The sequence below is a fragment of the Lissotriton helveticus genome, chromosome 10 (assembly GCF_964261635.1).
Source record: "Lissotriton helveticus chromosome 10, aLisHel1.1, whole genome shotgun sequence".
In the NCBI taxonomy this organism is placed as follows: Eukaryota; Metazoa; Chordata; class Amphibia; order Caudata; family Salamandridae; genus Lissotriton; species Lissotriton helveticus.
The window spans coordinates 993,710,700-993,782,788 of NC_136071.1; positions in this window are offsets into that span (position 1 = coordinate 993,710,700).

Here is a 72,089-nt window from a genome sequence, read left to right on the forward strand (position 1 = left end):
ACAACAGTTTCCTCCCACTTTCATGCCTTGTATATGCAAATGGTGTTTCATAAAAGGGCACGCCCCTTGAATGTGGACCACACCCATTAAATATGGACCACGTCTCATGAATTTAGCCCACTTTTTTTGTCACTACCCGGGAAGATATGAAATCCCAATCCGACCCTACGTAAAGCCATGAAAACAACAACACTTACATTCACATTTTGCAATGTTATCTTTATATGTCAATTATATCAAATTTCACAGACAAACAAAGCAAATCCCAATATAGTTATTATCTATAATTAATTGTCATTAACTGGTGTTAGCATCAGCTACATACTACTGAGACAATTTTATTTGCACTATCTTGCCTTTTAAAATTAAAAATGCAGAATAAAACTCCCTTGATAATTTCCTGAAAATTTCTGTAATACATTACATTTACCAGCAATTTTTTTACACATCAACATTAGTAAACTGAGTGACTGAAATGTTGCTCATTTCTTACAGTAATTTGTTTAGACACTCCTTGTAACTGTGCAGCTGATCCTCCATGGAAATGCTTACATAAAACACAACACTAGTATGACCAGGATACTCAAAGAAATAACACAGGGTTTAGAAATAATTTTTATTATTTATACTTACCTAAGAAATAGTAATAAATGAAATTTTTTAAATATTTGAAAAACATGGTATCTGTGAAAGAAAAGTAAAAATATGGTTATAGTGTTATTTCATTAAACAAAGCTAAGTAGAATTGATTTAACCAAAAAGTGAAAAAACAAAAAACAGAAGGACAGAAAGAGACCGAGACAGAATATTTTGAAAGAAATAAAAGCACTCAAAGAATCACAGTCTGAAGCAAAGTAAACTGATAGCCAAAATGAGAGTATGATTAGTGATAATACACAAACCAAACAATCTCTGAAATAAACAGAGTAAGAGTACCTAAATATCTTAAAGAGAAAGATAAAATAAAGAATCAACACTAAGAGAAAAAGAGTCAAAAGGTAGAGTAACAGAAGATGAATAAAATACAAACAAACATGTAGTATAACAGAGACATATAAACAAAAATAAAGTAGGGTGAGAAAACTAAACTATAGATTTTAGATTGGAAATTATTCATAAATAAAGATAGCAGAGTAAGGGAAAAAATTGTAAGATATAGTAAGAGAAAGAAATTAAGATTCAGGAAAGAAAGCCAATAAAAGATCAATGAAGGTGACTCTCTGTAAAGCAACGTAAGTTAGAAACTGAAGACATAGAAAGACTGAATAACCTGATAATTGTGCACTGTGGTGGGAATGATCTAGGCACATTAACAGGTGTAGGTCTAGAAATGCTTCTAAAAGACACCTTTCTTCAATTGATGTCACTTTTTCCTCGAACTGTCTTGGTGTATTCAAATATATGCCAAAGACAAAAATGGAATTGGTCCAATGAACGTTGTCCACAGATTGAGAAAGCAAGGAAACATGTAAATAAATCTGTTTCTGCTTTCCTCAGAGAATATAACATGGGTTCTATGTACAACAACACCCTACATTTCAACATGGAAGACATCTATCGGAGAGATGGTGTTCATTTCACGGATGAGGGAAATAGAATTTTCCTCTGTAACATGAGACTCTGCATCGGAACTTACTTATAAGTTCTACAAAAACTCAATTAACACAAGGGCTCTTTTAAGAGCCACCTTACATCTAAACACTCAAACTTGTAATTTATCTCCATCTTTCTTTATGTTTTTTCATCGCCGTGCGCGACCGAGTGCGCGCACCTCGTAACTTATTTACGATAAAAAGCTACTTTTAGACTTTCCTCATCCTTAATAAACCCCTCAAGAAACCTACCAAATCAAACACTCTCCACCCTGCTCCCTTTCCATTCTCACCACTATAGTTTTTCACAGTCTTGTAAATAGGGGTGCGCGACCGAATGCATGCACCCCGCAAATGTTTTCTCCCAAAAAAAATGGTCTTTTTGCGTTTAGGGTCCATACTGCACCCCCTTAGAAAACCTACCCGGCGAGACAATCTCTACCTTCTCCCCTTTCCATGTACTAACCCTTTGTTCTGTATTATATGTTCACTCGCGCTAACAAAATGGAGGACAACACTTCCTGATTTCCTCCGAATCGAATGTTGACAGACGTTAAACAGCAAATCAGAATGCCGCTCGCGCACACCTGCATAAGTGCGCGCACCCATGCGCGCTTACAGATATATAACTGATTTCAACTTTAATTTCCTCAGCAACTACTGAACGGATTTACACCATTTAAACAAAAGCGTGATCTGCGACCCACACTCTACCTTTCTACCAAATTTCTTATAAATCCATTCAGCCGTTCGAGCTGTAGCCGTGTCTAAACGTCCTATGGAAAATAACATGGGAAAAACACGTTTTGGGACCCCCCTTTTATCTCAGCCCCCACTTCACCAATCCCCCCAAAACTTTCACAGAATGAGCGGAGCGGACCGAGCCATCTTCTTTGAGAAATTCGCAAACATTCATCCACCAGGTACAAAGTTATTCCCAATAGAATGTTGCGGATTTCCTATGGAAACTAGGTCCTAACTATAACTACCTACTGGCGACCGCCAGTAGGTAATATATATATATATATATATATAAAAATATATAGGCTTAATAACGATTACATTCCAGTGTACATATAAGTTTTGCTTGCTTGATTAGGGAGTGGTTGAAACATATATATATTTTTTGTAATTAATTTTGTTTTCTGGCAGTGTTTCCTCGTCTTCCAGTGTTTGTCGTTTTTGAAGTAGCTAGTTGTTTAAATTAATGTCTTTTAAAATGTTGATTTAATTTTTTGTTTTATTTATTTTATTCATTCCATCCTTCTATGGTAAACACTTTTTCTGGTAATATTTTTGTTTCATTATATATAGTTTGCTACTTTTAAATATCAGTTAATATATATATTTAGTAATATTTAGGTAGTCTTTAAATGTTTCTAGGTTATGCTTATAATTATTTGTGGGTATATTGTTATAATTTTTTTAAATATATTTTTCTGGAGTGAAAAGAAAATGTAACATATTTTTGTTTAAATTATGTATGTGTACAAAACATATTTCTTTTACTTCAAGTAACTGTTCTGTGTAAAGAGAGTTTTTTTACATATTTCTTAGGTATCATTTAGTTATTTTGTGATATTATTGTCATTGATATTGTGTGTTGCGGTGTTTTTGATATATTATATTTTTATTTAAAGGTAACAACATTTATGTATCTGACATTTTTTTATATAGTATAAAATATGTATGTTTTTAACAAAAACATTTTTTTCTCAAAATTGGTGCTTTTACTAGTCAAGCATAGGTAGATGATATTTATGTTATAAATATTTAATTTTCAATATTTTGTTGTTTCAAAATTGTATGCACCAAAATTATGCTGGTCCAAAGAAAAGTGAAAAAGCAAACATCCAAAGAGTTTGAGTCTGATTTACAAAAGGCGTTATGAGTGCGGAGGCTCTGCACTTGTGGCGGAATATCTGCACTTAGGGTGAAATCTCCATGCTGAGCACTGTGGTTTGGAGATTATACCCCCAGAGTGGAGATTCTAACACAAGTAAAGAGATTCTGTTACGATTGAAGAGAATCCTTACTGGTGACTTTATGAGTCATAAGTTCCTTTGCGAATCGCGCAATAAGTGTACATTTAAGATAGTCCACATATGGAGAATGGAATGCGTAAACAAGAAAAAATAGTTACCTGACAAACATAATTGGTGGGTAGAAAGCCAGAAGGGGCAAGAATGCTTTTCTGTTTAGATTAGGATTGCACTGTCAATCAATCAGGACTTGTATAGTGTGGCTAATCATCCGCGAGGGTATCCAGATGCTGAGAGTGCTGCTGCGGGGGGGCTTAGTTGAACCGTCAGGTCTTGAGTTCTTCTCTGAATTCCAGCAGAGAGGATGAAGTCTGGAGCAGAAGTGGAAGGACGTTCCAGGACTTTGCAGTGAGATAGGAGAAGGAACATCCTCCACTTTGGCTGCAGCAGTTGCAGGGGTGTGGGCAAAGCAGAGTGAGGCAGAGCACAGGTGTCAGGAAGGAATGCGGAAGTTTAGTCGGTGGCTGATGTAATCTGGTCCCTTGTTGTGAAGGGCTTTGAAGATGTGGATTAAAATATTGAAGTGACATATCTTCTGAATTGGGAGTCAGTGGACTTCTCAAGGTGGGGTGTGGTGATGTGGGTTTGTTTAGGGAGGTCAAGGATGAGTCTGGCTGCTATGTTCTGTATTGATTATTGTCTCTTGAGAAGGTCTGATGGGATTTCTATGTAGAGTTTGTTTTCATAGTACAGTCAGCTAGTATCAAGGGCTTGTGTGACAGTCCGTCTGGTATTGATGAGGAGCCACTTGAAGATTCTGTGGAGCATGCAAAGGGTGAGGAAGCGGGTGGATGACACTGCATTGATCTGTCTTGTGCCTCTCATCCAGTCAGTGATGCTAATCATGCACCTCCTGAAGTTGGTCATCATGGTGGAGGGGTCTTCTAATAGTGAGAGGATGATCTGGGTATTGTCGGCGTATGATATGATGTTGAATCTATGCGATCTCACAACATTGGCAAAGGGGGTCATGTAGGTGTTGAACATGGTGGGGTGAGGGATGAACCTTGAGGGTTGCCACAGATGGTGTTCTTGAGATCCGATCACTGTACCACTGTGAATGTTCTTTTTTGATTTTAAATGTCATTGAATTTGCAACACACAAATACAACCATGCATGTTTAGCTATCCAACCACTGTTACTGTAGAACATGCGACTTAACCGGGCATTGCAAGAGCGTATGCATAACGAATCTATGCGATCTCACAACGTTGGCCAAGGGGGTCATGTAGATGTTGAACATGGAAGGGTGAGGGATGAACCTTGAGGGATGCCACAGATGGTGTTCTTGAGATCCGATCACTGTAGCACTGTGAATGTTCTTTTTTTAGTTTTAAATTCCTTTATTGAATTTGCAACACACAAATATGACCATGCATGTTTAGCTATCCAACCACTGTTACTGTACCGGTCATTGCAAGAGCGTATGCATAATAGTGAGCGTGTATCAGACTGAAACCCCATACATAAAAATAAACATTTAATAAAGGGAAAGGGACCTTGGGAACCCCCACCCCATCCATCCATCCCTCCCTCCCTGTGTTCCATGTCCACTACCTGAGCTATGTAGACCCCTAGATAGCCTCTTTTCTTAAGCCACCTGCTGTGTATCCGCAAAGCGCAGTCAACAAAGGTATCAGGGACAGATGACCTCTCGAAATTCGGAGGCTAAGAGTGACAAAAAGGGTTGCCACAGGTCAACATATTTGGATCCCTCCCCTGCCATTGTGAGTGTCAGTTTCTCCATTCCAAGAACATGCCATAGGCGGTATAGCCAGCCTGTGAAGGATGGTATAGTGGCGGTACACCTGTGCGCAAGCACATTTTGTATCAATGACCCCAACGCTATTGCCATCTGTCGGCCTCTACGGGATCTCAATGGGTAAGTCAGGGGGTTGGGAAGACCCAGCAGGATATACGTTGGAAAGCGTGGATTTTCTGTGTCGAAATGTTTATCCACTTCATCAATCACCTGAGTCCAGTATGGATGGACGTGTTCGCACTCCCACAATAGGTGTACCAATGTGCCCACCTGGTCGCAGCCCCGCCAACATGTCCCCTCCCGGGTGCGGTCCATTGTGTGAAGACGCTCCGGGGAATAGTACCAGTCTGTTGCTACCTTTGTAAGAGTTTCAGTGAGCCCCATGTGGTATGCTGAATGTCGGGCCCTATAAAATATCCCCTCCCATTCTTTGTGACTGAGTGTCCTGCCCAGTTCCTTCTCCCATCGCGCTTTGCCAGGATTGTATGTGTGGGTGTGTCTGGCCTGTAGCATCTTGTATAAATGAGAGAAAAGCTTTTTATCTGACATGCGCGTAATAAGCCACTGCTCATAGGGGGAGACTTACCTATCTGCCTTGGAGCGGACCGGAACCTGGAGGGCCCAGTGTCTTGCTTGTAAATACCGAAGTCTCTCTGTTTCAGGGAGCCCATATTCCTGCCTAAATTGGTAGAACGGGATGACTCGTTCGGCATCATACATATGATACCGGAATCTGCATCCTGTGGGCCTCCAACCTGCAAAGGGTACTGTGTCTGTACCTGGGGTGAAGTCGGGGTTGTCCATCAGTGGCGTGAGCGGACGAGGAAGGTGGTGAGTTCGTGTTTAATATTAGTAGCATCCCACACTTTGAGGGGGACTCGCGTGATATACGAGGCGTATAGGTTGGGCGGTCTATGGTGCTTGCGCAAAAAGGGAACTTCCTGCAAGGGTCTTGCCGCAACTGCCTGGTCTTGAAACAACCAGGTTTCTCCAATTCCCTTCGGCTCCACTCAACCAGGTGCCGCAGCTGTACTGATTGGAAGTAGAGCTGGAGGTCAGGAATCCCTAGACCACCCCTCTCGGGAGAGAGCGTCGCCATGGTCCACCTCAGTCGTGGCCTTCGGACGCTCCAGATGAACGGAGCCAAATCTGATTGTGTCTGTTTTATCCAGCCTGCAGGCGGTTGGAGAGGAATAGTGCGAAAGAGATAGAGGATCTGGGATAGAATGGTCATTTTGACCGCTGCAATTTTGCCTAGCCACGAAAGAGGGTAATGTTTCCACTGACCAAGTTCCCGCCGGATCTTCTGTCTCAGGTGGGCATAGTTGGTGGTGACTACCGTTGGGAGAGAGGAAGCCAGCTGGATCCCCAAATACGGGATCGTGTCTGCCGCCTATTGAATGGGAAGCACACTTTGCAGATATTCTCGAGTGGGTCGTGACAGAGAGAGATCTAGAGCTACCGATTTATCTGCATTCACCTTAAACCCGGCTGCTTGTGCGAAGATGTCTAAGTCTGCAAGGCATGCCGGCAATGCGCTCCGCAGGTTAGAAAGTGATATTAAAACATCATCAGCATCGAGGCTGATCGTATGTACATAGCTGCCAAATTTAATCCTGGTAACCGCTGGGTTCTGCCGCATCCTCTGAGCCAGAGGTTCCATATAGACGGCAAAAAGAAGGGCGAACAGAGGGCACCCCTGCCTCGTGCTTCTTTCAATGGGGAACCAGGAGGATGTGTATGCGTTCACCCAGACCGTAGCTGTTGGGAACTTTTAGCAGTTCAGGATGTATGTGAGAAAGTTTCCTCCTATCCCCATGCATTCCAAGACATGCTCTAAGTAAGGCCAGTGGACTTGATCGAAGGCCTTTTCGTCATCAATCGTGAGCATCATATATTCTCCCAGCACACGTGTGGCTTTCTCAATTAAATGCAGGGCACGTTTTGTGTTGTCCGAGGTTTGGCGTTCAGGAATAAAGCCGGCTTGGTCCGGGTCAATAAGACCGGGCATAAGAGGTGCAAGGCGGGTGGGCAGAATCCCTGTATGCAGTTTAAGATCTATATTAAGGAAAGAGATATGGCGGTATGCCCCACACTTGGTTGTATCCTTCCTGGGATTAGGAATTGCTGCTATGGAGGCCTCTAGGAGGTCTCTGGGAATTGCCCCAGGTTCGGCAAAAGAGTTAAAAAGCTGAGTAAGAAGAGGGGCTATTAGGGCATAAAACCTCATATAAAAAATAGCAGAAAAGCCATCCGGACTGGGGGCTTTCGCCAGCTTGAGACAAGATATGGCAGTAATGACTTCTTCTGTTTGAATGTTCCTGTCGAGATGGTCGGCCTGGACTTTAGTCAGAGCTGGCAGGGTGACAGAGTCAAGGAAAGAAGCTCCGTCAGAACTCTAACGGAGTGCTAGTGTAAAGGGTAGCATAAAAGTCACGAAACGCCTCAGCAATGTCTCCATCATCCGAGACACGTTTTCCATCCCCTTGGCTTTCTCCCGGGCCCCCTGCTTCTGTCGGGCCTCACGCAGATTGTGGGCGAGGAGGCGCCTGCATCTGTCACCCCCATTTAGTAGGCATGTCTCAATCGCACCGTCGCAAATTCCGCCCTATCCTGGTCAAGCGCTGCAAGTTGGTGGCGCACAGCCTTAAGCTGTCACCACACTTGAGGGGCCCCCGTCCTCTGGTGCAAATGCTCCAATTCCCTGGTTTGTTGCATGAGTTCTTCCGTTTATACGTTATCTTCGGCTGAGATGGCTATGAACTCTCGTCTAACGACTGCCTTCAGTGCTGCCCACTGTGTCGCAAGTGTGGTGTCAGTGTTGGCATTATGTGAGAGGTAGTCCGTGATAGAGCGTTGTATCCACTTAACTACTTCCTCATGGTGCAGAACAGCGTCTCTGAGTCGCCATACCCTGGAGGGCTTTGCTGTGGGCGGGAGAGCGAGCGTGGCAAGTACTGGTGCGTGATCTGAGAGGGAGACAACTCCTATTTCAACCCCTATCGTGAGCGTGTGTAAGGGGGCGGATACTAAAAAATGGTCTAGCCTTACATAAATCTTGTGTGCATTGGAATTTTCCCGATCATGTGGGTGGAAGCTTCGCCACAGGTCACAGAACCCCAAGTCATGTAGCCGGGCCTGCGTCCGTTTGATCAGTGCTCTGACTAGATCTATCCTTATTGTTGACAAAAACTAGGTTCAGGTCTCCCCCCAGGATAATATTGTGGTCTGTTGTGGCTGTGGCTTCCGTGAGGGCAGAATGTAGGAACGGTTCCTGGCCATCGTTCGGGGCATAAATGGAGCCAATAGTGAATGTCAAGCTGCCCAGGGCGAATCTATAGGTCAAGAGCCTCCCCTTAATCTCGGCCTCTTTATGTAGGACCACCCCCTTAAACTGCTGAGACACTAAAATCGCCACCCTCGCTGCTTTAGTAGGACCAGAGGAAAAACCTTGAGTGGAAAATTTCCGGGACCAAAGGCGGTGGCAATCCCTAGCTAAGAGGTGAGTTTCCTGTAGTAGGCAGAGATCCGCTTGGGAGATTTCCAAGCAAGACAGAACTGCTCTGCACTTCACTGGGTCGTTGAGACCCTGCACATTTAATGCTAATATCTTAAGTGTGGTGGACGTCATGTATGGTATCTAAGAGGACCAAAAGCATAGGTAGAGTGTAGTATCCGGTGCCACCGGAGAGCGGAGGAAACAGCTGACAGTGTGCCCCTTGAGTATGTGGAGCTAACTTATCTCTGAGAAGAAAGTGGACATGGAAAATTGGATCCCCCCGAAAAGTCCCCGGAAAAAGGCAAAACCTTTCCTAAAACAACCCTCCCCTCCCCCCCACAAAGGACTAAGAATTGTGAAAAAAGAGAACAGCAACATATTGTCCATCATCCGTAGGTGATTGGAGGTGTGTCGAGTCGGGGTAGACAACCAGAATTCGAAAAGCCTCCCTCCCACCAACGTCCCAGGTAAAGAACAAACAGTCAGTTGGCCATTTGATATCATAGGGTTCAGCCAGGTTGAGATGTAGCCAGCTCCGTCAATGCAGTTTCTATCGTGGCTTGCTGGCCCTTTGCGATTTCTGTAGCAGGGGGTTTTTTAGGCCGACGTCTTAGGCCCTGTTGGCGCCACCGGGACTTGGAGTCATCCGTTTCCAGCCTGAGGCCCTCTGTGTCATTCTCCTCCGTAGGGGGATCTACCCCCAGTAAGCGGCAGGCCTCCGTCAGGGATCGGAGTTGGTATAGCTTATTGTCCATGCAGAAAACTAGGCGGAACGGGTGTCCCCAGCCATAAGAAATATTATGCTGTTGTAGATGAGCAGTAATGGATCTAAAGGGTATACGTTTTTGCAGGGTAAGTGCTGACAAGTCCTGGTATAGAACCTGTGTTTGACTGTGGAAAGTCAGAGGGTGTAACTGGCGAGCTTTTTGGAGGATGTCTTCCTTGGTGAGATAATCTTGCACGCAGACCAGGATGTCTGGAGGAGGAGCCGATGGGGTTCGCGGGGGACCCACCCTGTGTGCTCTGTCTAGCCGAAAGTTCTGCTTCTAGAACCTCCCTAGGATGTGATTGAAGAGGTCCCTCGTATTTCTAAAGAGGTCCTTCGTGTCGTCTGCTAGTTTCACTCCTCAAATCCTGATGTTATGACGCCCGGAGCGGTGTTCCAGGTCTTCAAGGTGGGTTTGAAGGTCAATTTGCTAGTCATGAATCCGAAGAACTTCCTTCTGTAGTGCTGCTAGTTTCGTGTCCCTTCCGTCGCTTTTGTCCTCTAATTCGGTGACTCGTTCTCCAATACCGTCAACATCCCTGCGTACCTCCTTTATTTCCTCTGTGAATTCTCTCTTGAGGTTTTGGATGTCTTCCCTTAGTGTGACAAAGATGGATTCTAAGAAGGCTTTGGTAATCGGTTCCGGCCCGTCCCCTCTCTCAGGGCCAGGCTGGGTAGTGCCTGATGCCATGGTTGTGGAGTGTTGCCCTGCTTGAGCTTTTGCGAACAAGTCCTTCAGTGTCTTATCTTTGCGTCCCCGGGATGAGCACATATCGCACACAATTGAGTGTCAGGGGAGCTCCCTCAGTATGGCCACTCTAGTAGGCTCGACCTCTCGCCCCCATGATGTCTTGCTTCCACTACCACCAATAGCTCTCAATTCTCAGCGGCGGTCCCCTTCACTGCTCTCACTTGCCCCAACATCGCGTCTGTAGAGCGACTCTTGCCTGGAGACGTCCGCAGTCTTTGCCAAACCGTGTGAGGTTCCTTACGTCCGGGTCTTCTGCTACCAATTACTCACAGTCATATGACCCTGTGTGAGGGGTCCTCCCAGGGCCCTCCACCAGTCCGGGCATCTTCTCTTAGGCCAGCAGCCCGATGACTGAATAGTGGCGCTCTCCACGTGACCCAGGCCAGGCCCCTGACTCCCACCTTCGTGCGGCAGATATCCAACCAGCAAGGTTGCTTAACACTGAACTTGAGGTCGCTGTGTCAGCTCACCCCGGGCCAGCACTCCGGGTGCCCGGCGCAAATCGTTGCTTCTCCTCTCTCTCTCCCAAGTGGCGGTTGCGATGGCAATAAGAATCCGCCTCTACACCTTCCGGTAGAGCAGAGAGCCGTCCAGGTGTAGACGCTTTTCTCCGCTTCCCCCCCACCATGTTGAGGAGCTCGAGAAAAGGAAAAAAAAGGGGGGTCACTGGCCTGAGTTGGTCCATCGTCTCTGTGGCCTTGCCGGGCAGATCCTCTGTCACCTTGGGCCCATTCCAATGCAAAGGTATTCTGGTGGGCCCCAGAGCCCGCAGTCAGCGCCCGTTAAGTCAGCGTCCTCTGGTTGTGGCTTTCTATGGGCTGCAAACAGTTCTATCCTCTGCGCGCCTGTAGGACTCTGAGGTCGGGCCTTGTGATGAATCTCGCCGGGTAGGCCGTTCTCTCTTCCCGTCCTGTGGAGCTCCTGGCAGTGTGTGCCGGGCCAGGCCGCAGCCGTCCCAGCCAGTCGCAGCTCGTTACCCCCGCTCACCAAAGGGCGGTCTAGCTCCTGCTCGCTGTAATGGCGGCCAGGTTCCACTGTCTCTGCTTCACTCAGGCGCGACCTCCGGTGGGCAGCGCTCCTCTCTTCAGGCCCGGGTAGCGAGCCCACCCCGTCGCACTGCCGTCCCCGCACTTCAGTAGTCAGCGTCCGCCTGGTCCTGTCTCACCGTGTCTCCGTTGGGTCCCGGGCGGCACCCGTGGCCAGCTTCTCCTTAATGCCGCAACAGAGGGACTTAGTGCTGTTGCCCGGCCCTCGAGCATTGCGGCGCTCGGCGGGGTTCTGCGAAATTACTCTCTCAAGATGGCGGACTGGGTACTCGCCCCTGCTTAACTGCTCGAACGAGCCGCCGTTCGGCTCCCCCCGGGCTCCGCTGCCCCTGTCTGCATTTCGGGTGGATCGGGACCCCAGCTCAGGGCACTATCTCATGTGGGCTGCACCGGTCTGCCTCCTTGTCACCTGGGCTTCCCTCTGCCCCGACAGCAGTCTCCGTTCCTCTCCTCGTGTTGGTGCGGGCGAATAAAGTTCTCGGCCACGCTCCATACGCCAATAGTGATGTGCCCTCCCGGAATTCTCGACCACTTTGGGCAGGTACCTCACCGATATCTCTTCAGCACTGGCCTCAGTGCTTGGGCCGACTGTAGCTGAAGCAACCCGAAAGCCGGTGCTAAAGCAGGCCGTCGGCTGGAGCTCCGGAGCAGTACGTCTGCTCACGCTGCCATATTGGCCGTGCCCCCCTGTGAATGTTCTTTTCAGGTGAATGTGCAATGTGTCCCTAGAATTACAATTTGACATTGTTATCACCTTCTGAAGATACTTCTGAAGATAAATATATATTAAAAAAGTTGGAAGGACACCAGCTAATGCTCTGCAAAGTGAATTTTTTAGGGGTAATGAAAGTAATGGGAGACAAGGGAACCATTGTCATTACTTCTTTCTCTTTTGGTTCTTACCACACCAAAATCTGTATTCTCAAGTAAATACAGGACATTTTAACTGCTATTATCATTGGCAGGTTTGACTTGCCAATATTTATCACGAAACCCGTAATTAACATATGTGTGGTGACAGGTGTTACTGCACATATTGCAGTTAACCAGACCCCTGGTAATGAAGGATTTCTCACTGTGTGAACTATAACCATATAGTATTTTCTCGAGAGAAAATACATCAACGATGGTTAAAAGGACTTCAGATTAATAAATAAACAGAAGAATATATAATTTGTGATCCAGTACTGATTGTTTTGCCTGGCCACAGAATTTCCATGGTATGTTGTACATTCCAAGGTAGATTGCAATGTGAAGTGATATATTTATTTTCCAGTTTGGCACCTTAATCCATTATTATAGCAGTTCAACAATTACATGTCAATAATGGACCTCTAAGGGTCTGCCAGTTTGTTCCTTGGAGCTTCTGTATGAGATTTTACACAGTAAATCCTTACTTGATCTCAAAAATATACTGGAAGAATAAGGAAGCAAGTACAGGGTGTTAGCCTAATTGAATCTGTATGTAATTAGATCCTGTAAGACTGATTTACATGCCAGAAACAGAAGAATGTAGAAAAACCATCTTTTGTGTCAACGGGATTATTCTATGTATAACATATGTATCAATGAGATATCTATTCAACTGAATATTTTTATTGTCTTTTAAATCAATTATTATGTCAATGAACTGTTTCATGACACTATTTTATCAAATCTATTAAAATGTACTCTCTATATTGTTGTCAGTGCTTTCTCATTATTAATTAGTATAGCTTTACTTTCTAATTTTGCCAGTCCTTGTGTGTTGCCTGGGTGTTATATTTTCATAAATTGTTTGCCCTGACCCAGGAATTGTATCCTTATCAGGGGGTCCCTGTTTTTCCACAGAAAGAAGTTTCTATAGCATTCAGAACTGAGAAGCACAAGCCGGTAAATGCCAGCACTCTAGGTCATTGTAAAGCCTTGCGTCACATTTTACCTGTGTCAGGTATAATGTATGCAGGGTGAGCATTCCCACATAGGAGAGCCTTGTAAAAGTGATGCAGTGATATCTGCAAGATTTCACTGCACCTCTTCTAGGATGTCACTGTTTCAAAACCTTACGTCTGCTTGAAGCAGGTGTAAGGAGTGATGGAGTACAGTAGGTACAGGCCATAACATGCATTGCTGAAGTTGTGTCGTGCTTGCAACACGACTTCAGCCATGCGTGACTTTTGGGCCAACAGACGCATCTGTCAATCCTTGTGCCATGGTGCGCTGGATCATAAATAGGGCTCATCCATGGTGGCGCAAGGGTATCACAGGCTGGCGCAGGGAAACTGACACATCTGTAAAGATGCATCAGTTTCTTTAAAATCTGCCCCATGCTGCGTATGAATTTTCAGAAAGGAAATTTTTTTTTGTTCATCTGTTCAATTTTGCTCTAACGATTCATCTTGAAAATGTATCAAAGGAATGAAGTTCATTTTCTTTAGTTTTTTCGGACCATAACACAACAGCTCCTTTTTCTCAGTGAAACATACTTCAGAACAATTATACAAGTTGTGGTCCTTGTTTACCTTTATAGAGGAAGTATGGCCAGGTTATGCAAATAAAGGCTGCACTGAGGTTGATTAATTGAAAGTTTTTGCCTAGTGCAGGCACGTCAATAACCCATTGTAGGCTTCACCCCCCCTGAAATATTTAATATATTATTTAATACATTGTTTTGATGTATTTTTATAATTCCTATTTGTAATAATGCATTTTTCGTTTCTTCTTAAAAATCTTTTATAATAGAGATTTTGAATATGGGGAAAAGGAAAGTGAATATCATCTCTACCCAGAAAGGGAAGCTCAAAGAACATTACACTCTACAGAAGCTACATCTCTAATCAAAATATCATCTGACTTCAGGAGATTGAGCAGTTTTTGGGCGATCCTGGCCCTGATTCTTCTCGCGAAATGTGATATGTGTGCTAGTATTGAGTAAATATTTTTTAGAAATACTAAAGTGTTGGAGTGTGGTTCCTATATTCCCAATAGGCTCTGCACATTGGAGTAGTGTATCCTGTAGTTTAGACGTAGGACTGAAGTCAATTAGGTCTCTACCGAATATACTAAACTTAATTGTGTGTATGCCAGCTAGCTCAGAGGTCACTAGAAACTTTATTGAATAAACAAGAAGGGATTAGTTTCTGACAACCGCTTAAAACATGGCAACTTTGTTCCCCAAGAATAAGAAATATATCTCTAGAGTCGCGGAAACAATAGATAGTTATTTCACTCAGTCAATCGTGCATGCTTCGTTTCACCAGAGGTGCAGCGAAAAAGGGAGACAGGTGTTTTCAATAAAAGGTATTCATTGAACAGTCTTCTTTCTCAAGCATAAGAAATGAACTGCTGCAATCGTAATACTTGCTGTAAAGTACAGAGCATATAATGAATGCCTGCATACGAAGAGTATTATAAAATAGTACTGTAAAAGCATGATATGGTTTCTAAGCCATAAGATACCTAAAATGCATAAAATACATAAAGTGATAAATAATTACTAAAAGTACTCAACTGGTGCTTCTAAAATACGCCTACCCCGGTGTACCAAACCGTCTAGTACAAGGGAAGAAGTAAGTGAGGTGTAGCCTAGTTTTAGTATTAGTTGCCAAGAATCTATTCCAATAATTCTCTTCGGGTCTAATCAGCTCTGTACCTTGGTTTAGAATGTACGAGGTCTTGTATCTCTCTCTCAGGACTCGATTTCCCAGCAACCCTCAAGGGTAGCCTGGAAACACTGGAGCTGGATTTCTCGACAAGAGAAAAGACAGCGTCTCTCTCAGTGCGTCAGCTGGAGGGTCGGCTTCCTTCGGCACTTGCTGCAGCAGGGCGTTGGGCGAGTAGATAGTCGAACTGCTCCAAACCACTGTGTGTTTGTTTGGACAAGTGTGGGCATATTTATACCTTGAAGGTGCCGAGTTTGACGTAAGATTGGACCTAAGAACGTCATCAGAGACTTAATTCTCTGAAAACTCCATGATTTCTTGGATAACTTAATATTCATGCAGGGGGAAGTCCCTGTCTGCTGAAGGCGGGTTTTTCCAAGAAATCGTTGTAGATTTTCGGAACTAGTGGAAGTAGCGAAGCCGTATCAGGACTGCGTGAGCTAAGTCTAAATATGATTATGATTTCTATGCCTATATAAGGATACGGTATTTTATACCTATATATGGGGCATGAATCGGGAACATTTACACTAGGGTCCTAAAACGCTATACAACAGTGTGAGAAATTTAAGAGAACTACTTAGACTCATTGAAATCTGATATATATACACCATTTATTAAGCCTCAATCTAAAACTGATTGTAACAAGCGTCTGCCATGAAATGTGGTAAATAAAGTAGATGAGGTCAAATAATACCCATCGTCAATGAAGACACAGAGGTGAAAAGTGAGAACCCCTTTTCTCTGGTCCTACTAGAAGTACGCACCTGCAGTTCAGTGGATAGCAACTCTTCAGAGTAAGCAAGTTCTGCACAGCTGTGAGCTATGCCGGCTGGTAATACCATTGCCTAATCCAGCACAATTTGTAGCTTCAACAAGTTTTTGAACAGCTGACTTGGTGTGTACTTTACAAGCTGGAGTTTCGCAATTGGCTCTACATAGTGATAAGGAGAGTTAATCCACTATGAGGGGAAAACATGTACTCCTAGAATGAATTTAACCGAAATGTTCCCCATTTCTCCATGAATAAGCTGGATGGGCACAATCTCAAAGTTTATAAGAAATCCAACATATTACAAATGCATTTGTTCCTCAGAAAACTAGGTACTAGGGGGTAGATTGGTTGATGTTTCTACCAAAGTGATAGCAGATGATAAAAGAGATCCCCTGCAGAGTCAATTGCTGTCAGACAGGCTTAACAGTAAAGTCTATTGTGTATATTTGTTAGGTGTACCAAAGTGGTCTCACATTTAATAAGAGAATAAAGACCCACTGATTAAAAAAGGATTTCATAGCATTAGAATTCTGAAAAACTGTTATTCTCTTATTAGAACTGATATCAATCATGCAAATGGGAACTCTCCTGAAAAGGTTAGCACATCTTGTTCTATTTAGTCTATCTAAGCACCCTTAGTAGACTATAAAAGCTATCCACTTGCATACACCAAAATGTAAATAATTCACCTTTCTTTTGCACTACAATGACAGCTACTAATAAACTTTCAACAAGGAATCTAAACAGAGAATGGGCCTCAACACTTCTGGGGATGGGAAAGTATTTACATCTCACCACGTTTAACATACACCAACCGACACTTTTTAAAATCGCACTGCCACTGCTGTACCATTGAATTCTGATGACAAAAACAGTTATCCTTTGGCCACTGAGATTCACCTCCCACTTAATAGTATTTACATAGCTGTCAAGGTTTCAGATTGCCATGTGTGACATTTTAAAAATTTGAGTGAAATTATGAGTGACATTACAACGACTATCAGTGACAGTTTCTCGCGAGCAAAAATCATGCAATGAAGACGAGGGAAACGTCTAAATGCCAGAAATTACAGCCATTTGAGCAACAAGAAACTCCAAGAACTCCTTGAAACTGCTACAGAGCACCCCTGTTAACGGTCACACACTGACCCTGAAGATAATACCCAACTACAGTGGTCTGGTGCTCTAGATGAGACTCACAGAGCTGAGCAGCTGCCTGGCTGCGCCCCACGCCTGCTACTGATAAAATCACGTGAGACTGCAGAGATAAAACTAAACCAGGACTCAGGCTCACTGATTTTGGAAGGATGATCAGACAGAGTAGCCCTGCAGATCGATGCTGTTTGAGTGAAATTATTTTTTTCAGATGAGTTCATGACTCATGTAGTTAGTAATAGGTGCTACGGGCAAGTAGATGTGAATACCTGATGCAGTGCTTCGTAGGACTAAGGGGAAGGGTGGGCTGTAATAATGCAAAGGGTTCCTCAGTGCTTACCTCTCTGCGTAGGTGCTGTCTCATCTTCTGGCTGGCCTACCCTTATTATTTCTTTTTTTGAGAACTACTTGTTCCTAAATTCACAGACTTTCTGCCTCGTGTGACCTCCTATCCCTAAGTTGTCCCCCAGTTGTCTATTGTGCCATCTCCTGCTTTGTGTTTGTTCCCTTTACACCGTGGTTCCCAGTCCCACCTGATTATGCAGGGTCCCGCTGAAGTCGCAAGTGACCCCTGGACTATATGGTCCCTCAGGTTAAAATACTTGAGTTGCGTGACTTTTATCTTGCTACCATTTTGCATGCTATGCACGTCCTAACCTGTATAGTGTCACTGACTAAAACAATACTTACTTGTAGAGTTGACTAATGCGGTCCGTGTCAGACTGCACTGCTGTTGCATTGATGCACTGACTCTGCAGCCTGGTCTTCTTCATCCAGGGCAGCAGAGCTGCTGACCACTGACTCACTCATCCCGCAGTAGTGTCAAGTGTTTGCACCCGCCGGCCACCCACCGTGATCGCTGTGATCGATCTGCATGCTCTTGCGCGGCGGGCGGCCATTGAGAGAGCAGCAGAGTCTCGTCGACTTGAGTCCCCCCGCTTCTGCCTACTTCCTCTTTCTTTTCCTCCAGACGTGACGGGACTCTACCGGCACATCCGGATATTAATACTGGCCCCCCATGGTGTGCCGCAGTGTGACTGACAGCAGTAGCATCGACTGCTGCCCCCCCTAACTGGCAGCAGGGAGTCAGTTTACTGTGTTAAAGCTGTGCCGTGCCGGTGCCACAGCCAGAATATTGCTGCATTGTTGCCAGGCAACACAGGCAAGGCAGAGATATGATACATTGTAGCGCTCTCAGCCACTCCAGAGCTGAGAGCAGATTGATTTAACTATTTAAGAACTCAGCCCAGCAACGCAGCACGTCTCTTGGGAGAAGCAGATCCGGTGCACAAGGGCCACTGGTGGCACACGCTGGCAGGTGGCAAAATGATGGCGGAACACCGCGCTGAAATGCTTGAGCGTCACACCTGATGCGTGATACTTGGCAGGACTGAATTAATATATATTTAATCTTTACCAAACAGGTGCAGGTAACGGCTATTGGCCCAAACTGGGGAGATATTTAAAGGCCTCTCTACACCAGAGGAAGACCTTTATTGTATGTTTAGCTCAGACTGCTTGGGGAGACTCTTTTTTTTCTGTAATGACGATCAGCGTGCAGGGCGCACTGACATCATTACAATAAAAGTTCAAATTGAGACCGGAAAAGGTTCTGAAAATATGGAGGAATTGTAGGGCACAGGACCCATCATCTTGTGATTGTACAGAAATTATAAAACGTCATCCGCATAGAGGGATATTCTATTGCTGACTGTTGGGGGCCACTAGTAGCCATGAAACAAAGTGTCCACCCTCTAGAGGCACAATTGCCATGATAAAAAGTAGTGGGGAGTGGGGACAAACCTGGCAAGTGCCCCTGCTGACTTGCACCCTCACTAGGAGGCCAGTATATAGCAGTCACATGTAGCTAATATATTTTTGCCCAAAGCCTAAGATGGGTCAACAAGGCAAACATATAATCCCAGACCACTGAGTTGAAGGCCTTCTCAAAATGTATCAGCATCAGAGCTTGGAGACCGGGCATCTGAATTGTGCTGTAGACCCTCTGTATATTTTGTCTGATGGCCCAGTAGGGCATAACCTCAAATTGATCTAGGTGGACAAGGCGGCTGATCATGCTCAATAGCCAATTAGCTAACAACTTGGCCCACATTTTGACCTAATTGTCCTGCAAAGATATGGCTTGAAGCATCTCGCAATGGGTACCATGAAGGCCCTCCTTCAGGATCAGTACTATATCCATTGCACTGAAGTCCCTGGGCAACTCACCTCTTGGCAAGGCTTCACTAAATGTCTGCAACAGCAGCTCACCTGCCTGGGACTATGTAAGTCGCAAGATTTCCACCAGGAAACCGGTAGGCCCCAATGCCTTACTCGTCTGAAGCTGTGCAAAGGCTGTCCTCAACTCCTCGCAGGTGACCTCTGTGTCCAAGGAATCGCAGTCCACATAGGAAAAGCACTTCACTGGCAGGTCTGCAACAAACTGGTGTAGATCGGCTCGGGCATGCAATATCGGGACCATAGAGCCTCCAGTAGTATGACGCAAAGGCCTCTGCTATAGCCTCGCAGCCAGTTTTGCATGAGCCCCCGTCTGACTCGATATAAGCAATTGGAGCAGCAGAGATACAGGGAGTGCACAACCAAAGCAGCGTTTTGCATGCTTTGTCTTCCCAAGTGTAGCAATGAATGAGTATATAGCAAGTCGAGCAGGATCAAGTCCTCTGCTGCAGCTATGTAGCGCTATTCAAGCTTGCACAGATTCCAGGTCCGACACCTTCTATTGGGCCTTACTCCACTGTCTCATACTGTAGCTAACAATTTTGCCACACAGTGTGACCTTCAGGGCCTTCCAAAAAACCCCCAGGGATTCTACTGACCCCCAGTTTTCTTTCAGGTATGCTGACTCATATGCCGTCAAGCCCCATGGAACTTCTCACTCTGGAGGCTCCAGCAGCAAATGCGCCGCCCAACTACACGTCGACCAGGCACCTAGGACAAGTAAAGCAGCATAAGCAAGTGGTCCCACATGCCCCTTGACAATATCTGGACCTAGGACAAGTAAAGCAGCATAAGCAAGTGGTCCCACATGCCCCTTGCCAATATCTGGACGCCAAGTATGCAGCCAAATCTGTTTTCCTGCTCCTCACCACATGGGAGAATGCCCTTGCAGGCCATCTGCAGCATTCAGAGCCTCAGGGTGTGCCTCCACCTTGGGGTTTTAGGCCAATTCAAAGGGCTACCACTGGGGAGCTCGCTCTGCAACAGGCTATCCTCTGGATGCCAGCCCCCAGGACCCAAACTCATGGCAAAGGTTCTCATAGCATGTATCAACTCTAATTTGGAAGTCTGTAACCTGTTACAAGCTCACAACATAGGATTTGTTGGTCACTATTAGGTAGTAGCGTGACAAAGGGCATCTCTTCCTAATACCGAGACGCATGGGCATGTACGATTGATTTGCGACCAAAAAGCAGTAGCAAAACGATTGCAGTTTATGGCCTACTTCATGTAGGTGGTAAGCCACTCACAAACGGGAAGGGGTCCCTGGGAGACCCCTTTCCCTTTGTGAAGGACAGTGAAACGCATCCCATTTTCCTCTAAGAAAAAAGAACTGAATTAAAAGGTTGCTATATTTAAAAGGCAAATATAGACATGGGGGTCTGCTGCCCCCTGCAGGTCACCATCTCTCTCTTAATGCACATTCCCAAAGGGTCGTAACTTGCAACCTGTCTCATGAATATTGATGAGGCATGCCATTTGCGACCCCAAAGGAAATCGCAAAATGTGTTTGAGACACATTAGTAAATTTCTTTTTGCAACTCGCAAATTGTGAGTTGGTAAATCTTGCAAATTGCGAATCGCAAATGAAATTGCCGTACATTTGGTACGTAAATTGTTATTTCTTGCTGATTCAGCCTGTTATCAATGTAGAACTCAAAGTATTTATAACAGGTCACTTCCTCCAAGGGTTTCCCGTCTACTCAGATGCACAACTTGGGACTCGGACGATTACTGATGGTCATTGTTTTGCTTTAGGATGCGTTCATTTCTAATTTGTTAACTGATATACATTCCAGCATTCCTGTAAGTAGCCTTCGGATCCAACCTTTGTTAAACTTATTAGAACCACATCATCTGCGTAAGAAAGATGCAATAGTGGTAGCACTCTCAGCTTCAGTGGGTGTGAATTGTTCTCGTTAAGCCTTTCGGACAAGTCCTATATAAATGGATTGAAAAGATGCGGGCCAGAAGGCATCCTTGTTTCAGGCCCTTGTTAATGCTAACTTTTCTCGAAATTCTGGAGTGTGCCCCATTGCCTTGCCCTCTGCCTCGCTGCCTGCCTCGCTGCCGGCTGCCGGCTGACTCTGCTGCTGTTTGTTTTTGTTTTGTTTTGACCTCCATTTGTGCCTGTTTATTCTACTTTTGTGCCCGTGTTAGCGTTCTGACCTTCATTTGTGCCTTGTATTGTTATTGGTATTTGTTGCCCGTGTTAGCGTTTTCCTTCCTGTTTGCCCGCCTATCTCGCCGCCCTCCGTCTTCCCTCCCCGCTCCCCGCTTCCCGCCACCACCGCTGACCCCGCCCCTTTTCCCCTTCTGTTCCCTCCCCGCTCCCGCCTCCCAGCTGCTCCGCCCACCCGCGCACTTGGCCTTATATGGCGACCGTGCGACGCAGGTGAGTGTGACCCACTTGTGGGACACCCCCGCGCCGCACGGCCACCAGCTGCTGCGTGTGCCCCATTGCCTTGCCCTCTGCCTCGCTGCCTGCCTCGCTGCCGGCTGCCGGCTGACTCTGCTGCTGTTTGTTTTTGTTTTGTTTTGACCTCCATTTGTGCCTGTTTATTCTTACTTTTGTGCCCGTGTTAGCGTTCTAACCTTCATTGGTGCCTTGTATTGTTATTGGTATTTGTTGCCCGTGTTAGCGTTTTCCTTCCTGTTTGCCCGCCTATCTCGCCACCCTCCGTCTTCCCTCCCCGCTCCCCGCTTCCCGCCACCACCGCTGACCCCGCCCCTTTTTTCCTTCTGTTCCCTCCCCGCTCCCGCCTCCCAGCTGCTCCGCCCACCCGCGCACTTCGCCTTATATGGCGACCGTGCGAACGCGCAGCGTTCACGCGCAGCGTTCACGCGCAGCGGGCGCCGATTGTGCGCCGAAGGCGTGCCAAAGGTAAGCCCGTCTGCGCCCGTCCGCGACCGGATCGCGACCAGCGCCAGGACCCCTGTCCCACGAAGACCCCGACCGACCCGCCTGACGTACTCCGCCGCCACCCTCATCGCACTCAACACCGGCCGACGCCCAGAATGCCACCAAGCCACCCCACGACGCACCCACGGACCGTTCAGCTGCCACGCCTGCAAGTTCACCTGCATCCGGACCTGCCTCGCACCAGCACCCGCCAAGTCGAACACCAGCAGCAACCACCTCAAGTGCATCCTGCTCAACACCCGCTCCGTCCACAGACACGCCATCGAACTCTGGAACCTCCTAGACGCCACAGCCCCTGACGTTGCCTTCCTCACGGAGACCTGGATGAACGCCTCTTCAGCCCCCGACATCGCCATCGCCATCCCAGAGGGCTACAAGATCGTCCGGAGGGACCGCAACGCCAACCAGATGGGAGGAGGCATCGCCATCATCCACAGGAACACCATCCGTCTCACGACCAGCACAGACAACACCCTGACCAGCGCCGAACACCTGCATTTCCAGATCCACACCAACCCGACCACCACCCTTAGAGGCACCCTGATCTACCGACCTCCGGGACCACGCACACAATTCAGCGAGGACATCGCCGACTTCGTCAGCCCGCATGCCCTCCCCTCCGCTGACTACATCCTCCTGGGGGACCTCAACTTCCATCTGGAGAACAACAATGACCGCAACACCAGCACCCTGCTCGACAACCTCGCCAATCTTGGACTCAAGCAGCTGGTGTCCACCCCCACCCACCTCGCCGGACACACACTCGACGCCGTCTTCTCATCCAGCAAAGACGTCGCCTTCAGCCACGCCACAGAACTCCACTGGACGGACCACAGCTGCATCCACTTCACCTTCAAGAGAACGATGACCCACCACCACCAGCAACAGGCCGCCCGCAGAAGCTGGAACAAGATCACAGCAGACCAGCTCGCCACCTCCCTGAGCCAGCACCCTCCTGCCAGCTCAGCGAACCCCAGCCAGGCCGCCGACAACCTCACGAAGTGGATCAGCATCTGCGCGGACGAGCTCGCCCCGCTGAGGACCCCGCCCAGCAGACCCGGCAGCAAGAAAGCCCCGTGGTTCTCCGACGAACTCAAGAGCTCCAAGAAGAACTGCCGAGCCCTCGAGAAAGTCTGGAGAAGGGAACCTACACCGGACAACAGGACCACCCTCAAACTGGCCACTCGGAAGCACCACCAGCTGATCCGCGCCGCCAAGAAAACTGCATTCAAGGACCGGCTGGACAACAACGCACACAACAGCAAGGAACTCTTCAACATCGTGAAAGAGCTCTCCAACCCCAACGCCGGAAACAACGACATCACCCCATCGCAAGACCTCTGCGACTCCCTCGCTTCTTACTTCCACAACAAGATCGCGGACATACACAACAGCTTCAACAAACAACCAACGCTCACCATGACCGAACAACCACCCTCCACCACCACCCTCCACGCCTGGACCCCGATCAGCACCGAAGACACCATCCGCACGATGAACTCCATCCACTCCGGATCACCGACCGACCCCTGCCCTCACCACGTCTTCAACAAGGCCGACGCTGTCATCGCACCCCACCTGCGAGACATCCTCAACACATCCTTCGACACCGCCACCTTCCCTGAGAGCAGGAAGCACGCCGAACTCAGCGCTCTACTCAAGAAACCAACAGCGGACCCCACCGAACTCAAGAACTACCGCCCCATCTCGCTCCTCCCGTTTCCAGCCAAAGTCCTCGAGAAGACCGTCAACAAGCAGATGGCCGCCTTCCTCGAGACGAATGGATCCCTCGACCCCTCACAGTCCGGCTTCCGAGCCAATCACAGCACCGAGACCGCCCTCATCGCCGCCACCGATGACATCCGAGCCCTGATGGACAACGGAGAAACAGCGGCCCTCATCCTCCTAGACCTCTCCGCGGCATTCGACACTGTCTGCCACCACACGCTAGTACAGCGCCTCAGCAACGTCGGAATCCAGGACAAGGCGCTGGAATGGGTCAACTCCTTCCTCGACGGAAGAACACAGAGAGTCCGCCTACCACCGTACAAGTCAGAGGCCTCCGAAGTCATCTGCGGTGTCCCTCAAGGATCCTCTCTGAGCCCCACCCTCTTCAACGTCTACATGAGCCCCCTCGCGGCCATCGCACGCCAACACAACCTCAGCATAATCTCCTACGCCGACGACACCCAGCTGATCCTCTCCCTGACCAACGACCCCGCCACCGCCAGAGCCAACCTACACGAAGGGATGAAAGAGGTAGCCGAGTGGATGACGACCAGCCGCCTGAAACTGAACTCGGACAAGACGGAGGTCCTCATCCTGGGCTCTTCACCCTCCGCCTGGGACGACTCCTGGTGGCCTCCCGCCCTGGGCACCGCACCCAAACCGACAGACCATGCACGCAACCTGGGCTTCATCCTGGACTCCTCCCTCTCCATGACCAGGCAAGTCAACAACGTCTCCTCGGCGTGCTTCAACATCCTACGCATGCTACGGAAGATCTTCTGGTGGATCCCCACCGAGACCAGGAAGACCGTCACCCAGGCCCTCGTCACTAGCCGACTGGACTACGGCAACGCCCTCTACGCCGGTACCACCGCCAAGCTCCAGAAGAGACTCCAGCGGATCCAAAACGCCTCAGCCAGACTCATCCTCGACATCCCACGACACAGCCACATCTCCGGACATCTGAGAGACCTTCACTGGCTCCCCGTCAACAAAAGAATCACCTTCCGCCTCCTCACCCACGCACACAAAGCCCTACACGACCAAGGCCCGAGCTACCTCAACAGCCGGATCAACTTCTACGCTCCCAAACGCCACCTCCGTTCAGCCAACCACGCCCTCGCCGCTGTCCCCCGCATCCGAAGAGCAACTACAGGAGGAAGGTCCTTCTCCTACCTGGCCGCAAAGACCTGGAACTCCCTCCCGACCGACCTGCGCCTGACCCAAGACCACCTCTCCTTCAGGAAGAAGCTGAAGACCTGGCTGTTCGAGCAGTAGCGGCACCCCCCCCTCCCCTAAGCGCCTTGAGACCCTACGGGTATGTAGCGTGCTCTATAAGTGTCATTGATTGATTGATTGATTGATTTACTCTTAGCCAGGTTTCAGAGTAGAATAGCATTATGCCTCTTAGTATTCTTTCCGGTATGGTCCACCGTCTGAGTTTGTTCCACAAGAGCTGCAGATCCAGCTTTACAGTCTACGAAACAAAGATGGCATTTTTTTTTTGCTTCTATTTTTACGCAATAAGGGAGAGTCATAGACTTATGGTTATCATTCCAATCGCCTTTTTGAAACAGTCTAATTTATTGGAATCAAGTTAAGTTTGTCCGTCCAGGTAATCAGATCAACAACGATCAAAGACATTGCTGGTAATTGTTTCTCCCTCTCACTGAGCTGTGATCATGGTGCCCTGATTGTAGTTGAGACCCATGGGTGTTACTCAAAAGGGAGCCGGAACTTACTGCCAAGGTATTTGGGTTTACCACATTGTTTGTCCTAGGGATGGAGATCCGATGTTCAAGCTAGTGTCGGACACTTGCTCGCTGGTTCATGTCTCTGTTTCTTTGTGTGTCAGTGTATCATCAATAGGGGGTGGCATCCACTTTTGGTGGTGTGGAATGGTGTTAGTTATCACTCACCCCATGCTGGCATGTCCTGGGGTCTGGCTGGTGGTTGAGTGTGGAGTTTGGTGATAATCCCGCAGAAAAGCACCTTTCACCCATGTCAGAGGCTGCTGATTCGCGTGCGCTATGTAAATGACTTCGTTAAGAGCGTGCATAAAGTGCTCTGACTCCCCGTTTGCCTGAGGACATTGCTGCGTTAGCCATTTGTGTTTGATGCCCCATGATTGCAGATATTCTGCGAAATCATGACCTTCGGACCTTCTTCAATAGTTTGTATCTGGGCATCATTTTCTCAAGTTTGGGTATGACTTCCATGGCTGCTTGAGAGCTCACCAGCTCCATCTCTAGGTACTTCGTGTAATTGTCTTTCAAAAAATGAGGGTGTATCGCATATTGGGGAGGCATCCAAAATTTAGGCTGGCACATATAAGTGGTTGTTGGGGTCTTACTCAGTGATCACTGGGGGTGGTGCATCTGGGTAACCAGTGACTAGGAACCATCTACAAAAGCACACCATATTCTCCAACAACTCCTGTAATAGAGGAAACCAGACATTACTTTGGAGGTGGATCTTCATTTTCACCACACCCTGGTGTCCATTGTGGGCTAGTTGTATCACTTGCGAAGTTAGGCAGTGGGAATCACTATTCAGGGTTGTCACAGGAGACAACTTTTGACATCTGTCACTAATTTGTGGTGCACATGATATAGTAAGTCTAAAATCCTTCTGCCTTCAGGTGTTTAGTGTGCTAGGTATTCTTTGAGACAAACCCACTTCCCAAACTGCATGGCTGCTAACAGTAGCAGATAACACTCATCGTGCACCATTTCACTGCAACTCTTGTTCATGTAGATGAGTAGTGGTTTAGAACTTTCTACAACACACCTCACATACGCACAGTGTCCTTAACATCTAATGCTTCTATTGGAGTCACTTCGTGAGGGTGGTGGGAGAGGTAGCCCTCAAAGTTGTTGGCTTTGGGCTTGCATTCTATTCTCGTCTGACAGCATCCACTTCTTGATTTATGGCAGCATCTTAGATGACATGGCCTGGAAACAGTGAAATAAGTGGTTTGTAATCATCATGAATGGACGACTGTCGATGTACAAATGAAAATTTCTACAGGCCTAGTGGATAGCGATAGCCTCCCTCTCCATCTGTGAATATCGCTGTTCTATGGAAGTTCACCATCCACAGCATCTGTAATCAAAAAAACAAATGAGAAAAGAGTTGTAACAATGAAATATAACAAATGCATGCATGGAGTTTCTCATGCAGAAGAAATCTACCTAAATAATTGAAAATAATTTCAGGGGTTATAAACCTCCATCTGGACAAATAAGTGCAGTGTTTGTAAATAGGGCACCAGAAGGCTTGAGTTTGTGATGTGGAGGTCGTCCATGAAGTCTTGACATCTAGGTGAAAAGGTACCAGGTAGAACAAAGCCGCAAATTAAGCTATACCCAAAAAAGTGCACAGGGGTTAAGTTGAAATATGGATCAGTGCCTCCATGATCAGTCTTAGAAGATATCTGAACTAGCAAGGAGGAGGTAACATTGGACAGTTTCTTAACTTCAAATGAATTTGTGAAAGACATTGGTCAAAACTTTTAGGGACCTAAAAAACTTGCAGCAGGACAAGACTGAACCAGTATCCAATTAGATAAGGATAGCTTCTTCTAGCTCTCACCATTCTACCAGAGCTTGGACTTCTGGACCTTTTACCCGTTGTAGCTGAAAGATATTCTGGAAAATAAGTTTCTCAAGGTTAAAGTATTCTAAAATGGTTTCCTTCCAGAAATCTTCAAAGCAAGTGCTTGTGACTCTTTCCATTTGAATACACTGGCCAACCTTCAGTGCTGTTCCAGATATACTAATCCAGCAAAGAGTAAAGGAATCATTCATAACTACTTATAGGTATCTTGTATCATTATAATTCATAAGGTAATATTTCCTTTGTGAATCTGGCGATGGGGTAAAAATATAAAAATGAGGATCGCAAGAAGTTGCAAAATGTAATTTCTATAATGGTAACATTTTCCTATATCATCTCTCAAAAGAACAAGAAGTGCAATACCAACATCATGGCACAATGCAAATGGAAAAAGGAGCAGGGTGCAAGTAGATGCTGCAAGTTATTGGATAGCTGTCAGCTTTATTTGATACCAGCAAATGCCACTTGCTGATGTTCATCGTGGACACCTTACACTTTGCAAATGGCTCAGAGCTGCCTCGCCAGCTGGGAAATTTGTAATACCTTAAAATCACAGCAGCAGTTGTAAACCACAAATGGATACCCTTGTGGCTTAGATTGTTCAGACCCTTTTAAACATATTTATCAAACCTGGTCGAGGAGATTTTGCTATCTACAGTCTCCCCTTTTCACAGATGTATTTTGTGTGATTGTTGTATGAGTCTGTATGTGTTTGGATGAGTTTTGTACCTTTGATGTATTGATGTGAGTTTCTCCGGGGTTTCCTTGTTCAATAGTACATTATATATGTTTTTGAATTTGATGTGATAACAGTATCATACATTTTTATTGTAACTTATATACCCCAAAAAAGTTTTAAAGGTGAAAAAAAGGGAAACAATTAATTGTTATAAAGTATACAGAGAAATGAAATAAATAATGACAAACAAATCATAAATGTTAGTGTCACTGAAATTATTTAATTGATTGTTTAGCCCATAAAGGATTCAGTTCTTATGATAACAGAAATATGGACCCTGGGGGAGTGCTCTCATTGTATGTTGTGTCTCTTCCCCTCTCCTCCCTGGCCTTAAAGGTCCCCATTTTTGCAGGTAGATTGTGGTTCTTCTTAACAACACAATTACTCTATTTCTTCCTAGCTGCTGCTTCCTGGCATGAGTTCATGGTGAGCCAGCAGGAAGCAGAATTGGAACGGGCGAGGAAACGCAAGTCATAAGACAGTGGAGCCAGCTGAGGAGCATCCAAACGAGTGCGCGGCCTGAGCAATGGCAAAAAGGGTGCTGAGATCAGCAGGCAGCCTGAGGGGGGGTTCTGAAGATTGAAATTTGGAGCCAAAGTTCATGAAGTATCTTAAGCGTGTATGGATGCATCAACTTCACATGACCCCTGGAGGAAGGAGACAGGCCCATGACCATCAATGTGCAGCCGCTCCTGCACCCACACAACTGACTTGCCCACATAACCCACTTGCCTTCACCTGAGAGCTGTGTTTTAGGCTTTCTGGCATCCCGGTCAGCTTCTTGGCCCACAGGCTAACAGTGAGCGTAAACTCCATTAGGGTGTCTGCGTTAGAGGTGGTGGTGGGGCCGCAGAAGCAGCTTTGCTAGGTCGCGGTGTGGCTTGCAGCCATGCACCTCCCAGGAAATTCCCGCTCTGCTTGTCCTGCTCATTCCACTGCTCCCAAGTTGCTATTGCTGACATCTACTGCAACTTGGGCACGCTTTGGATAACCAGAGATAAATACAGAAAACTGTAATAACATTGGAATGCACCCAGGCATGTGCACTACTGAACTGTTACTAAATCATTCTGCAAGGCCTTTGATAGATACTTCTCCCCACAGGCACTGACAACATAGCCTTGGTGAGAGTGGATATTTACACACTGCAAACAAGTGCATTCAATGGCACTCCTCTTGCCAGAAGCTCTAGACATGCTCCAGCAAACAGACTCCTGGTTGGTCGCCAGAAGATCTGTCAAAAAAGATGCACTTGCCAAACCATTCAAACAATAAGAACAACGAGATCAACCATCACTATAGAGAACCTTCTGGCCCCCACCAGCATATAAACTACTGTCCAACATGGAGGAATGCTCACAACCGTGGCCTACGCCCTAACAAGGATACCTTTGCCTCAAAAGCAACAACCTTGGATTCAGCCAATAATGTATATAAAATTCAGTTTTCTGAAGGATGCCAGATCCATCCTCTACTCCAGTAATAGGTGCTTAGTGGGTTGCCGACACGACTACAACCAAAGGTTGTTGATCGCCCCTCGGAAGGGACTTTTGCATCCAGATGCTTTGAGCCCTATTGGCTTTCCAACAAAGCACGACGAGAAGGAACAGCAGGCATCAGTTGGATCTCCAAGAAAACATGGAAGGAGTTAAAATAGACCAGGACTATGAGAGGTCTCCAAGCATCAGCCCTCTAGTGCCGCAGACGTCTCCGAAGGAGGCAGGGTGAACACCTAACCATATCTATGACTTCATTGAGGCCACCAATGGAGGAACACTTTTGGATCACAAGGGCTTTCCAGGTGAATGCAAGGCCCTAGTCAGTGCAACACGAATTTCAACCCATGGGGCGTAGCAAACAATCAAAGCACCTTATCAAGGGGCAAAGGTTCGGCTCTCCCCACTTCCACTGGCCACTGAGCATACCCACGGCATAGAGGCTAATGTCAGCAGAGACCAGCAAGTTCTAAAAGAGGCTCAAGTGACAAATAACAACATCTCCTACCTCACAATTCAGGAACGAAAGGAGAATGTAGCTTCATATAGTCAGGGTTCACCTCAAGCAGGAAGCACTCAACGCATTAAAGCAAAACTAGGGTCAGAAGTAGAGCTGCAGATGGGCACCATCTGATTATCCCATTTAAACACAATGCAGCTTTCAGTGGATGCCCTACAATACTAGTCAAATAAAATGGACATCCAGTTATCAATACTCAATACCCTTAGGGTTTTTGTCACCGGTATAGGTGAAAAACTAGGCCACCTAATTAATCTAATCAAGCGAGCCCATTCTGACTCCCAATTGACAAAGTCTAGCTCCACTTATGCCCCAGTTCTGGGTGAATTATCCTCCCTACCTATCATGCTCAAACCACTAAGTCTGCAACTGGGGCTTCATTACGCTCTCTTGGCTCCACCATGGAAGCTCATGTCTCACTACAAACCAACACACTTAGCTCTTTGGCCAAGAATAGTTTGGATTGAAACATAATCGGTAAGCCCAAAGGGCTCACAATTCATCATCAAACAAGAAGGTGGGAATTTCAAATAAATTAGAACCTAATTCGACAAACATCTGCAAGGCCAGGGGCAGTTGAATTACGCCCCAAATCGACCGAAGCAAAGAAGGAAACGAAGGAACCAAAAAATTGCCATTACTAACAACTTTGGGGAATACTCTACATCCCGAACAGTGATAAGGTTCTGCGAGATTAACACTCCTTAAACAGCACTCCACCTATGAGCCACTCCAGAAGCAGGTAAGTAACCTGGAGAAAAAGCTGGGAGAAGGCATCTATACTTTTTGTGAAGTAGTCCATGTTGACGCTTTGAAAGAACAAAAGAGCAACAATATAATGGCAATTCTACCACCTACCATCATGCACTCCACTTTGCTGGCGACCTGCATGCTGCACGCTGCTCTACCTGATAGCGCTTTGCGCTTTTTAAAAAAACGCTCGTTTTTATGATTTTGTTTAAATTTAATTTAGTGCGTCCCTGCTTTTAACAGGGTACTGGCCCCTACCTGCACTATAATAGTTTGTATCCACCGCTGCTTAGCGGGTCCGGGATCTGGGGGTTCTCAGCCTGTTGCTGCTTTTTCGCCGCCATTTTGGGTGTGGGTGCGACGCTGTAGAGGCGCCGGACCGAGCGCTCTAGCTCTCTGGGCCTCCTAAGCCCGCCCCACTTAAGGCTGGCCTTGAGCGGGTCAGCCCGACCTACCATCTTGCACTCCACTTTGCTGGCGACCTGCATGCTGCACGCTGCTCTACCTGATAGCGCTTTGCGCTTTTTAAAAAAAACGCTTGTTTTTATGATTTTGTTTAAATTTAATTTAGTGCGTCCCTGCTTTTAACAGGGTACTGGCCCCTACCTGCACTATAATAGTTTGTATCCACCGCTGCTTAGCGGGTCCGGGATCTGGGGGTTCTCAGCCTGTTGCTGCTTTTTCGCCGCCATTTTGGGTGTGGGTGCGACGCTGTAGAGGCGCCGGACCGAGCGCTCTAGCTCTCTGGGCCTCCTACGCCTGCCCCACTTAAGGCTGGCCTTGAGCGAGTCAGCCCGACCTACCATCTTGCACTCCACTTTGCTGGCGACCTGCATGCTGCACGCTGCTCTACCTGATAGCGCTTTGCGCTTTTTAAAAAAACGCTTGTTTTTATGATTTTGTTTCAATTTAATTTAGTGCGTCCCTGCTTTTAACAGGGTACTGGCCCCTACCTGCACTATAATAGTTTGTATCCACCGCTGCTTAGCGGGTCCGGGATCTGGGGGTTCTCAGCCTGTTGCTGCTTTTTCGCCGCCATTTTGGGTGTGGGTGCGACGCTGTAGAGGCGCCGGACCGAGCGCTCTAGCTCTCTGGGCCTCCTACGCCCGCCCCACTTAACACTTCCCTTCAGCGCGCAGCGGTGATGCGCAGCGGTCGCGCCTTCACTGCGCCTGAGTCGTGCCAGAGTCCTGCCCGTCTGCGCCCGTCCCGCCAGGAGGCGTCGGGGCGGCGGGGGACTCTGGTTTGGCACTACTCTGGCAGCAATGATGTGCTATTCCTCTGCGTCACTGCGGGATTTGCGGGGCCATTCCAGCTCCTGTCGCTCCGTCTTCCCGGGGCGGTTTAGGGGCAAACGTCGCTGCCCGGCCTGTGGCTGGACGCCTGTCTGGACGTGTGCTACCGTTCCTCGCCCGGCAACTGTTGGCGCGAAGCATCTTTGCCTGCTGTTGAACACGAGGTCGGTAGGCCGCCATGCCCTGCACATTCACGACCTTTTGGTCAGGGAAAATCCCCTGTGTCTGCTTCTAACGGAAACTTGGCTGGGAGAGGCTTCCAATCCGGACGTCTTCTCAGCCATTCCCCCGCTGTATAACATCTTCCGGGTGGATAGAGCTAAGGGCAGGGGAGGGGGAGTGGCGGTTGTGGTGAAAAAGAGCGTCTCCTGCTCAGTGCTTCCCTTGAACCCTATCGGGAATGCCGAGTCGCTCGCCTTTACGATTAGACTGTCCCCGGGCCAGGCCCTGAAGGGCTTGCTGGTCTATAGGCCACCAGGTCCTGTGGGCTCCTTTTTTGAGGATCTGCAGACTGTCGCCTCTGAGCTGGCGCTGACCACACAGCACTGCATTGTGGCCGGCGATTTTAATTTCCACTTGGATGTGGCAGATGACCCTGATGCGGCCAAACTGCTGGATGTTACATCTCCGCTTGGTCTTGTGTCATGCGTGTCAGGGCCAACACATGAGAAGGGGCATACCCTGGATCAGGTGTTTTCATCTGTTCCACCTACGGAGGTTGCTACCCGGCAGATGCTCTGGACTGACCACCGGTTGATCATCTTTTCGGTGATGGAATGTGCGCGCCCGGATTACAGAGTGCCTACTTTGCTTAGACCGGCCTCGCGAGCGCTGCATAGAGTGACACCTGACATGCTTGAGCAGGCGCTGCTGGATCACCCTTGTCACCTTTCGGGTGATTTGGACAGCGACTTGGAGACTCTGCAGCGATGGCTTACCGATAGGCTTGACGATCTAGCCCCTACGGCTGCCTCCCGGTCCACGGTGGCTCGGCAATCTGCCCCGTGGTTTACGGAGGCGCTCCGTGTGGCTCGCAGTCAGTGCAAGGTGGCCGAGAGGGCCTGGCGCCTTATGTACGATGGGGAGGCCAAACTTGCCTATAAGGCGGCGGTCAAGGCCTACCATCGGGACATCCTTGGTGCCAAGAGGGACTATTTGGCCAGGAGGATAGAGGCATCGGCGAACTCCTGTAAGGAGATCTTTAACATTGTGAAGGAGTTTACAACCCCCAGCTCCCATCCGCCCCCACCAGCTTCGGCGGATGCCTGGGCATGTGATCTTGCTGGTTTCTTCACAAATAAGATCAAGGCTATTCAGGCCACCTTTGTGGAGGGACCGGATGGAGGCAGTGGTGTTTGGGCGGACTGTAGTCTTCCGCAGTTATCTGCGGCGGTGCTGTCCGATTTCCCTACTGTTTCCTGTGATGTCTCCCAGACGTTATTGGCCAATCTTAAATCTGGCTCGCCACTTGACCCCTGCCCTGCCAAATTCTTGGCCAGGATGGCGGCAGTGGTGAATCCTCTGGTCAATTCTATCCTCAATACCTCCTTGAGGGAGGGAAGGGTTCCCAGCTCTTGGAAAAGAGCGATGGTGGTCCCCCTCCTAAAAAAACCGGGTCTTGACACCGAGGCTCTGGCGAACTACAGGCCAATCTCGCTTTTACCAGCACTGGCGAAGATAACCGAAAAATACGCCCACGGTGTCCTGTCGAGCTTTCTGGAAGCTAACAATCTGCTCCATTCATCTCAATTGGGGTTCCGTCCTAATTTTAGTACGGAAACAGCTCTGCTGGAGGTTACTGAGATTATTAGGGAGACCCTGGATGTCGGCGGTAGGGCCATGCTGGTCATGTTAGATCTGTCGGCGGCCTTCGACACCGTCCCCCACAAGGCGCTCTTAGCGAGGCTTCATGACATCGGCCTCAGGGGGACGGTGTTCAGGTGGTTTACTTCTTTCCTTGAAGACCGCCGCCAGACGGTCTGGGTTTCCCAGAGCGCCGCCGAGATGCCGCCATTGGGAGTTGGGGTTCCACAGGGTTCTGTGTTGAGCCCCACGTTATTTAACATCTTTATGTCCCCTTTGGCGGCCTTGGTGGAGGCTTATGGGGCCCAGATCGTCTCCTATGCCGACGACACGCAACTCCTCTTCACATGCGGGAAAGACCAAGAGTTTGATGGAGAGAGAATCCGGGACTGCCTTGCGCTGGTCTTCGACTGGTTCCAACGGAACAGTCTGAGGGCCAACTCGGGCAAGTCTGAGATTTTATTTTTTGGTTGCGTTGCCGGTCCGGAATGGCAGCACTGGTGGCCGTCCGACATGAATCCTCCTGCTCAGGCCTCCCTGGTTGCCAAAAATCTGGGCGTCAAGCTAGACAACCAGCTGTCGTTGCGAACTCATATCCTTGGCCTGGCCGGCACCTGCTACGGAATCCTGAAGATGCTCCGCAAATTTTTGCCTCTGTTGTCGGAGGAGCACAGGAGGATTACTGTTCAGGCTCTTGTCGGCTCGAGGCTGGATTATGCAAACGCCCTCTTTCTTGGCCTCCCCGATTACTTGGTTCAGCGCCTTCAGGTGGTGCAGAACTCTGCTGCCCGGGCGATTTTCGGTTTAGGTAGACGAGCCCGTGCTTCGGGGTTGCTTCAGACGCTTCATTGGCTCCCCATTAGGAAGCGGATCCTGTTTAAATCCCTGACCCTGATGCATAAAGCTTTGCATGGATCAGGGGCGGGATATCTGCAGCGGAGACTGAATTTCTATCGTCCAGTCCGTTCCCTCCGTTCGGAATCCCTTTTTAAAGCTGTGGTCCCACGGGTGAGGAAGGCCCGCGCCGGAGGGCGATCTTTCAGCTGCAGAGCTCCCCAGCTGTGGAATTTGCTTCCACTTCCACTGCGCAGTACTGCCAATCTGGTCCAGTTTAGGAGGGGCCTGAAGACTTGGCTTTTTAATTCTTAGTCTGTTCTTTTGCCCACTGTTTCTTTTTACTTTTCCTTTATGTTTTCTGTTTTTAGCTGTGTTGTGTTACTTTCTTATGAGCCGCTGGTGGAAAAGCGTCGGGACACTCCTTTCGAGTAGCCGTACGCTATATAAAAACTACGTAACATAACATAACATAACAATTCAGAATTCCACAGGCCCGAGAGATGCATTTCCGAGCACAGAAGAGGGATTCACTCCTCCACCATGTATATAAATACAACAGTTAGATGTATCTCTGTATAATAGGACAGGAGCTAACCTTGCAATTAAGGTACTATCTACTATCCCATTGGGAGGTGATCAAATGGGAAACTCCTTCTCAACATCAAGGGCACACAAGGCACAAGAAGGGTCCAATGTAAAGCAGGACCACACTCAGCTAGTTGCTCCAAAATCATCTGTACCAAATGAAGACCCCCTTGTTCTAATAACCATTATGATCAACATGCCAGAGGCTCCCTCATTAAATACACAATTCCTTTGCAGAACTCAATGCGAACCGAAGATAATGCCTGACGACCAGCCAGATACAACCATTGTAATCTTTTTACCTGACAAAAAATCTAAAGGTACTGTGATACCCTAAATAGGGGTATTATTTTGAGTTTATTAACTCTGATCTACAACTTTGAAAACCTATTGTCAACTGGCCTTGCTTCAATCAAATTTATTCACTCCGGAAACCCATTAGAGAATAAGGCAACAAAGGCTACTTGGCGGTCACTAGAGATAAAGCGATACAAAAGGGGATGATGGACGAAGCGTTTCAGCAAATAAAACACTCACCCCCAGTCAACTGATCTGGGTTTAATCCATCACCATTCTTTAGCTCACTCGGCCACCCCAGTTCAGACATGGCCATATGCAAATCAGTCTGACCCTGTGCCTCATGGGAACAGTCCAGCCCGAACTGCCAAGCCATGTCTTCCCTGGACCGGAAACAAGCATCCTGGGACCAGTTTCGGATTCATAATCCTCATCAGCCAGGCTATCTTGAATCCAGTGGCCAAGTGAGCAAGGGACTCACGTCTCAGCATACCCTGCCACACTTAGGGCGAACAAAGCGATACAAAAGGGGTCACAAGAGATAGCCCAGAAAGTCCTGAACGAATGGCCGACCTTCAGGAGTTGGGGAATAAGGTTGAGACCATACCACAAACCGGGAGAACCTCATTTTTGTTTGGCTTGGATAAATTCAGAGACAATGTTTGGCCAACCAAGATTCATACACTCAGTCCTCAAGGGTGCACGAGGCAAATCCCCTCTAAAATGAGCCAAACCTAGAAAACACTTAAGGTCATACTTGCAAATGTCTGGGTTTTCAGACCCAGATTTAAGGGGGCTTTCATGAACAATAACTTGTGCAACAACGAACTCGTGATAAAACTCAGCACACTGCACATATTCTAAGGAACAGCTAGGATCTCTACAACTGTGTTCTTGGAGCATCAACAGTCTAGCAAGTAAACCATTGGATCTAGAGTTCCTATCTTATTCACAAACCTTTGATATTATCCTCCTCCAGGAAACGTGGCTTGAAGGTCCTTTCCACATAGAGGGATTAAACAGATATATTTTTCAGCCTGTAAAGTAGCAAAACATGCCACTCAAAGGGCAGCCTGGCAATTAACACAACTCTGACAAGCGTAGGCTGTTCCAGGCCTCTTCATTCAAGCTCACCGGCAATAGACGCAATTATGACTACAATTTACTGGAAGAATGCCAAAACTGAGGTCATAATAGCCAATTTTTATACAACACAAAAATTAGGTCAAATGCCTCAAAATTGCCGGTAGACCAAATTCTGAGGTATCTGGAAGAAGAACAAACCTCAGACTTTGTGGTATTTAGGCAACTTCAACCTATAGCTCTTAAGTGCCTCCTCCTCTGAAGAGTTCATATCATCACATTGGGATGGACCAGCTCAGGGTGGAAATTGAACTGGCAAACTCAATAAAATTGGTAGGAAACTTTTGGAGTTTTAGAGCACCTAAGCTTTCATGCACTTAATGCCCGATTCTTATAGAACAACCCGCCAGCAGCATCTTTTTAATCAAACTCAACCAGCTCCATATTAGATATACTATTGTCACGCTTACATTAAAACACAATGTTAACTCATATCATCTCAGTGAGAAGGAAGTTAGCCATCACCTTCCAAAAGAAGTGACCTTCCAGGCAGCCCCCGTAATATTTCTCTGCTCAGTTAAGGCAACCGGCTTAACATTTACTGCTAACAACAAAAGGATCAGATTTCTCCTTCATCCATAAGCGATCCGACTGACTCAGCGAAGGGCTTGCTACAACAACATCTGGAAATGTCCAATAATGGTATAATTATATTGGAGCTATTCACTTAAGGGCTTGCCAAAACATTTGCCACCCAATAACACTACGTTTCCAAACATATGGCACCTAGCAACAGGGCTTTACTCGCCTGGCACAGAACAAACAGCTCAAAACATCTAAAAGAGCCATAAATAAAACAATAATGGCTCTTCATTGTAGGCAGAGGGATGAAAACCTGCAGATAATGCTGTGACAGCATTCAGACGGAATATTGAGTTGGAAATGTCGACTAACACAAATATCGAGTTGGGAATATCGTGACAGAAATATCGAAAGCAAGAATATCGTGGTCAAGAATATCGAAATTGAAGGTACAAATTTCGTTTAAAAAATATAGAAGTCATTATTATCGTTTGCAAAAATATAGTTGTTTAAAATATCAATTTTTAATTAGTGTTATGTATTTTAGTATATATTTTAAATTTATGTGGTGTATCTTTTTTGTATAAGTATTGTATATGTTTTTTTAATGTACGTGTCACATTTTTAGTAGTTATCAATTTTATTTTAATAAAATGTGTTCTTTTCTTCCATAGCATGTTTTGGGTTTATAGGGGAATAGGGTGGGAAGTTAGGTAAATATAATGAACTAATGATTATTTTTTATTTATTTAATTGAGATGTTATAGCGTTAATTATGGGAAGTACTTTATTTGTAATTAATTATGTATTGGTTGGTAATTAATATTAATTCATTAATTGGTAATTAATTATGGTAATTGTGTAAAAAATTTAAGGTGTGGGTTGTGGGTTTTAAAGGGATAAAGAATGGGAAGTGAATTGTTTTCAATTCATTATTAATTAATCAATTGAATATAAATTATGGCAATTGTGTAATTCATTTTAGTTGCAGGTTGTAGGGTGTATGGGGTAAAGGGTGGGAAGTTGTTTATGTTTAGTTAATTAATACTTTGTTGTTAATCAATATTAATAGAAAATTAGATAAGGAAATTGTGTGATTCATTTTAGGTGTAGGTTGTGGGCTTTATATGGGTAAAGGGTGGGAAGTAATTTATCCTTAATTAATTAATAATTAGTTGATCATTAATAATAATTAATCATTGATATTTAATTAGGGTAATTGTTTAGTTTTTTCATGTGTAGGTTTTACTTTTATGGGCGAAGGTTGGGGAGTAAATTCATTTTACTTACTTTATTATAAGTTGTTGAATACTATTAGTTTTTAATTGAAAATAAGTTTCAATTGTGTAATACATTTTTTACAGTTTGATTTTAGCTGTGGGTTGTGGGCATTATAGGGGTAAAATGTGGGAAGTTAATTGCATTTTATTAGTTTTAATTTGTTCTTTATTTGGTAATTAATTATGTTATTTATGGAAGTACATTTCTTTTAATTTAGATGTGGGTTGTGAATTGTGTGGTGCTATAGGGTAGGAAATAAAGAAAGTTAATTTATGTAATAATTCATGTTTTTGTTTCTAAATAGTTTCTAATTAAAAATGTTTATTTGTTTGAAACTATTTTTAATTTCATTTAATATAATATATGTAGGTATTTGTCATATGTATTCAACATTATAATATGATTTTTATTTTTTATTTTGTATATTAAATATATTTATGTTTACATTTTTAACGTATTTATATATTTTTTGGATGTATTTTGTTTTTTTAAATATTTTCGTTGTTAATATTTTGTTTGTTTTTAATTTTGAACTGACTGGAGTGGGAATTATAATTGTTACCCCCCTGAAATCCAACACTTTCCCTACTGTTGCACTGATTGGAGAGGGAATAGTAATGTTTACCCCTCTCCCATCCAACACTTTCCCTACTGTTACAATTATTGGAGTGGGAGTTATAATTTTTACCCCTCCGCTATCCAACACTTTCCCTACTTTTGCACTCATTGGAATGGGAATAGTAATTTTTACCCCTCTGCTATCCAATACTTTATCTACTGTTACACATATTGGAGTGGGAATAGTATGTTTTACCCCTCCGCTATCCAGCACATTCCCTATTGTTGCACTCACCGGAGCGGGAATAGTAATGTTTACCCCTCCGCTATCTACCACTTTCTATTCTGTTGCACTGACTGGAGAGGGAATAGTATTTTTTTACCCCTTCACTATCCAACACTTTCCCTACTGTTGCACTCATTGGAGTGTGAATAGTAATTTTTACCCGTCGGGTATCTAACACTTTCCCTACTGTTACACTCACTGTAGTGGTAATAGTAATGTTTACTCCTCCACTATCCAATGCTTTCCCTAGTGTTGCACTCACTTGAGTGGGAACAGAAATGTTTACCCCTCTGCTGTCCAACGCTTTCCCTACTGTTGCACTGGAGTGGGAAGTTTAAGTTTAGAGATTTTAAATATATATATTTGTACATTTATATAATTTTAAAATTATAAAATAAATTAAAATTAAGTTTGATAATTGTTTTAAAGTATATATATATATATATATATATATATATATATATATATATATATATATATATATATATATATATATATATATAAATATATGAATTAATATGTATTTGCATTTAACTAATTGTTATATTTGTTAAAATGTATATTAAATCTACTTTATTTTTTTAGATTAATATATTTAATAATTATTACTTTATTTTATAATTATATGTATATAAAAATCGATATTTTGTATGACTATAGTTTTTCACATTGATATAATTCTTTGGGTACTTTTGTACATACCTGTTTAAGTAAAGGAAGTTGACATTTTTTTCATTCTATATTTTTACCTCGAAATTTCTTACACCTAAATTTTATTACATCAAGATTCTATCAGTGAACCGCTAAAATGATCTCTGATGTAAAGAACGATGACAGTGAGCGGTTCTGGGAAACAGCCAACAAACGTTTGCGACCTGCCCAAGGAGAAATCAGCTCACATTTGACAGAGGAAACTCAGGCAATATTTCGGTCTGAACACTTTATCTGCATGCTACTGGAGGAGCTGCCTATTAGGCCCTTGACAGCACACTGACAACAACCCGTAACAACCATGATTTGAAGATAGTATACCAATTATTTGCACCTTCACAGCTAACAGCAGACCATTTCAACAAAACACTCTTGATAAACACTGAGGTAACCAGATGACAAACAGCCTAGGGCGTAGGCGGAAGGGCCCTGGATCCAAATGGTAATCGCTTCAGTCATGCTTAAGTACAATGCACAATACTGGACGCAGAAACTCGAAACTGTCTTTCTTCAAATAGCGAACAAGGGATTAATGCCAGCTTCATGGAGATGGTCAATAATGTCCCCTATCTTTAAGATTGCATCTGGTGGCGCTTATTGATAATTAGGCTTGATATTTTGCCAGTACACTACTCGAGGACCTAACATCTTGAGCCTTTGACAATACCATAATCTCAAAATAACAACAGAGTAGCGTCACATCCGAAAAGACTACAGGATAGAGGAAAAGTAAGCAAACAGTCTAGCACACCATCTAGGATGCTCACGAAAAAAAACCTTTTATGTTTGATTTGAAAGCCCTCACTCACTGACCTGGTCGGTGACATGCTTCATCATCGGGCCCCACCAGGAGTGGCCGAGTGCCACCCCGGTGTGCTGCAATGGCAGGTTACTGTGGAGCTGGTTTTTGTGAATGTGAAGTGAATATTAAAATGTCGCAATTGAGTCAAAAAAGAAATTTTATTCGTATTGCCAATTGGACAAGGATAAAAAGGTGTAGGATAAAGGACCAAAATTAAAAGTCCAATATTATCCTAATGCAAGGTCAACATGTTTCAGCCTATGTGAAATGTTATATCAGGAATTCGTCAGGACCAGTGAATTAAAAATAAGTGACTATGTGAATATGAGATGCCAAACCCCGGTGGTATGGGCCCGCTAAGGCCCACCCTACCCAGTGGTTATAAGTGTGAAAAATAAAAACACTTTACCAAGATTCCAACGTGTTGGAGTGGAACCGAGTCTTTTTTGTGAGACAAAGCCATTAACATACAACAAACAAGACAATGAGAAAGGAAACATAAATGTATTCAGTAATTGATATGTTAGTTGTCATTAGGTACTAGGCAAACTTGCTCAAGTGCTTTAAGTGTAAAGCTGTAGCCATATCAAGAACACGAGTGAAATTGAAAGTGAGCTCGTGCACGTACGAGATTATCAGTATCCATGTGAAGACACAGGGGCAGGTGTCACTATATGAGTCTCATAACGTGGCTATGCTAGCAGATCCGGGCTAACTGGTGATAAAATGCTCACCAAATCAGATAGGATTTTCCAAACAAACTGGAACCACAACCAACATCTTTGTCCTATTCCTCCTGATTGACGAGGCAAAAGGAGCCAGTGTCAGAGTCTTAACTCAGGCTTGCACAGGAGCAAAATGATGACAAGTCCCAATGCCCTTGCCAGAACTCTTCCTGTAACCAGAATATGTACTGAGAACCCGCAATGCCATGACGGGGTAAGGGGCAGGAGATTGACAAGAAGAGACTGCCTATAGTTCTCTGGTTTCAGCCTTCCCTCAGTTGGTCAACTCGTCTGGCCTTACTCTTAAATGTATGTACTGCAGTCAACTGGATAAGCCTATAGGAAACTAACAATTATTAGATTTAAGGAAACCCTTCGGAGCCCAATCTCTATTTCATATGCATATTATGCTTATTTCACTCATGACCATAAACATACCCAGAAAAAATAAGGCCTTGGATTCTGTCCTGTAAATTGAGTGGCTCACTGTTTTCTTACACAATTGCATTATTTGGATGTTAAGTTGTTTCATATGTTGTACCTTCTAATCTCTTGAAAAAGTTGCTTTTCGTGTGCTCAAGTATTAATTTTCTCTCTCTTTATTGTTTTCTCCTAGGATAACTGGTGAGAATTATTGAAGTAAGTTCAGGTAAGTCTTTCGCCTTCTTATCCTTATTCTCTCATAGTCTTTTTTAATGTGCATAAATACCATAATCAAATTTAAGTCTTTAGCGTTCACGGGTAATTACAATTGTTCCTCAATAAGATAGACACTACTTAGCTGAATGCTTTTTTCTTCTGCAGAGTGCTGCACTGACGAGACACTTTTGTGAGCTTCCGTGTTAGGAATTCAGCCTTTTCCTCTAATACGCAGGCTCGATTGAGACGCTTTGGTTAGCCACATCAGCAATGATTCACTACCAGCAACCAAAGGATTGAAGCATGGGTGAGTTCTTGCAACCACTCTGTTCAGACTCTTCTTGGGCGATATAACACTAAAGCTTAGCACCTGTAACTCCCATGCTCCAAAATTAGGAAGCATGGTCTTCTCCAGACCCAAAGCTTATTTATTAGCTTGCTTGTGAAACAGTATCTCATGGAGTCTATGCACATCCCCATCCTTGATCTCCCTTGTGGTTTTGCAAATTTTTAACAAACAACTCTTTGTCTGGATCCTACCTTTTAGAGGTTTCTGTGGTCCTACACAAATGAATAAGATCCAGAAGAGATGGAAAATTTGAATACTAGCCACACTGGTTGAAAACATTTGGCTAGATCCTCTTTATCACTTAATTTGCTTGCCTGGGAAACTGTTATCACTACGTGATTTTTCATGCTAGCCTTCGGAACAAAGCACAAGGGGCAGAGGGGCATATTATCAAGGGGCTTTATCTCCGCTTTTTTGGCTTTAAAAGCCAAGAAAGCGGAGATAAAATTATCTCCCTATTACCAAGCTGTCGCTAACACCAGTTAGCGACAGCTAATAGGAGATAGTGACCATCTTGGGCCCCGCTTTGCATGTCAGTGATATTTATCACTAATGACATGCAAAGTGGGCGTGCCAAGATGTTAGCGACTGAAAACAGTCGCTAACATCGCTATCTCCTATTACCAACTTTTGGAGATATTCGCGCTAAGCGCGAATATCTCCAAAAGCTAACACTTGCCCAGGAGCAGTTCTTAGCCATGTTATCCAATGGGAGGTGGATAACATGGCTAAGAGCATTTGCTCGATAATGCATGAATATCGCTGACTTTTCAGCGATATTCATGCATTGCGGCCGTTTTTTATCGCATTTGCGATAAACCTTGCTAATAGCAAGGTTTATCTGCGATAAAAATCGCCGATTTGCGGCGATAATTTTTGTCTCTAAACAAGTTAGAGACAAAAATTATCTCTATTGGTTGGTAATATGCCCTTCAGTGTGTTATGTAAAATGTTAGCGGTTGTTGGGAAGCAGCATTTAAATGTGAGTCTATGCCAATTGTATTGCTTTTCTACATATTTAGCGAATCTACTGTTGCAAAGGACAGTCAAGTACTGCAGATTGTTTAGAATGCACTTTAAGATTTTATACACATTTTGCCTATACGGTTGGCACCCTTACGACAATCAAGTTTTGCGGATTGGATTCAATATGGACTTTATCCACATGTTTGGTACCGTTATGCAATTTTATTTACAACCCTTGATGCTAATGTTTTAACTAATGCATGTTGTTATTGTATAAAATGTGTCTTTTTCATTGTCACCTAATATTTTAATTTTGCAATGGTTTTAATTTACTGAGCAATATCAATAAACTTGAAACTGGAAAACATTAATCTTATATCTTGCTAGCAGTTGCACTGCTGACATTACAAATAGCAAATACATGTGTGAATGTAAATGTCATTTTTTTATCCCACAATGTGGGGTTTTCAATTGAAAAGCCTGCCAAATTATTCAGCAAAGGCATTGAAACTGCAAAATACCCTTTTTACGTGGTCCTCTTGAAGTTTCCAGAGGAACTTCCACCCAGCCAGATTACAGAAACTTTGTAATTGTGGTAAAACAGAGAAAATCGGCAGCATGGCCAACCAACATGGCCGACTGGAAGTAACTTCGTTCATCTCCGCGCCAGGCCCTACTACACTAGTAGCCTAGGGGACTTCAAATGCCCCAAATTCGGGACGCCGACCTTCCTGAGACACCCGAGACCAAAGTCGGCGGACGGGGGGCGAGATCGTCTGGGAGGGCCGGATAAAAATTGCGCCGGAGCCCGTGGTGCTCAGCAAAATGGCAGCGCCCTCGCTGCCCGGCTGCGAGGATACTCGTCAGAGCGGTGGGCTCAGCGGCAAACCTCAAGAGTGGTAAGAGGATCGAGGACTGAGGTGCATTCACATGCCTGCCACTCGAGAACTGAGGGCACTCATGGATTAATGGCGCCCGGCACTGCCATGTGAGAAACTGCACTTTGCCACCGGTGAGCCCATAGACTGATGAAGTTTGAAAACCCAGCGGAGGCCGAATGGCAGCTGCGGGGGGGCTTCCAAAGCGATAAAAAAGCCTGCACCAAAGATTGTGTATTTACATGGTGCCTGACCTTAAGATGGCGGCAGCCAGGCACCTGTTCTGCACCTCGTAAGGAGGCCGGATCTGGAGACTCTGTGCTTCTGATGCCCTTCCCAGAACTGACAACCAGCCAGCACCCCTTGGGGGCCCCAATACAACTAACAACCCTCCCAGGTTTAGCGATACTTGTGTGATCAAGGTCACAAGTGACTCTCCACCCGCATGGCAAGGGCGGGTGGCAACACCAAGCAGTGAAGTACCCCGGTCGTTCGGGGGGAGTTGCACCCCTGCTGAAACAGAGAGGGGTGGCCTAAGCACTCCCAGAGAACATGAGCAGCAAAGTGGGGGTCCCTGGACCGCGTAAGCATCCTGTTCGGGGTTCAACCGTCCCAGCCTAAGGTGCGACGGGCCATCCATCCCACACACGCTTCTCCACTCCGATGAGCTCTGATCCCCCCGCCATCTCGCCTCAGCATCGCTGAGAGCCTCCGACCCAGCGTGAAAGGTCATCCCGGTTGCCTAGGGTGGGCAGAGTTGGCGGGCTGAAGCACCACCCCGTTACCAGCGCTACTTCCTACAGAGGGGAACACCCACACTACCGGTGGGTGACTGTCCCCTATGCCACCCAAAAAGTCACAGCCCATGGCGGTCTCCAGCTTCTTTTCCCCCGCCTTCAAGGGGGCAGCTAACAAGGAGCTGACACGGACAGACGACAATATGGCACTCACACGAGATGACTTGATGGACTCGCTCCGAGAATTCAAGCAAGAACTCAGGGATGACATCAAGGCTGATATAGGGGCCTCTTTTAATGCTTTCAAGGCCAAAATGTGAGTCCGGCTGGTGGCCTTGAAGCCTGTCGTTGACTCCATTGGGGCCCGTGCCCTTGACCTTGAGGCAAAACACCAGGAGCTGGATGACTGAGTGTAACCATTAGAGGCCCAAGCCGAAGAACTGCACGCTCAATTGACAGCCACTGTGCTCCAGTGCGAAGACCTTGAAAATCACTCCCGGCGGAAGAACATAAGTGTGAGAGGTCTGGAAGAAGGATTTGAGGGTCCTGATTTGGAGGACTTTATGGTTGGGGCCTTTTCATCAGTTCTAATAGATTCTGAACTGGAGATCCGATTAGAGAGAGTGCACAGAGTGGGGCCCGAGTCCCAGGATAGGCCAGTAAACCCAGAGATGTGCAGACGAAATTCAGTTCTTTCAAAATCAAGGAGCTGGTACTCCAGAAGCCCCGATACCTGGATAAGGTTTCCTTTCAGAACACAGAGTGCTCTCTCCACCAAGATGTGGCCCAAGCTACCCTCGCCCGGCGCCAACTGTTCCGACCCACCACTGCCACTTTGAGAGAACGTAAGGTGCGATATCGCTGGACCTACCCATTTGGGCTAGCCTTCACACTACAAAAACACCACCGAGAGAGAAAGGGTCAAAGGGAAATTTTAAAGACCTGCCCAGGTTCACATCCCCAAATACTATACTATGAGCCACAAAAAAAAACTGGGGGTCTAAAGGCCAATACTATGGCGGGCTAACCATAACTCCTTATCAGTGAGTTGATACCCAAGTTACAAAGAAGCCCAAGAGAAGGAAGAGAATGAGAAAGTGCTAAATGGTAAGATCTGCGCCCATGTAAATGGATTGCCATCAAAGTATCATTGTGATCAATCTTATCATTTGGTCATCCAACTGGCGGGATGGTGTGTCTCTTGATCATAAAGACGTACTACCATTCCAATGATAATGGGCTGGATCGCACCCACAGTCACTTTAGACAGAAAATGTGACACTGGATAGTTGATCACAAGACAATTAAGTGCAGTGCAAAACATAAAAAAGTGGTGAATTAAAATAGGATGATGAGGCCGAAAAAAATAAAGTTTATTAGAATAAAGACTCGTCCCCTAGTTATAAACAGAACAGTGCAAGGGGCAGTTTAAACAAATAACTGCAGAAAAAAGGCCGACATGTTTCAGCCGTTCGGGCAAATAATCCCTAGGCTTTCTTCAGGGCCTCTGCTCTCAAACTTTGCTACTGCATAAACAAAATATTACTCACGCCCAGTGAGAATACGAAGGGTGAACAGAAAGAAATAATTAAAATTCATGCAACAAGTCATGAAAGAATGAAGGTTGGCATGAATACAACCTGCTATGTACTGATCCTACGCATCAAGCAATGCAGATGACATCTACAAAAGATTCAATGAGATAGAGTTAACAAATTATCCTAGAAGGTTCTCTTCCTTGATAAGTTTCTATATTAAAATATGTATGTAAGGAAGGGCTATTTGTATTTAAAGAATGTAAATCGAGAGAAGATTTCTGGTATCTAAAGTCCAAAGACAATAGAAATAGAGGAAGGACCGACATCATTATTCTATGACATAAATGCCTTTGGCTGGGGAAATTTCAGCAGAATAGATCGCTCACTGTTAGTTCACAGGGGCTTTGAGTAAGTTTTGACCAGGGTTCAAACCCCAGCTGGGGAAATTCGTTTTTTTCTTTTTTTTTTTTTTATTTTATTTCTAAATTCCACAAATGAAAGCTGTGCCTTTGTAAATGACCCCCTAGCAGTATCTGGGAGAACTATGGCCTCCTTAGTCATAGTGCATGTGAGGCATTGATGGCATGCTGGGTGGCATGTGGATAGGGGGGACAGGTTTGCTATGAAAGAAATCACTTATTTAGTGGAATGAGAATGTGGGGATGATTGTGTAACAATAATAAATGCATGGGGCTAGTGGCAGACTGTATGAAAGGAAGGGCTATTTGTATTTAAAGAATGTAAATCGAGAGAAGATTTCTGGTATCTAAAGTCCAAAGACAATAGAAATAGAGGAAGGACCGTCATCATTATTCTATGACATACATGCCTTTGGCTGGGGAAATTTCAGCAGAATAGATAGCTCACTGTTATTTCAGAGGGGCTTTGAGTGAGTTTTGACCAGGGTTCAAACCCCACCTCGGGAAATTATTTTTTAATATTATTTTTTTAAACAATTTATTTATTTTAGCAGAGTGAAACATAGTCCTTTGGAAATGCTCCACTGATAATAATGAAAGACCAAGTAGAAAATCTATGGCATATGTCACATCAGATGTGGCATATGCCACATGACAGAGTGACACGTGTCACATGTCAGACTTGGGCTCCAACTCTTAATTGTATCCCTGAGAACTCATTACACCACAACACAACACTCACAATTAAAAAGTGGAACCATAGCTTAAAATTCACTCAGTAAGGCTGACCACCCTAATGATTATAAACAAAGGTAGTCTGTATTAACCTACATGTATAAAGATGTACTTTTAGCAAACAGTAGCATTCTAAATAAGTCATTTAGGATTACTTCCTTCAGCATTCTAAATTAATCAATACTATGCTGACTATGGTCTTATGGAGCTCACAAAGCAAAATCAAGCTTAAAGTTTAACCAAAAACGAGCGCTGTTGGCTGCTGCAAAGGGCTACCTCGCAGCCGGCTTACTAATGGTGTTAACATAGCCCAAATCGCTTACCTGTCCGTCATTGCCTCAGGTAAAACCTGAGTCTAGGGGGAGGCAACGAACGGCTCAGGTCAAGCGTTTAAATAGGACGTTGTCGGCAATGTGTAACTGCCACGCCCACACCGTGCGGTCCTATGCGAGTAATAGACCCACTGTAACCAGGTTATTCTTTATAGTTAAGCATCAAGCTGGGGAAAATGGAATACAGTAAAATAAGATTGCTTACTTGATCTCCAGAGTTGACCAAGACGATGCCAAGACGATAGAAACACACCATCCCACCGCACAGGTCGAGGCGCAGGACTACAAACTGACGTCATCAAACTGACGTTTGTAGTTCCTGCAACGAAACTTTATCGAGACAGCACACTCTTTTTCTATTCTAAATGAGCCAGCTAGATAAATTGTCAGGCAGGTTAACAGAGGGAGTAGGTCAAATAAATACCTTCTCTTTACGGATAGAATTGCCACATCAATCGAGAGCAATATCTATCCCACTTCCCGCCGAGTAATCACATGACGACGTCAAACTACAAAACAAAGTCATAACCCTGGCATTTGTAGTTTTTGCCCTTCAAGCTAGTCAAGCTATTAAATATGATCTTCTATTCCAAAAAACGTTTTGCACGAAAAATATTTCAACTGAGACAATTGGATAGTGCAAGTAATTATCCTCACTCAGAGAATGCATACGCCAAGTCTGTAGACAGCACAAATCTTCTTAATAGCCGCCAAGCGCATACTGACGTTTTATAGTTCATACCATTGAAAAGTCAAATCAATACTTGTATACCTCAATGTCAGTTATACAATTGTAAAAAAACGTTGCAGTCAAGAGTACATTTGTGTATATACAAGTGGCTGTCTACAAGACACCCTTATGTATGTAAGATGGATACTTTTACTGCTGGACAAAAACCCGTAATCGGCAAACAGTATGTACAACTTCAGATCAATCTTCTTGCAAGTCATACATCAGAATAAAGTGCGTTATTACGAGAAGCAAACAACTATGGGGGATAACCATCGAGGGTTAAACCACTACACAAATGACAACTCCCCTTTTGTCATAGTTCTAATTGTATCATATATGCCTTAAGCCTAAATGAAAGTGGATAAAAAAGAAAGTTGTTCAATTGTCATGAATCTCAATGTATGGTGTATAATATATATAGTCTCTTGCGTTGACATTTGTCACTGATAAGGAGTTATTGTTAGCTCGCCATAGTATTGGCATTTAGACCCCCGTTATTTTCTGTGGATCATAGCCTTCACACTAGACAACAAGAACTATCACTGCACGGAGCTAGAGGAGACAGTTATCCTAGCTATTGAGGTGTCAGACACAACACGAGTGACAGAGGCGAGGAGGGTGGAGGTGACGGTGGGTCAGAAGAAGCAGGAAGTAGGTACTTGGCTTCAACCGCAAAGACCAGGCAAAAACACTGTGTGGCACTGAGTGCCTGGTTCCTTTGCGATATGAGGTTTCTACTTTGCCTGGGACGACCGAGGTGCTCAGAAGTACATGGGCCCCCGTGGGGTCACTAGGACTGCTCCAGGCTGGTCGCGGACGTATTGACTCTGGTAACGCATCGGTGAGGGAGTAAGCTCGCATATGGCACGTGAGACACTACATTTAAAGAGACTGTTAGCAACTAGCTTATTTGAGCCTAAGGAGCTGTTATAGGGCCTTGGCAGCGGAATTAGGACCGTCCCGCTCATTGATCAAATTGAGGTCTGCCTCTGTGATTGAGTACCCACGAGCTCATAGTTATGGCCTACTTTTGTTGAAGTACTTTTTGGTGTCACAGTACGTTTTGCTATTATCTTTCAGGTTGTTGGGAGGGTAGTTATGGGTTCGGGGGACACACTTAAGGGGCAATGTGCAGAGGAGGGTGAGAAGGGGGCTAATTTCCACGCTTTTTCTAACGAATGATGGGGGTTTGACAGGAACGTTAAGAGGCCTAACTCCCCTAACAAGAGGCAAAGGCTCTGGAATTTTTTTTATGACCATCAGATTAAAATTGCTGCCCTGCAAGAGACACACCTCCTCTGTAAAGAGAAACAAGCTTGAAACATAGGGCCTACCCACAGATCTTTCACTCTTCAGCGCACACTAAACAACATGGGGTGGCGCTTCTTTTCCACACTTCAACCCCCTTGTTATACCACGACACTGAATCAGACAAAGAGGGGAGGTTTGTGATGGTGAGGGGAGAACTTTGAGGTAGACCATGCACTATTGTCATGCTTTACGCACCTAACGCAGGGCAACATCACTTCCTCAACTCACTCACCCTCGAAGGGTTCGCAAGAGGTGACATCCTACTGTTGGGAGATTTTAATTTGATATGGGACCCGGCTCTTGACACTACACACTAACATAGGGCAGTTGGGGGGATATTTAGCAAACTCCTTGAAACTAAGTCGCAGGAGCTGGGACGTTTGGAGGAATGCCCATCCTTTGACCTGGGACTATTCCTTCTTCTCGCATTCACACAGGACATACTTCAGGATTGATCACGCATTCATCAGTCAATCTCTTCTCCACACAATCATGGGTTCCCAATTTCATCTGATTTATTTGTCGGACCATGCGCCCCTAGAGCTAAAGTTTGATTGGCCTGCCCCGGGATCCAAACTTGCTGGGTAAAGGGAAAGGCAATTACAGAGTTTATTTACCTTAACGACCTGGCGTAAACCTTCCTGGCCAGCAATTGGGATGCCTTCAAGGCAGTCATCAGGGGGAGTGCATCGAACTAGACGCCACTTTTAAATCACAACATAGGGGAGCGTCTTCTCCTTGAAGGGGAGCTTCGTACGGCTGAGTCTGCCTACAAGACTAACCCCTCGACTCAAACGCTATGTAAGACTACAGAGGTCAAAGGGAAGCTTCCGGCTATATACACTAATGGGGCGTAAAAGACCCCGCTCTGCTTGCAAGAATGCAGTTATGAGGGGGAAATAAGGTTGGTTCCCTATTGGCACGCCAACAGCGAGTGAGACAGGAAAAGGAATACATCAAACTCATAACTGATGGAAAAGGGACCTCTCACCATGGGAAACAGGGAAAGCAGGGGTCTTAGGGGAATTACTTCGCTCCTTATGCACGTCTGACTCGTTGGACGCAAGGGTTCAAGATCATTACCTAGAGTGTCTGGACCTCCCTCAGGTTCCGCCCTCTATAAATGAAGACCTAGGTTGTCCAGTCTCAGTGGTAGAGGTCCAAAAAGTGATCGACTCTCTTACGCGCCAGTAGGCGCCTGGCCCATATGGTCTCAATGCCCACTTCTATCGTACTTATGCGCACCTGGTGCAGCTCCTTAACGATATAGCAGACAAGCATGAAGTGACCCCCTCCACTGGAGAGGCTCCATGTCATCCCCAAACTGGGGAAGGACCCCACTAATTGCACCTCTTATAGGCCCATAGCGCTCCTGAACTTGGACGCCAAGTTATACTCCAAAATATTAGCTTTGCGACTAGAAAACATTATGCTGATTCTTGTACAGCCAGATCAGGTGGGCTTCATCAAAGGGAGGCAAACTTATGACAATCTGAGGAGGGTGGTTCATGTTATAGAGAAGGCACAGAGGAAGGCCTTTCTGCACCGTACCCAAAGGCGAAATGGCATTAATGAGACCTTCATCGGTATGATACGGGCAAACTACTGCGCTTCGCACTACAGGGTTGTAGTGAACGTGGTAGCTTCAGAGCTCTTTAGCCTTTCCCGGGGGACTAGGCAGGGCTGTCCCCCTACTATTTGCGCTCAGTATTGAACCCCTGGTGGAGCAAATTTGGTCCAATCCAGATATAGGGGGGGGGTTCCGTTTGGCACGGATGAAGACAAGATCCCTCTTTTTGCAGACAATGTGCTGCTCCCAGCCACTAAACCGCAGTCCTCTCTCCCTGTGATCCAAGCCGAGCTGGCCTCTTATGTTATGTTATGTTATGTTATACTTTTATTTATATAGCGCACGGCTACTCAAAAAGAGTGTCCCGGCGCTTTATGTAGGCAGCTCAGCGATTAAAAAACATAACAACATAAAACAGTGCCAGAGGAAAAAGGTACGAACAGGTATTGTATTTCAAGTTGAACTTCTCAAAGTCTTTTCTTCTCAACCTAACTGTACCTAGGGATGCAATGTGGCTTATTGAAAAAGCAACCCCCTTTCAAGTTACACACAAAGACATCACTTACCTGGGCATCAAACTCACCTCTAAGCTAGAACAGCTCTACGGGGCTAACTATCCACCTCTGTTGCGCCAGCTTAAAACTGACCTGACTAGATGGAGAACTGCCTATCTCTCTTGGATAGGGTGAATCAATGATGTGAAAATAAATGTCCTTCCACGTTTGCTATATCTCTTTCAGGGCCTCCCCATACCGGTGGACGGAGCTCTTTTCTCAGAGCTAAAGACCATGATTACCAAGGGCCCGATTCACAGAATGAACTTAAGACTAAATCCTAAACTTACTACTAATTGGTATTCACAGAATGCACTTACTACTTTCGGGATACACAGAGTAAACTTACTACTTTTGGGATTCACAGAATGAACTTACTACTTTTGGTATTCACAGAATAGATTTAAGACTACTAACTTTACGTCCGCACTCGGGCCGGAAATTACGGCCCGGAGGCGGAGCTTCCGGCTTGGGGGCGGAGCTTGCGGCCCAGAGGCGGAGCTTCCGGACCAGAGGTGGAGATTTCAGCCATGGCTAAATCCCCACCTCTGAGCCGCAAGCTCCGCCTCCAAGCCCCAAGCTCCTCCTCTGGGCCGGAAGCTAGTAAGTTCACTCTGTGAATCCCAAAAGTAGTAAGTGCTTTCTGTGAATACCAAATAGTAGTAAGTTTAGTATTTAGTCTTAAGTTCATTCTGTGAATCGGGCCCCAAGTTTATATGGCAAGGGCAAAGAGCACAACGTTCTAATCAAGTACTTACCAGGTTCAGAAGGGAAGGGGGACTGGCTCTGCCGGACTTCTTGGGATATTATAGAGCAGCTCAACTTAGGGTGATCACAGAGTGGTCCCTCCGATAATCTGATAAGTTGTGGCTGCCATGGACCGTCAGATAGTGGGGAGAATGATCTGGGACCTCCTGTGGAAATAGAAACAGTACCGGCCATGCAACGCCTACATTAGCACCCCTACTGCCACCACTTTAAAAGTCTGGGACGAGCTGACTAGATCCACACATAGTACCTCTTTCCCTTCCCCATACACACCCATCCATGGCAACCCCGAATTCCCTCCGGCGCTGCAGGAGGGCTCATTTGAGGCCTGGTGGGAGGGGGGTGTCTCATGCTCATTTGTTTGAACGGGGGAAACTGTTGTCCTGTGTAGAATATACTAAAGCCTTCCACCTCCAACCCTCGGAAGCTTATACTTACATGCAACTTCAGCATTGGGTTCTCCAGCCGCAGATAAAACAGGCTGCCACTAGAGAGCTGCTCCCAATCGACAATTTCCCACAGGCGGGAGCCTCTTCGAGGCGGACCTTCTCTGTCCTTTACTCACTCATAAGATCCCTAGGTTCGCCCCACACCCCTAGGCACCAAAGGTCCTGGGACTCAATGCTAGCCAGCCCTTAGAGAAGAAGCAATGGCATGCCCTGCATAGAGACATTCCCAAGTATAATCGCTCCTTATTTTTAAGGGAAGCTCATTACAAAATATGTACAATTGGTACCTGCACCCTCTGAAGCTGCACTCTATCTTCCCTAACTCCTCTGATTGGAGTTGGAGGGGTTGTGGGATATTGGGGGATTCCAAACACTTCTGGTGGGATTGCACGCACATTAGGCCCTTTTGGGAGGAGGTACTCTCCCAAATTAAACAAAGTCTGGGTTATCCGATCCCAGACACACTATAGCAAACACTCCTGGGTATTAGGGATCCCAACCTGAAGCGCCAGACACAGGGGGATCGATCTGTGATGTGGCTCTGCCTCAGGCTGCTAAGATGGCTGTGGCGGCAGCATGGAAGAAAGTGGAGGCTCCCTCTCTCACCCAATGGCATGCCAGGCTATGGTGCGCACTGGCGATGGAAAGAATGGCAGACATTGTGGAAGATTCAAGAAAGGGGTTCGATTATGTGTGGGCCCTCTTAGTGGAATACCTATTGGAGAGACTACCTCTGTTGGCATGTAGGCCATGCTTGCGGGCCCTTCACCTCTTTTACATCTAGACAGCCTGCTGTCTGCTCTGACTTGTTGGGGGCTGCCAGGGGGCATGGAGATCCCCCGTGATCCATGGCCTGGCCTCCACCCGCAACCTCTTATGATTTTTGTTTTACTGTGACACCATAGTTTTTTCTTCTTTTTTTTTCAACTTTATGTTTACAGTTGGGGTTAGAGGGACTACTGCCAGAGCTTACAATTTGGTTCACATCTCCGATATGCTGGGTCTCTGGGAGGCCCGGGAGGTTCTGGTTGAGCAGTTTAAGGGTTTGTCGAGTCCTAATTCACAAACTGCATACGATGCTTTAGCTCTCTGTAACTCTCGGCATATGTAATGCAATGTTGTTACCCTACGTCATGGGTTTTGTTGTGTGTTATCTTACCTTCGAAACCAATGAAAACATTTTTGACAAAAACCGAGACAATCCCTCCTGTGCTATTTATTGTTTGAATAATAGGAAAAGGAAGAAAAATATTTTGTAAATTTTTTGTGCGGACAAAAACTGGGGCAATGGATTGTGACACCCTTTATAAATATATAGAGCGTGTATTTAGTGGAAATCATTTGATGTTTGCAGTAAGAGTTTTAATAAAAGCATTCTAGAAAATTAACAAAGCATCAAAAAAATAAATCATGAATGCCTGCTTGTTTTTTTATACCTATGTTGTATGAGATCTGTGGAGGAAATTTAAAAAATCATTTTTCTCCTATGTAAATAAGATGTAATTCAAAATAACTTGGGAGCGTGTTGAAAGTATGGCAACAGCGTTGCATTCAACTGTGAATATAATGCAAAATGATAGTCAATGGAGAAGGAGTCTAGGGAATAGCGAAAATGTGTCAACTCCAAAGAATAGAGGAGTCTTTTCTTATTTGTCATGACGAGCTAGAGACCCCGTACATTTCAGATGTAGTGAGACTTACTTCGATTATGCCGTGGCACTCGATCTGGAAGAGAGACAAGGTCAGTGTTCCTCAAAATATCATTATGGATTACCTTACCCTTGACAATGTACATAAGATCGCTAGTTTGCAATATGTGAAAATAGCGCTCGGGCGCCTGGGGTTGGGGTATCTATTTGCTAACCCTCCCATTTGTAGAAACATGTCTAAAGAAAGAATCAAATAAATATTCCTGGAGAAGTCGGTAAACGAGAGTAGAAGCTAATTGCACTAAAAACTCAATAAAGTTATACCTCACTTGCCCCCTCCCCACACAGGTGGATGAGCCCTATTTTATATTTGTGACAAATCGGCAACAAAGTTTTATACTAACTAGATTTTGCATGAATTATATTCTGTAAATGATGGGTTTTCCAAAGAACATTTTCACATTAAACGATCTTCCTGTATGTCCCTGTGTCAAAAGGCCTGTAGAGTCCGATCTCCACATATTATTATTTACTGTTTTTTTTACCTCACACAGGAAAAGGTTCATTCTCCCCATTCTGTGAAAATTCAATTTTAAACAAAGCCGCCCTGCACTTTATTTCATAAAACAACTGTCTACTCCTTCTATCTGCTACAGCATGGCATCGTTTTTATGGTCCTCCTTGTCTAGTATGAAGGCTTTGACAGAATAGGATGGGGAGATTAAAAGGGAGATGACGGGGTTCAGTCTGAGGGCATATTGTTCTGAAAACTTTGAGGGGGTCATTTTTTACATTTTGTTTTAGCATTGCTTTTGTTATATATAATTTCTTATCACATTTATGAGGCTTGTTTCATGATATGTTTATTTATTAAGTTTTAACATCCGATGACAAGATAGGTTCGACAGATTGGACAAGTAGAGCAAACTGGGAATGATCGATACCAAGACTGAGGATACATTGCACTTTATATTATTGTTATGACTAAAGATCAAGGGCACAATGCACTTTATGTTCTTGGGGCGACCATGATTGAAGGTACAATGCATTTTATACTCTTGTGGTGATTACTTTGCTTTTTACCTTTGGATTTTAGTGATTAGTTATTAATGTGGCCGTATGTGGCATTTTTTACCTTAAGCACATATATTTTTATCATGTAAGTATTTTTTATATTTATGTACATTATAAGCACTGGAAACAATGCAAAATAAAGATTGATTGATAGTCACCTTGAAAGTATAGAAAATAGCTTTTCTATGTGGAAAAATGCTGTTAATGGTTTTGATAATTCTGACACATTTGTAAGGAATCCAGCATTGACAAAGTTAATAGCAGCTATTACACAGAATTGGCAAAGTGAGTCCAAGATTCTTGGCCAAGGTGTATTTCAATTGGAATCTTCACACTGACTGAACTCTGCCTTGACTCCCGGTTATTTCTCCTCACCTACCCGGAGTGAGACTTAGATCCATGCCAACGATAACAACGATTTTCTGTCAAGGACAGGATGCAGCAAAGATCTATTTATTCACCTTTCTTCTTGATTGCCTGAGGAAATGAATGTACTCCCATTAGCTATGGTGCAACCTTGCAAAGAATAGTATGTGTGAAAGGTGGGAAGTGTCTCCTTCAGGGGTATCACAGTTAGGAGTAGGAAACAACAAAGGGGGAAAAACCTGTAGGTATAGTTTGAAAATGGACATCAAATTGACCAAAACTGCTCCTGACATCAGGGAGTAGATAATAATCAAGGAATGTCCAGATTAATCACTCCATAGGGTTGTAGCATATGTAAGAGCCAGAGTTTGGGACAAAAATGCAAGCAAGGGGTGATGAACATGTAGTAAATAAGTTAACAGATTAATTTATTGTGATTCCTCCATCAATGGTAATGGTCCCTGTTATATGATGCTAACAAGAACAGACCTCAGATGAAGAACTGTATGTATCAAAAGAGAGGGATTCAGGGGGCCATAAAGGTCCAGCATACATGCTCCAAATAACTAATCATGATCAACGGCTCACAGGAAGACCCCCTGAACCCCCTTTCGTGCTGGTCACAGCACGGAGACAGCCCTCCTCTTTATGGTGGAACACCTGCGCACTGTGCTAGATTCGGGTCAGACGGCGGCGCTTGTTTTATTAGATCTTAGCGCCGCCTTTGACACCGTCACGCACATGATTCTTCTTCAGCGCCTGGAGGAAGCTGGCATCGTCGGGCCCGCCCTTAAGTGGTTCCGCTCTTTTCTTGCTGATCGATCCTTTTGCGTGGCTATTCCGCCCCACCAGTCCAAATTTCATCCTCTGGACTTTGGGGTCCCCCAGGGATCCTCGCTGAGCCCCACGTTGTTCAACCTTTACGTGAGGCCACTGGCTGATGTCGTCAAGCAGTGGGGCATGACTATGGTCTCATATGCTGACGACACTCAGCTGGCGGTCACGCTCAGCGGGGATTCTCGCTTGGATGCCCCAAGGTTTCAGAATGGACTTAAGGCGGTTGCCAGCTGGATGAATTCCAACTGTCTCCAGTTGAACACAAAAAAAACTGAGATCATGATCATCGGCAAGCAGGCGGAACTCTGGGGCGATATGTGGTGGCCTCCTGAACTTGGGCCCACCCCGATCCCGGTAACTGAGCTAAAAAATCTCGGGGTGTGGTTAGATCCTGCCCTCAGCTTTGTTTGCCACACTAAGAGAACTGCTGCTTGCTGTTTTGGCATCCTGCGTGGTCTAAGACCAGTTTTGAAATTCTTTGACGCGTCGACCAGGCAGTTAGTGGTGCAGGCGACGGTGATTTCTCGGCTTGACTACGCCAGCTCCCTCCTGGTAGGGGTTAACCAGGCTGAAATCACTCGTCTACAACGTGTGCAGAACGCGGCAGCCAGAGCAGTGGTGGGTTTGCCCAGGTTTTGCTCTGTTGCCAACACCCTGCGCTCTCTTCATTGGCTGCCGGTTAAGCAGAGAATTCAATTCAAAGTGCTCTGTCTCTCTTATAACATCCTTAAGGGCTCCTCTGCCCAGATTCTGATGAATCTTTTGTCTCCTTATGTTCCGGCCCGCTCTTTACGTTCCTTGGGCCATGAACTTGCAGTGGTCCCCCGGTTCAAGCTCAGTCGAGCTGGAGGCCGCTCATTTCGAGTGCGTGCTGCGGCCCTGTGGAACTCCCTACCTTTAAAAATCCGTGCCCTGGATGATCTTTTTTCATTTCGTAGGGCCATTAAGACTTTCTTATTTTTTTAGTTGTTGGCCCTTTATTCTGCTGCCTCTTTAGTTGTGTTGTGTTGTCTACCTTGTCAAGCGCCAGGACGCTCCTTCGCTGGAGCAGCTGTGCGCGATATAAGTTTCCATAACATAACATAACATAACATAACATAACATAACATAACATCTTGGATTGGTGAACTCTGTTATTTCTCCATGGGCAAACCACTACTTTAGATAGGGCTTAAACAAATCCCATTTCTGCCATTCTTGGCGCTCACTAGGTAGTTGACAAAGAATCTCAGAATCAACATTTTTAGGCCATCTCAGCCCAGCCCTCCATGTCTCCACCACCACCCTGCATCTCTGTGCGTCAACCAGCTTGCAAAGTACCCCTTCAAATGGCCAGACCTGGGAAACATTGGAGCAGTTCGAGCGGTGCTGACACACAGCATCGTGCTGAGAGTGAAGAAAAATGTTTATGTAACTGCTGTACACCAATGTGAGGCACTCCTCATCCACCACGTCTCACACTTGGCCTCTGGTAATTAAGTAAGTAATTTTTTATTTGCATAGTTAATTAAAACCTATTGCAATACAAACATCAATATTGAAAGCAAAACTAGGTACATTTAAAAAAACACTATTTCATAATATGCATTATTTATCTTATTAAAATAATTTTTAAAATGTGTGCTTTTTTGATGACTGTAATTGGAAGTGCTGGTTTGTGTTTACAAATTACAATACTATCTTATAGAGGATTAGAGATCTAATCTTGGCATTTTTATCTTTCCACCACTTTCATAAACTTCACTAGACTACAGTTCAGCTGGGGATCATAAGGTGCAAATCACGCAAGAACAGCTTGTCTTCGTGAGCCTATGCCACGCTGATTGAAATGGCATTTTAACAGGTGCTTTCGTTCTTCCAAATGTTCGTCACAGGAGCATAACAAATGCAGCAGATCCTCTGGCACTGAACTGCATAAACGACAGGAGTAGCCCACCTTATCCTTTAGCCAGTGCGGAAAAAGCCGAATACAGGGTAACAGGCCCAACCATAACCCAAGTCAAGGTAATTCTGTGGTGCTGTTATGAAATACGAGTTCAGGGTCAGCCAGCCATGTGACCGTTTCGTGAGGGATGCCTTGTCTTCAACCCACAAAAGATATTTAATTGTTTTCCTGACCAATTTTTTTTGCGTTCAGTGATGTGTAGGAGTATCCCAAAGTTGATTTAAGCCAGTGTTCCCCAAGCTGCTTTTGAGGTACTTGGCAGCTGTAGAAGCTAGGTGTTTCTCTAACTCCTTCCATAGAAAATCATTCAAAGTTCCTTGAATGAATTTCCGCACTTTGTTCCAGGTAGTTATGTTCGCCCCCTGTCTTGCCAAGAGCTTTTTCTGGACACCACGCTCTAGCCTAATTTGAGCTGGTGAAGTATGTTTGGGTAAGCCAAGAATAATCCTGTATGTAGCTATGACTGTATTATAAAGAGTTTTTGCATCTCTACCTCTCTGAACTTCACTACCATAAGTGATTGTTGGCAGGAGTTTAGCTCGTATTACTTGTACCAGATGTAGGAGAGACGGACCAGTGAGTTTACTGTTTAGTGTTTTTAAAGAGATTGCTAAGGCTAGGCTTTTACCTCTTATGCTGGTTTTCTGTACAGTGAACTGGCTGCCTTAATTAATTTCTACTCCTAGATATTTGTATACTGACCTGTCCTCAATATGAGTATTGCCCCAAAACCAGGTAGATGATTTTTTCCTATTTTTGCTGATCATCATTGTCTGCGTTTTCTCAAGGTTTATGGTCAGTTCATTTGCTGCAGAATAGCCCTGTGTAGCGTTCACAAGATGTTGAAGTCCTACTTTTGTGTGGCTGATTAGGACTATGTCGTCCGCATTGAGTAGACACAGTAGTAATGTCGTAGCAAGCCCCAGCTAGGCCTACAAGTGCAAGGGATTCGCCCTTCTTTGCTCAGAGTCTTTGGACCAATAGTAAGAAGTTGGCACAGAAACTGGAATAGAAAAGAGAGTTTATTAAACCTCATGAGGTGGATCTACATTCACACACCACCCTTCGGTATAGTATGAGGTAGCACACTGACTGGAAGGAGCTGGGTCCTTTTATACCCACACAGGGGCTCAAAAGAAGGCGGTACAAGTACAAGCTGCTGTTCTTAGGCACATATAAGGTCATACAGAAAATGCACAGTCGACAAGTGGGAGGAGCTAACAGTTAGCTAGTTGGAGTAAACACATCCTGACAGTTACATGCTAGGGACAGCTGTATGCTCTTCTGAGCATGTGCAAAGTAGAGGAGACTAAACATATCTTGTCTCTAGGCAGATTTCAAGAGCAGTTGACAGGAAGGTAGGACAGAGCACATGGCATACAAAATGGCCGATAGAAATACAAAATGGATTCCGTAAAATGGGCAAGATAGTCTCTTAATACGACATGTCTTCTGCTAATGCTTAACCCAATTACTGTTAAATTACCACAGACGACCCTTTCAGCATTTGCTGAAGACATTCGTCTGTCTAGGGTAATTTGGATCTGCATCCTGTATATTGATATTCATCATATTAGAAATGTAATTGCTTAACATTTGCTGTTCTTTTGTAACACTTCTCTTGGCAGGTGTACAAGCAGTAATGCACATAGAGTAAATCATGGGACCACATTGTATACAAGTACAGCATGTAAATAGTATCACCAGTAGTATACATAGAAAAGTCAGTAGTTTCCAGCCCCAAGTAACAAAGAGTGTCCATATCCAGTTTGAAAATGTCCATGTACCAGTCTCTGAGTGAATGTCTGCAGCAATCTTATGCAGTTTAGAAATTGTGTCATAAACTGAAAGCAAATGGTCAGGTATATAGACACAGCAGCTGCTTCCGATGATGCGGCATGCACCACCACGATCAGCCAAGATCACATCGAGCACCATCCGATTTTGGAGTGCTACAATTCTTGAAATTTGCAGTTCTTCTGTAATGTTCCCATATGCCATAGCTGTCTGATTGGTGACAGCTTCCACTACACAAGTCAATCGTCTGATCTTTCTACTATTTAATGCAGCACCCACGAAGAAAAACAAACCCAAATTGAAATCAACATATTGTTGCAGGGCGGTGTCTGTCTGGTCAATCTCATCAGTACTTGTTGTCCGTTTATATCTATTCCTTGAAATATCATTATACAGTTTCAGGTCAAGATGATATGATGCAGGTGCTAATAACACAGGGGGTAACAAAAATGATATGTAACATACCCCTGACCATCCAACAGGTAATTGGTAATATCATTTATTACCACACACAAAATAGGTGTTATGTGACGCTACAAAGCTGCTATTTTTAACACCCTCAATGTTTAATACAGTAGTGCATTCGCTTCGTACTACGGGAATTCTCCTAACACTGCCAATACATAAATCTGCTTTTGCTTTGTTTACAGAAATCACAAAGGGTCCAATGTTCTTCATATTCCTCACATTTGTGAAGACATATGGTGTCGAAATATTGTCCGGTTGGTATTCATCCCATTCCCATTTAGTCCCTTTAGCTTGAGGATACCCATTTTTGTCTTGGTAACAGTCTTTATTTAATTGAAAAATTATTCCACCTACTGAAGGCTTTCCATACGCAAACAAAGGGGCATACCAAGCTTGACATGAGACATTATGATAAAACGGTAGAGGAATAAAAGGTGTTTCCCTTTCTTCTGGTGTGCAGGTATCATTCCACACACCCAACAATTGGTAGTATTTGTAGCATTATGGGTATGATGCAACATCTGAATGAATGTGCTATTCAGATAGGACTGTCGATGTTTCTGCTCATGATAAGGAAGGGTATAATAGTAGTGCTCCAGGGGAGCTGGAGTAGTTGCAACAAAAAGCTGTCGAGCAGGAACTACTTTCTCAATGAACCAAGTGGTTATTGCCTAAACCACCAGGGCAACAACAGACCCTACAGCACAAATTATTTTCTTATTCATTTCAATTGACAACGATGCTTGATCTTTCTAAGAACCTGTTAAAAACAATCGTTGGAGCTCTTATCCCTTGCGTAGCCGCTGATTTCTTCACCACGGGCCAAGACGGGTGTCACTATACTAATGCAGGGCTGACCCCCCCCCCCCTTGCCTCACTGGTTTTCCGTTTTGCAACCCCAGGGCGGTAGCTCAACCAGTCTCGTTCAAAACTGCAGATTCTTTCCTCTCTCAAATTGTATCACGATGTACCAGGAATCGTGTGGTCCGGGAAGACTTCCGTAGACTCGTCAGATAAGATAGCTTGACCTTTCTCCGTTTCCAGAATCTCTCGATGGTCGATCAGCACAGCAGGTCCCACCAAGGAGGGCGATACACGCTTGCAATGCGTGGTGTGGAGCCAGTTCTTTCTGTTTGTCACTCGAACCGCTGTCCTTGTAGCCAACAGCACCTGCTCCGGACCTCGCCACCTTGGCTCCAAGCTGTTCGATTTTTCAAATGCCTTGACCATTACATGGTCACCAGGACACAGATTGTGGGCCTCACCTGTAGATCTATCAGGAAGATCTTCTCGAACCTGTTGATGAATAGAAGTCAAACTGTCAGTTAACTGTGCCAAATAATCGCTCAGCAGAACACAAGGTACATCATGTATGGGGCGTGGTTTAGGAACTCCTCAAATGTTCATAGGTCTTCCCAATACTACCTCATATGGTGTGAAAACCTGATCGTGAGTGTGGTACTGATCTTATGGACAACAGTGCCAAAGGCAATGCATCTGGCCACTTTAAGGATGTAGAAGCCACTATTTTTGCCAGCTTCAATTTTAAGGTAGCATTATACCTTTCCACCAATCCTTCTGATTGTGGGTGGAAGACTGCATGGAAATTCTGTTTGATTCCTAATCCTTTCATGACATAATCAACAACATGCCCAATAAAATGAGGTCTGTTGTCGCTCCACAAAACTTTGCAAACACCATACCTGGGGAAAATTTCCTTCAGAAGCAACTTTGCTGTAGTAAGAGCAGTATTATCCTTTGTAGGGTACGCCTCTATCCATTTACTGTAGGCACATACCCCCACTAGGACATATTTCAGATTATTGCAGCGTTCAAGCTGGATGTAATCCATCTGCAAAACTTCAAAAGGTGTGGTTAGTGTAACAAACCCTCCTGTAGGAGTTTGTGTCCCTTTTCCAGGATTGTACTGCCAACAGATCAAACAGGACTGTACCACTCTTTTAGCTGTGCTGGCAATCTCAGGATACTCCCAGACTTGTGTAAGCAATTTAGTTATTGCTAGAGCTCCAACATGTGCCAGCCCATGTGCCACGTGAGCCACAGGTTGTAAATCGGCTGCAGGTAACTTCCACTTATCCATGTCTTTGTTGCGCCAACAGCCCTCATCAGCCAATATTCCTTCTTTGGACCATTGCTCAAGTTCTGCTACAGAGGCAGATCTCTGTACATCTAGTACTTCCTCTCTAGCATCATGCCATCGTTCAGCTTGAGATTTCACTACGTACATAGATGTAGTGCTTCGCTGCATTGCAGTTTCACGAGCTACACGATCTGCGAAGCATTTCCTTGTCCTATTTTATCAGTGATCTTCCTGTGTGCGCTACACTTCATAATGGCAACTTTCTTCGGATATGTGAGTGCAGTCAAGAGATTATGTACTAATTCTCCGTGCATTATCTGCATCCCGTGGGATGTATGAAAGCCGCTTCCTTTCCAGAGTAAGCCAAAATCATGAACCACTCCAAAAGCATAGCGGCTATCCGTGTAAATGTTCATACATAAGTCAGTACTAAGCTCACACACTTGTGTCAAAGCTATTAGTTCAGCTGCTTGAGCCGACTTCTGAGGTATGGGAGCTGATTCCACTACTGTTTCAAGTGTGGTGATTGCATATGCAGCTGAGGTTGTGCCATCTGGTAACTTCAAACAGGACCCATCAACCCATAATTCCCCATCTACATCTGAAAGGGGCGTATCTTGCAAATTGATGCGACCCTTTGTCTGTTCCTCAGTAAGGAATATACAATCATGAGGTTCCTGTGACTGAGACTGAGTCGCAGGATATGGCAACAAAGTGGCTCGGTTTAGTGTAGCACACCTCTTCAATGTAATATGGGGTGCTAACAGTGTCAATTCGTATCCTGTCAAGCGAGCACTAGTTAAATGTTGCGTTCTAGTCTGATTCAAAAGGGCATCTACTGCATGAGGTACTAGCACCAACAGTTTGTGTGACAAAACAATCCCTTCACTCTGACGTATGGACACAGCTGCTGCTGCAACTGAACGAAAACATCCAGGCAACGCACGAGCAACAGGGTCAAGAACTGCAGAGAAATATGCACAGGGACGCTGCTTGTCACCGTGTGTCTGTACTAAAACTGACAATGCACATCCATCTTTCTCGTGTACATAGAGTGTAAAAGCTTTCGTATAATCTGGTGTACCTAACACTGGTGCAGAGCAAAGAGCTTGTTTCAACTGGCGAAAAGCATTTTGACATTCATCTGTCCAAGGAAGAGGAATCTGAGTGTTTTCAGTCAAAAGTGCTAACAGTGGTTTAACAATGTGTGAAAAACCCAATATCCATTGCCTACAAAACGAAGTCAAACCAATAAATGCACGGACATCTTTCTGTGTGGAAGGTACTGGAGTGTCTAAAATTGCTTGAATGTGATCTGGCGTCAATGCACGTCCCTCCTTAGACAGAAGATGACCTAAGTAGGTCACCTTCGGTCTACAATATTTCAATTTCTTCCGTGATACTTTATGATTGTGTGTAGCAAGGAAAGAAAGTAAAGACAAAGTACACTTTTCACACTGCTCAGGCGTATCCGCTGCCAACAAGATTTCATCGACATATTGTATGAGAGTCACTCCTTCAGACAAAGTAAAGGAATCGAGTTGCCTTTTTAAGGCTTGACTATAGATACTCGGAGTGTACCCTTGAGGAACTCTACAAAATCGGTATGATCTGTTATTTAAAGTGAAACCGAACAAATATCGGCTATCAGGATGAATAGGAATCGAGAAGAAAGCGTTCTTCAAGTCCACTACTGAAAATGTAGTTGCTGTTGGAGGGACCAGGGTAAGCAATGTGGTAATGTCAGATACTACAGGATACTGTGGTACTACAATCTTATTGACCTCCCTCAAGTCAATGATAAATCTATAAATCTTAGTGTCAGGATCTTTTTTCAAAATAGGAAGAATGGGACTATTGCAAACATTGTAAGGAACTTCTTCCACAACCCCCACTTTAATTAAGTCATGAACAATGCATGTAGGTGCTTCCTCTCCTTCTCGAGAAATGTTATACTGAGGCAATCTTGGCAGTATAGCACCCTCCTTGACACTAATATGCACTGGTGGAATAACCATTTGTCCTACATCGGTAACTGAAGTAGCCCACCAAGTACTAGGGAGTGAAGCTAGGCAATGTCCTCTTTAACAATACAGAATCTCTCAATCATGGGGTGGTTGTCCTTTAAATAACCCGTACTCCTTCCGGAGAACATCGTATCGTGGCCCTGAAATATTTGAGCATGTCAAGACCCACAATATTGTCTGGTGTACTTGGAGAAAGCAAAAATGGACATGGAGCAGTAAACTTATCAACATGGAGTGCAAGTGGTTGTGACAATGGGCTAAGGGTGGATGTTCCATCGAAACCTATCGATGTAATAGTTAAGCCAGACAGGGGAGCCCTAGGAATCAAGGGGCATATTACCAAGCAATAGCGATAATTATCGCTATTGCTTGGTTAGAGACAAAAATGTACCGCTGAGCTGCGGCGATTTTTATCGCAAATAAACCTTGGTATTACCAAGGTTTATCGCAAATGCGATAAAAATCGGCCGCAATGCATGAATATCGCTGAAAAGTCAGCGATATTCATGCATTACTGAGATAATGCTCTTAGCCATGTTATCCACCTCCTATTGGATAACATGGCTAAGAACTGCTCAGGGCAGGTGTTAGCTTTTTGGAGATATTCGTGCTTAGCGCGAATATCTCCATAAGTTGGTAATAGGAGATAGCGATGTTAGAGACTGTTTCCAGTCGCGAACATCTTGGCACGCCCACTTTGCATGTTATTAGTGATAAATATCACTGACATGCAAAGTGGGGCCCAAGATGGTCGCTATCTCCTACTAGCTGTCGCTAACTGGTGTTAGCGACAGCTAGGTAATAGGGAGATAATTTTATCTCCGCTTTCTTGGCTTTCAAAGCCAAAAAGGCGGAGATAAACCCCCTTGATAATATGCCCCCAAGTGTTTAGACAAGGCGCTACGAGTAGCTCCTGTATCAACCAGAAACTGATCAGTAAAACCCAAAACATGTGCTGTAACATAAGGACCCTTCTGATCTACTGGAACTTCAACGGATTCCTTACCCCATCCTAGGCAATCCTATGCATAAGCAGAACCTTGCAAATCAGATGGCTCATAGTCGGACATTTGATATTGATTCAGACGGTCAAAAGTATTAGCCCTTTCTTGTCCCCGTGCATTAGCATCACACAGAGCACGTTCATTTGTATTTCCTCTAGGCCCTGAATATCCTGAACGATTTCTCAGTTGTCCCCGACCACGTGAACCGTGCTGGGCACGTAGCACCAGACAATTAGAAATCCAATGGCCAAATTGTCTGCAATACGCACACTGATTAATAGACAAATCTCCACGAGTAGCGGGAGGAAAAGATGAACCATAAGATCCACGTTCTCCTCTATTATCACCTCTATAAGGCGAGCCATAAGCTTGAAGCATCATAACCTTCGTTGCTGACTCTTTAGATTTTTTATCCTCCTTACTTTTCGCTTCTAATTCTTGCTGTTCATAATACTGAGCCATAGTTAGAAGAGAAACCGTAGAGGAGGTAGTCCATGAACTTTCGCTGGCCTTTAGGCGACTAGCTATTTATGGCAACAGGTTTGTGACATATTTAGCGACAAACAGATGCCTACCCGTGTCATCTGTCAATGACTGGCCACTAAAATCGTGACATGCTTCTTCAAAGCGTGTGAAAAAAATCTGAAACTGATTTATCTATTTTTTGTTTGCAAGACGCTAACATAGTCCAATCTATCTTTTTAGGGGGAATAATCGTTTTTAATTTAACCAATATAGCTGCTGGAAGATCTAAAATTTGTCGACATGGTTTTTGTGCAGGCTCTCTATCTTTATCTGATTGTTCTTTATCTGACCACAATGCTCCAAATACCACACGATCGTCAACTTTACGCACAGTTATCCACATATCAGGTGGTAATATTAATCCAAAAAACAAATCAATGTTAGACAAAGTCATAGTACAAGAACTAATGGCACCCTCAATTTCTTCATAAAAAGCTGTCGGATTCTTTCGTGGATCAGGCAATGCATTTTTAAGAGCCATGACATCTGCTCTATTCCAGGGAGTGTAAACCCAATTATAAACAAAATACCCTTTCGCGCCAATAGAAGTCTTATCATCACTTGCACTTGTTCCTTTAGGGAGAACATATAAAGGTACGGCTTCCCGCATGTGTTTCACATTTACAACATTCTTATCTGTGTCGGGCGTCGGAGCTCCTGCCATGTTGATTCGAGATGTTGGTGCAGCTGCGTCTGCTGCCTTTTTCTCCTCCCGCAAACGGACTGCTTCATCACGTAGTTTAACCAAGCGTCTGATCGTATCAGCCACCTGGGAGAAGACAAAAGAACCTTCAAGTAATTGCTTACAATCAGCTGCTATATTATCTGGCTCTACTGCCACCGAATGTTTCCTAATTCGTTCAACAACCTCCGTAGCCAATATCTCAGTAAAATATTTCTGTTCCTTTGCTGACCAATTTTTAATAGTATCTAGAAGTTCAGAAGCAGTGAGAGAACCATGATCGGCTTTTCGCGCCGCAGATCTAATCTCAGAGGAACGTTCGGTAGTTAACATTGAGCGAGTGCTTCGGGCCTTATCCTGATCTGTAGGAGAGTCCTCATCTGACTCAGTAGGAGCAGAAGGGAAAATATACGGAGGTGGAGAACGATCTAATAAGAGAGAATCATCTTGGGGTTTATTAAGAATAGGATAGAGAGGCCTACCAATAGCATATTGGCCATTTACCTGTAACTGACGCTCCCAATTTTCCCTGTCTTTAGTTTCTCTCATCTCTTGATTTTTCATTTCTAAGGCTTTCGCATGCACACTTTTACGCTGTTCTTTTTCAATCAAGGCCTTTTCACGCTTAATTCCCTCACGCACTTCTTTCTCCCACTTTCGCACACAGTCAAACATATCTTGCCTAGCCTTTCGCTTGAACATTCGTTGCTCCACATACTGAATCTTTCGCAAATCAAATGACCCATGCATAGGCCAACGCAACTCAGGATCCTTGCGGGTGTATTTATTCCACAATGTGCTGTACATTATGGACGAAATACCATATTTAATATAAATATGCCTATTAGGCATCCCCTCCGGGGGGGGGGGCGGTTGTGCTTCATCAAGTTTCAAATTGGTACCACTACAAAAGCAACACAACTTACGAAGTGTGCTAAAAACAGGCATGCCGAAAATAGCGCAAAATATGCAGTATTATAAAAAAAGTAGCGCTTAAAGTACTCTTTGTACGTTGTGCCTTTCGAATTTCATAGGAGTAGAGAAAAATCTCATTACCTGCCTATATGTGTTGCAAGACATATATCAACTTTACATAGAATCATTTCAAACTTTTAGCCAATACATAGAAAAATGCTGCAGTAAGTGTATCTAAACTACCTTACTAATTACAAGGGGTCATACTTACAGCAAGTGCCGTAAAACGGCTCTTACCAGTGAAATAGTGTCCAGGTTCCTCCTGCCAAGTTCTCAAATCGACCAAAAGGTCACTACACAGTGGATCAACAGAAGAGATCTCAGTCGAGGACCGGCACCACCTGAATGGTCAGATCAGAAAAAAAGGGAAAACGCCGTGGATGAAAGACTCGGGTCTCTTCCGGCAGTGATCACGTCCAAAGCGAGATTCCAATCCTATGTCTCGACCAGTCCTTCGGGCATCCGAGTCGCCGATGAACCCCACATTGGACGCGTCAACTTGTTGTAGCAAGCACCAGCCAGGCCTACTAGTGCATGGGATTCGCCCTTCTTTGCTCAGAGTCTTTGGACCAATAGTAAGAAGTTGGTACAGAAACTGGAATTGAAAAGACAGAGTGTATTAAACCTCATGAGGTGGAACTACATTCACACAACACCCTTCGGTATAGTATGAGGGAGCACACTGACTGGAAGGAGCTGGGTCCTTTTATACCCACACAGGGGCTCAAAAGAAGGCGGTACAAGTACAAGCTGCTGTTCTTAGGCACATACAAGGTCATACAGAAAATGCACAGTCGACAAGTGGGAGGAGCTAACAGTTAGCTAGTTGGAGTAAACACATCCTGACAGTTACATGCTAGGGACAGCTGTATGCTCTTCTGAGCATGTGCAAAGTAGAAGAGACTAAACATATCTTGTCTCTAGGCAGATTTCAAGAGCAGTTGACAGGAAGGTAGGACAGAGCACATGGCATACAAAATGGCCGATAGAAATACAAAATGGATTCCGTAATACGGGCAAGATAGTCTCTAAATACGACATGTCTTCTGCTAATGCTTAAACCAATTACTGTTAAATTACCACAGTAATAGCCCGCCTAACTTGGGAGCATGAAAATTACAGCTATTTAGGATCGGGATGAGGTCCACCAAAAACAAGTTAAATAATGTGGGGGCCAAGACACAACCCTATTTGAGGCCTTTGTTGGTTAGTATGTGTCTCGACAGTAGTGACCCATCGCCCAGCTTTATCAGGACCCATGTGTCCGTGTGACGGCTGATCAGCAAGTCTAACAGAGACCTTGGTATCCCCCAGCAGCTCAATTTAGACCATAAGATGTTCCGATGTATATGGTCAAAAGCAGCCTTATAGTCTATACAGAGGAAGTGAATGGGCATCTTAGTTGATTCTGCCTTATCTATTAATATTCCCATGGTTAAAATATTAGTGGTTATTCCAACTGATTTAGCGAAGCCAGTCTGATTTACTGGAATTAAAGAATTCTATATAGCCCAGGCCTGCAACTCCTCCAAGAGTATACCTGCAAAGTACTTTGCCTTGTTGTTCATTAGGGCCACTAATCGGTAATTTTGTGGGAGTTACTTGTCCCCTGACTTAAAAATTAGAGAAATGATTGAACTCTTCCAGAAGCCAGGCCAAAGAGTGGTTTGAGAGCTGCTGCGCATTCATTCTCACCTTGTTTGTAAAGAATGGGCGAAATTCTGTTCGGGCCTGGCGTCCCTCTCTTTTTCATTTTTTAATTTGGCACTTAATGATGTTTTATATACTTGTCGACCCATCAATTATCATTAATGTATGACCTTCCGGTTTGCTGGTGCTCCTTTCGAATGTCTGTGCTTTATTTGTAATAATGCTTTTTATCACACTGTCAGTTTTTATCTCCAGATTAGAACCCATATCATGATTGAAATGATTCCGAAGGTGGCTTGCCCATACTTCTTCTGTAATATTAGTGGAAACTCCGTCATGCAAAGGTATTATAAATTGGTTTATTGTATTCCACAATCTTGCACTATTACTCCATTTGGTGTCAGCATTTAGTTTTGCCCAAATGTTGTCCTCCACAGATCTATTGGCTTCCCATTTTTGTTTATTCAGCATTGCATTTAGTTTCCATAATAGATCAAGTTTCTCTGTATCTATAGGATTATGCCAAAGCTGTCTCATCGAATGATAAATTGATTTTTTTGGTACAAGTTCTCTTTATATTCTCTTGAGATATGTTTCATGCAGCCATGGCCCTGTTGGACTTGTGGCTTAGTGCTTGTAGCAGACGCGGTCATGGATGTTGTGAATTGCTCCCATTTCTCAACTGCACTAGATCCAGTTCTAGCGTCAAAGTGCCGCTTTGCCTTTTCCAGCATAGTAACATCGTTCGCTGCTGAGTACTTTATCCTTTTATAATTGATAGTGTAAAATGACTCTTTCGGAGCCAAGGATAACTCACATTTAGGTTTGCTAACGTTAAGCACAATTTCTTTGTACAATGATCACTCTCAGCTTTTTCACTTATCTGAAATGATGTTATGTGTTGAAATAAAGGCAGTTAATTAAAGGTGTAATCCAGTATAGTATTAATTCTTGTTGAATGTAATGTTGTAGCTGGGGGGTTGTCTGGGGCAAATCCTCCATGTATTGCTCTGATATTAAGATGTTCTAAATCCTCTAATATATGTTTCCATATTTTGGTTTATGTGGATAGTTGCGGCTTCCCTTGTAATGGTATATCCCAAGCTGAATTTTGCAGTAGAATC